General features: G+C 34.8%; 1 protein-coding gene across 2 annotated transcripts; it reads left to right on the forward strand.

Annotated features, from left to right (window-relative positions):
* The first annotated feature begins 1,083 nt into the window (after positions 1-1,083).
* Positions 1,084-45,016, forward strand: rau (RA domain-containing protein rau). 2 transcript variants are annotated; one of them, XM_090413402.1, is made up of 8 exons: positions 1,084-1,587; positions 26,947-27,124; positions 27,327-27,411; positions 28,030-28,093; positions 31,415-31,547; positions 35,277-35,389; positions 36,819-36,888; positions 41,572-41,703. In XM_090413402.1, the coding sequence occupies exons 1-7, from the start codon at positions 1,408-1,410 to the stop codon at positions 36,864-36,866; spliced, it is 801 nt and encodes a 266-aa protein (XP_090269528.1). In that variant the 5' UTR covers positions 1,084-1,407; the 3' UTR covers positions 36,867-36,888; positions 41,572-41,703. The 2 variants fall into 2 exon arrangements, with proteins under 2 accessions (XP_090269528.1, XP_090269527.1); XM_090413401.1 differs by lacking the exon at positions 36,819-36,888 and having other exon boundaries at positions 41,572-45,016.
* The last annotated feature ends 15,277 nt before the right edge of the window (positions 45,017-60,293 follow it).

Consider the following 60,293-nt stretch of genomic DNA (forward strand, 5'->3'; position numbering starts at 1 on the left):
ACGCAAAGTGTCGCCCAGGGAGGACCCCCCCCCCCCCCTAGCTACACCCCTGAATGTGAAGGAAGGAAGTGAGCGATTAATTGTACTAATGAAAACATGTTGTAGGTAAGAAATCGTAGCTACGCCACTATTGTATCTTAAAAATCCATTATTAAAGTTTTATGAATGCAGAATATTAATTAGCTGATAAATATAAGCTAAAATGTTCTCCAATATGTAAGTTAAATAAATGTGTGAAAAAGCAATTTGAGGGCGATAGATGGTGGATTACATAACGTATCGGAGGTCGGAGCGGTGTATAGCGTGTGTAGATGGTGGATTATGCTGTGTAGGGTAGTGCATGATATAAACCCCTCCCCTATCGATAAGAGGTTGGATTCCATGGAAGTGTCACATAATAATAATAACGATAGTAATAATAATAATCCGAAATTAAATTTCTAGTGCTCTTGCTTTTTAAATATAATTTATTTGGGATTCAAGCTAAAATTAATTCCGAAATGTAAATTAAAGTCATAATAAACAGCTAAAATCTTAATGTAAAATAACATTTTATATATTATTAAATGTAATTGTTAATATATTATATATTAATAATTAATATATTATATTAATAATATAACAACTTATAGCCATTAATCTCTTACTGACGATATTTTCTTAGGTTGGGATCTAATACGGCCAGCCATTGGATTCAAGAATTGTTCATTAAAATAAGAACTTGGTTTGCATTGCGGAAAGAAAAATATGAATCAAAATAAAAGCGCGCACATGCGCATACACACACTACAGGAGTCATTTCAACGAAGCCGTTGTATATGTACTGATATAGAAGTGTTAACATCCGCATTTACATTTCTATTATTTTGTTTTTAATTTTTTTTTTTTTTTTTTTTTTTATTTATGTAGCTCTTTATGTCTGAACGGTTCAAACTTTAATATGCACATTAGCGTGTCAAAGTGAATTACCTCCCCTTGCCATAGGATCACGTTAGCCACACCTGTTTCCCAGGGTGAATGCAGCGCCCTCATCGGAGAAGCTTAACATCACAACAGCGGCCACGCTAACTCAGTTCGCAGATAGGAAGCTGAAGAGTGTTGGCGCATTTTGGTGTCCTCAGCTGCTTGTGAACTCTTCTTACTGAAAACTGTTAAACAGAAAACTTTATAGTAAACTTCTCATCAGATAATTGTCATGACGTTTCTGTTATGTGTGGATTAATTTATGTAATTATTTTGTGTTATGTGGTTTAATGTTTACGAAAATCGAAGCGGTCGTGATAGTGTAACGTTATGTAGCACACGTTCTGAAGAACTCAATCAAAAAAAAAGATGTGATCTGGTTTCATCACTAGTCTGGAAATATGTTTAGTATTGTACGGATGCCTCTCTAAGTGTACTTCAGCAATGCTGAAACACGTCCATGCTTCATCGTCAAGTCTTTCCTCTTACTGCCGCAAATCTCCTGCCAGAGACACTGTAAGCTTGACAAGTACTTTAAGCTGTAGCAGCGGCGGCCAGGAGGCTTTATCTAGCCGCTCTTCCAGTACCAGTAGTCTGCATGACATCTCCTTACGGATAGAGAAGGTAATCGAACTTTGAATTACTATTTCAATGTTTACTTTGAAAGCAGCGTAATTAAAGTAGAGCAGTTAGGCTTAACAATATAAAATGTCTGAAATTAAATATTCGCTTTATTCTATATACGCAGCAGTGGAGATAAATCGAAGTAAAAGTTTTTAAATATTAATATTTGAAACTATACATTTCCATTTGGGTTAAAAAAAATGCTAACATCTAACATACATTATTATGACACACAAATCTCAATATTTTGGGTATTTATATACAAATTATTGTTAAATTATATACAGAATTAATAGTAAAAAAGGCTTAACATTGTGTACAGTATTTTAGCAAGTTATAACCGTACTAATTACTGATCTCCTTGAAAATCGAGTTTCGATTATGTTAGTAGAAATTTCATTTGCTTATCATGACTCCTACAAAAGGTTGTTTATGTAATAAGGTTCAGCGAAGGTTGCGGGAATTAGTTGTCCTGGTTACCTTGAGAAGGTTGCTGGAAGGCCAGAGGAGGCACGTTGACTTTACCGACGTCTTTGAACCCTTATCGTTTTCCATTTTAACTTTTATTTTACTTTCTGCACCTATAACGTTCAGGTTATTATGATTAATTGGGATATACTAAAATAATTTAGCAAAATTTTTAATGTGATGAAGTTATGTTAAATCTTTAATGAATCGGACTCATTGCGATTTCCAGACTAGAATTTTCACCCGAAAAGTATGTATGAATGTGTTTAGTCTTGCTTATTTTTTCGAACTAAGAAATTGTGACATAACACACCGAAAACCCACTTTTAATTAGGGAAGCAATACACGTTGAACTATAGTAGCGAGAGATTTTAAAACGTATCTTTGGAAATATTAGTTCTAAAGATGATTTAATAATATAAATAAATGCCTGCCTTTCTGTCTGGTTGGCCGAGTGGTTAGCCTATTCCCTCTCCAACTATCAGGCTTCTAGTTCGTATCCTGCCGTACCTATGGATGTTTGTGATTGTCATTAGGTAGTCAATAAATTTCATCATCCCATGTGAGATCATTTTCCAGCTTGTTGGAGGTCTGAAGTGGCTTGGAAAAGCTTCCTGTTTGTTCTTTAGAGCAAAGTTTGCTGACCAAATAAAAATGAATAGAAACAGGGGGGGGGGATATCCGTAGCCAGCCCTCTCTGGTGGAAATCACATAAAATATATACATATATAAGAAGCAAAAGTTCTTTACGCCTTCAACACCCTATGCTAACCATCTTTCGGAATGCTATTTATTTTTTGTGGAACTACTTCCTTGTCTAACTTATCACCAAGCTTCAGATTCATATTACACCTCGAATCGTTTATAAAGAAACAGTCTATCCTTGTAATTCATTTTTCATATGGTATTTTCCGGCGGAAATAACTACCCAGCATGTGTGTGTGTTGAATTTGAGATTGCATTTCCATCTAAAATACGACTCCGAGATCAGCTCTTGTCATTGTAATCATACGATCTTTCACAAACATCGCTTTATTAGTTCCAAAGTTGTTATTAGGACATCGATGCTGCTAAAAATTGATCTGATAAGCCCATTTTCATCAAAAATTAGGCTAAAGACACCATTATTTTAAAATGTGTATTTTAGTCATACATGAATGAGTGGGAAGAGGGTAAAATTGTTCCAATTCATAAGGGAGGTGATAAGAGTAAGGCTTTGAATTATAGACCAGTCTGTGTGTCTGGAGTTGCGGTCAAGGTATTAGAGAAGTTAGTTAGGAATAAGATTCAGAATTGGGTTGATAACGGAAAAATACTCTTTGGCGGCCAGCATGGGTTTACGAAAGGAAGATCGTGCTTTAGCAACCTGCTTACTTTTTATAATAAAGTGACAAATGCGTTGAATAAGGGTGTTGCATATACAGTGGTATATATATATATATTTAGATTTTGCAAAGGCGTTTGATAAATTGCCACATGACAAGCTGGTAATTAAATTGGAACGGATGGGGCTGAACAGTAGATTGGTTCGCTGGATTGGAGATTTGCTGTCTGATAGGTATCAGCGAGTTGTCTATGGAGGAGCGATATCCCAGAAGAGGAAAGTTACTAGTGGTGTACCTCAAGGGTCTGTTTTGGGTCCATTGCTGTTTAATTTGTATATAAATGATATCTGGAGAGGTCTGAATGGTGATGTGCAGTTGTTTGCAGATGATGCAAAGTTGGGGAGAGCTATCAGGAGTAGTGTGGAAGCTGTAGCTTTGCAAGAGGACTTGAATACACTGACTGAATGGGTAAATAAATGGGGATGTCAATTCAGTGTTTCAAAGTGTAAGGTTTTGAGATTTGGGAAGCAGAGATGGGATGTAAAGTACACAATCGGTGCAAATATCTTGGAAGAGGTAGAGGAAATGAGAGATCTGGGAGCGATTGTAGACAAGGACCTGAAATTCCGGGGACATGTTACTAAAATAGTGAAGACAACACAGCGGATAATGGGAATGATGCGGAGGACATTGACTTGTAGAAGTAAGGATGTTATGGTTCCTTTGATCAGGCCACATATGGATTACTGTGCACAGATCTGTTCACCTGGTTTTCAAAAAGATGAAGATGCGTTGGAAAAAGTTCAGAGGCGATTGACTAAGGTGGTTTCTGGTCTCTGGAATGTAGAGTATGAAGACAGATTAACAGAATGCAATTTGCAGAAATTGGTGGATAGAAGGAGGAGGAGGGAGGGGATATGATTGAGACATATAAGCTGTTAAGAGGTTATTACCAGATTAATGTCGGGGAGGTTTTGCACAGAATGGGTGAGGATAGCAGGAGAACAAGAGGTCATTCCTGGAAGCTGTATAAGGAGGGTGTGAGCAAGGGAGCGAGGAGCAGGTTTTTTGCATGGAGAGTGGTGAGTGATTGGAATGCTTTGCCCGAGAGTGTGGTGAGCGCAGAGACAGTGAATATATTTAAGGCACAGTATGATAAACTGTGTGTATAACAGTGGACCTCCCACGATGAGTCTTTGACTCCATGGAGGTTTTTATAATAATGAATATTTGCCGACGTCGTCCGCGCGGTTAGCCTAGTGGCTGTGCGCTTCGCAACCATATGCCTGGGGAAGGAGTGTCCTAGGTTCGATTCCCGTCGTAGACGTGAGGAATTTGAGGATCTTCCTCAGGCATAGCCAAGTTAGCCGGTCTTGGGCGCGGGCAGTAGGGTTTTTTCCGCCAGTTTATCTGGCGTTTTTCATCCCGCAAGCAGGCAAACCGGCCCTTGAACACACGCCTCTACAGTCAAAAAATATATTCCCCCCCCCCAGCGGCAGACCAGGCGGCAGGTCGGTTGGGAGTAGTACTAACAAAGAAGTCGCATCTAAGTAACACGCGGACCCTGCAGAGGAAGCGGAATAACGCGTAGGGAAAGAAGAAGAATATTTGCCGACGTCATGTTCGGAAAATGAAAAAAAGATAGTATGATGATCGAATGATGTCATCAGCACAACTGATGACGTTATCTGCTTTCTTAGTCTTGGTTGCTCCACCTTTATAAAAAAAAAAAAAAAAAAAAAAAAACAGCTTTTGATTCTGATAGTTTCATAGTCTGGTGTTGCTTTACCAAATCTTTTGTATACCTGTTTGGGTAGGTAGGTCCCACTGGACATTATCTGAGTTCCGGTTATCTACAGCAATGTTAGAAACGTATTTTATTTGTTTATTTATTTATTTATTTTTAATGCTTATAAAGTAGGGCGTTAAACTTCTTTCTATTATAATGGCAAGGCCACCGGTGTCTGCGTATGTTGTTTTAAATGCATATAACAAAAATATTATGTATAATAATAGCAATTATCAGCTTTCTTTACATGGAAACTGAGTATAGAACATATTTTTCTTCCGAACACAATGGCGGCTTTCCTGTGTTTCCGCTTTGAAATGAAATTATTATGGTTTAGCATTTCAAATGCTAAACTTCTTTTGCATTTCAAATGCTATTTGCATTTGAAATGCTTTTTATTAAGCAATTCTGAGACTTAAAGGCATTAATGACTCTCTCTCTCTCTCTCTCTCTCTTTATATATATAATTCCGTTTATTAGCTAACACAGAAATGATCGTTTCCATGGCAACAGTGAATTCAGCATGTACATATCGGGTGATAGAGTAGTCAGGATATGTTTCCATTTTCACCGATGCAACACAGCTTCTATTGCAGCATTCGGTTGGTGCTTGTTGTGTATACCAAGTGGAAAAAGTAGTCAATCAATGACGTTTACAAAATATGTGATATTTACCGTGCTGAGTGCTAGTTTAAAGTGATCTTTTGAAATATTGTATTGAAGCCTACGTATCTAGCTATATTCTTAATTCAGTCAGTAGTTATTTAGTATTATGAAGTCATTTTATTACGATAGGACTTTTTTCCACATGGGCTATCCCCATATGAGATTTTTTTTAAGTGACTCCCACCCACGAAACGTTGTAAATCTATAGTACATTAGTACCATAGATGGATTTATAAAAACTAAGTTATATTTATTTTATTTATTTTTTAATTCATTTTTACCTGGTTTGGAAATCTTGCTCTAGAGACCCGCATGGAACTTTCTTAAAATCACTTCAAGCCTCCAGTAAACAGGACTGTGGTCTCACGCCGGGCGATGAAATTCATCTCCTACCTAAAGACATCCATGCCTGTGGCGAGATTCGAACCCGGCAGTCTGTTGGTTGGAGAAAGTACATACTGATCACTCGGCCAATCAGGATCTGCAGATGAAAAGCACTTATCAGTCTTCTCACGCCTTTGACTAGATTCCAGTCAGATTTTTTCCTCCCTTTGCTTTCCGAACTAAGCTAGGGAGGTGCCTCTTGTGCTGATTAGTTAGGCTACTTAGACAACGGTAGCGTCTCTCTCACACATGCATAGCTAACCGCGGAATTCCGATTGATGCATAGCACTGCATCAACATCGAATAATTGCGAACTCAATTAAGATCGACCAAATGTAAGTTCATTTATTAAATGCAGTGTCGCACACAGAAAATGTTCCCTTTTTTGTCTAACCAAAAGTTTTTTTTTTTTTTTTCCCCTTTCAAGTTTTACAGAAGAAACACATTTCTTTAAAATTTAAGCATTTCTAGTTGGTCTCCTCTTACATTTCCTTTCTCCGACACTTTCCCAAAGTGACATTTTTTAAAATTTTCTACAGCAAAAACACGTTACTCTGTCTAGTACGACCTTAACACTGACTGGCTGAACCCGTCAAGGCTGCGTCGAATAGAAGAAGCTCCATCTATTTGAATACATCCTTGCCTAGAAATGTTTCATGGGTCATTGCCTGAGAGGTGGAGTAAAAAATCATCCAACCAGAAAATTGTCTTTTGTTTTGCTCCGAGTGCTGCTGAGTTATGTACTACACGAAAATGACACAAAATTATCTCGAAAGCACTTGTTAGTAGGTTGAAATAGTTTACTATGCCACCAGTGTTGGTATACTTACATACCAACAACTTTCCTAGATACACTATGGTTATCTTAAATATATTTTTAAGTTGAAAATCGGATGTAGTGAAAAACATTAAGAGAAATGCATTATGGGAAAAAAGCAAACTTTTTTTATTTTTAAAATTCCTATGATTCTAATGATCATCACCGGAAGACTTTTGTTTCTTTATCTTAAGTAGAGTCAATTACATTGTATTAGCATAATCTAATTGTTCTTCATAACTGAGTAGATTAAAATGAAATACGGGTATCTCCATGGAGTCAAAAGACTCATCGCGGGAGAGCCACACCATTCATTAAAGATAAGTTTCTTGAGCATAGTTATCCCATTCGTGTCAATTAGCTAAATGAATCTAAAAGATTGTCCGGGTAGCCTAGCTTGCTATCCATGGCAGTTATTGGACAATAAAGAAAATCTAAATGTCGAAATTTAGGTTAAACCGAGGTTAGCAGGTCAGTTTTTTTTTTTTCAGAACTGCTTACCACTGTTATCTATCAAAGGAATTGGAGAATGAACAGAGCTTACAGGGACGTATACGGTATTTATTTTCTTAGGGATATTACGGTACATGTAAGTTTTGAGGGGAAATCAGTAGACAGAGATCTTTGCAGTATGTGTATTTTATTGTATGACTTTTTTTCAATTATGAAAAAAAAATTTCTCAGAATTTTAAAGATCTAAGAAAGTGCTATAAGCCTTTATGCTTGCGTCGCCATGTAAATTAACGAAAATCGGCGACCATTAAATTTGTAACCATACCAACCATAAATCAAAATTTTAATTAATAACGAGGTACTGCTTGTAATGACATAACCAGCTATTGACCACCACAAGCGTTAAGTCATCGAAAAATGGTATTCGTTAAGCAGGTTAACGGATTTTGATGGTACTTTTGGAATATAGAATTGGTTAAAGCAAATGCAGGAAAAAAACTGTCAATTACATTGCCCATTATGAGTACAAGTCTTTTTTTTACAAGCATTTATTATTACTTGGGAAGTTTATGGAGTCTCAGGACCCATCACGGGAGACTTCTACGCCACATAGTCTTAAACAGCGTCACTATCAAATATATTGTATTTTGTAATTTGCGGGAGGAACAACTCAAGTTTCTGAGAAGAAAAATATTGTGAGAAAAAAACAGTGGCTAAATCCTCATCAATTGGAAAAACCCTTATGAGGATTACTCGCACCACAACGAAAATCAAACTTAAGCCTTTTCCAGACAGTGCACATCGCTTCATCCTTCCGACTGCTAAGGTATAATTAAACTTATTGTAATCCCCATCATAATAGCATTTTAATTGTGTAAATAATTCTTTGGAAATCACGTGGACAAATTACAGGCTCCAGCAGTTGTTCAATACCACCACGCCGCTGCATTCATAAAACGCGCACTGCCACCTAACAAAAGAAGTTATAGAACAGTGTCTGAAATTTTCTTGATTTAGCTAATTGGTGAGTTATAAATAGTAAAACTACTCATCCCGTCGAGTATTACCCCGACCGACTGAGTCTAGGCTGGTTAAAAGTGCATCACCCGAATAGCCTTCCTACCTGCCTCGTGTCTGTCTGCACTGCAACACCCAGAGCTGATCTTCTATTTACATTTGGGATTGCAATCTGCTATTTGTTCTTTTAATGCAAAGTTTGTTTCTGAGAATTGTCCGCACGTTTTGTTCTAATAATAATTCACAAGCAACAGCGCCGGGGTATTTTAAGGTCTGGAAGTTACGATCCTCACTTTGTATTCTTGCTTCTGTCAGCAAAACATGTCATCGCATTTTTTGCGCTGATTGTCAATGGTATGACAATTGCCACCCAGATGACTTCTAGTCAATATACAATGCAGGAAGTGGATGGCTGGGGAATGTAAAGAGATAACTGTGAAATTAAAGTATAAAGTAAATTAGCATTTCGTATTATATTTTTCATTAAAAATTCAGTGTACAAGTAGGAAAAAGTCGTATGAGAGATTAATCACATTCATTTGAAAAGCCCTTATAAAGGATCCGGATCCTCATCTTCGAGGAATTAATCCAGGTCATTCCAACCAACAGGCAAGCATAACGCAGTTCTTCAGACGGACCTACGGAGGCTCTCGTGTTTTTTTTTTTGACTGGAGTTATTACTTCCCATTCCACCCCTCTTCCTCGCCGTAATGCAACACTGAATAGCTGTTGGAAAGATTAGCCTTTATGCTAAAACGTGTAATATTTTAAATTAGGTCACACGAAGTATCCTCAGATAACTGCAACGTAAAACAATTACTAACATTTTTTGAATTGAGCATGCGCAAGTCCTAAGTACAACAAAACATACTTGGATAGAATAACTACATAATTTACACTATTATATCTTATCCTAGCAGCAAGGGATAGAGAGATTTAGTTGACATTTATTATTATTTGGTTTGTCTTTTATTCGGAGTCTGGTTGAATGAGTTCAGAAGTCTTCTGAAATCTGTTTTTTTTTCCCCTTTAGTTTAGTTCTCATCATCCGTCTTTCCATTATTTTTAATCCCCCCCCACACACACGATTCTTATATAAAGGAGTGATTACAGTTTTGCAATAGCATCAATAGATTTTTGAAAGTTTTAACTACTTCACTCGATATATAACAGGTCTCGAGAAATTGTGCAAAACCGTACTTTTCATTAAAAACAAAAGGTACGGTTTTGCACAATAAAACACCCAAGACCCGAAAAAAATTACGGGTCTTGGGCGCTTTATTTATTTATTTATTTTTTTTTTTTATGATATATATATATATCATTTGAAACCTGTTTAATACAGGTGCATAGCGATTCTATCTTGCTTTTGGGAGTTACATTTAATTAACACAGCACAGATTCTTCGTATTAAAAAAAGAAATGCCTTTTTGTTTCCTCCCACATTTATAAATACCACTCGGCGAGAAAAATATAGATTCACTTCTTTATTTCCTCATCTGCTTTTAAATGAAGTAACATTTTCACTTGCCGTCCATCTTCTTCTGTTGGGTTGGGAGACACACGTTAGTTTAAGAAATTTAATGAGTGTGTGTCGAAAGGTAAACGACCCTGCCGATAGACAAAATGAATCCTCCCCCCCCCAACACTTGTCCTTTCCTCAACACGTCATTTCGTCACTATTTCATTATTTCCAATAGTTCGTTTTTTGTTGTTTGATTACTTCCGCTACGAATTCTTTGCAAATTCCGGAAGCAGTTTTTTTAATGTCATTCCCACCGATGAAAGATTGGTAACCTATATAGTATACTTAGTATTGTGTGATTCGGATCAAGGATTACATAATCAGAAAATTCGCTCTAAATCACGCATGGAAGTTTTCATGCCACTTCATGTCTCCAATAAGCAGGGTAGTAGTCTCATATCGGCGATGTCTGAAGTGAGATTCAAACTTGCAGCCTTCTGGTTCGAGAGTGGAGATTCTATGCATGCGGCCAACTTGGCTTGCCATTAAATCGATTTCTCTGACACCAACTTTAACTTGCAGATGACTGTTCTTCTCATCTTTCTGCTATAACCAAGAAGCTGTACAAGTTCCATCGAGCTTCTCTAGAGCAGCCTTTGAATACTTTAGACAGGATTGAAATCCACAGTAGCTTTTACTAACAGACTCGCCGAACTAGACAGTTCTAACATTTTTGTGTTTTTATAACAAAAATTGCGATTCCCATCTTTTAATTTTATTTTCAACTGATTAAAGAGTTTATCAGCGCTTCTTACAGAACAAACAAATAAAATACGTAATCAGAAACACTGAGAAACTTGTTAAATCTGTCCCGAATTGTTCAGGAATCTTGGGTTACTTTTTTATTGATCGGGCAGAGGAGACAGAGCTACTCGTTGCTATCGGAGTAATGACCGAAGAACTGGTTGCGTTCAAGCGTTTTTTTTTTTTTTTTTTTTTTTTTTTTTTTTTTTTTTTTCCTCACTCGTGAGAAACTTACGGTATTATTCCTATATACATACCCGCCCACTTCTTCGGACATGGTGGCATTTGAAAGCAGTAAGGTTTTGCAAACACATTTTTCGTTTCTTTTATTGCGATATTCGCTTGGTTGAACATTGCTATTAGAAGCAAAACAAAATTTGCGGCTTCTTGGAACCAGCCAAGTGCTGACAAATGATTGACACAATTGTAAGCTATAAGATAGTAGTGTTCGGGATTTATTTATTTATTTATTATTTTTTATTTTTTTTTAGTTTCATACCAATAGCCAAAAATTGCAAATCATCGCTTGGAGACTTTTTCAGATTAAATCCTGAATAAGATACTTTCTCCGTGATACAAGCAGGGAGAAAGTATTTTTATTTTTTGTCCACTCTATGGACAAAAGAGAGAGAAGAAAGAAGATGAGCACAAATATTTCTTTGTTCGCTATTAGAATGGAATAAACACGAGAGCGTAGAGAAATACGTGCCATGGTCAGCATGATTTGCTCGTACCTGGATCTCTCACTAAAGATAAACCTATCATACGCGAGTGACATAAGGGTTAGATAATCCGGAAAGCCTGCTCCAGAGACCAGACATAGAACTTTTTAAAGCCGCTTTAGATTTCCAATAAACAGGGTGGTATCACACCGACTGACGAAATTCATCTGCCTTCTAAAGATATTCACAAACATGCATGTCCGCAGTAGGATTTGGTGTGGTTTTAAGTTTATCTGGTCCTAGAAATGGCAATGGGAAACACAACTGTAGTGACCTTTATAAAGTATTTTCAGCTGAAGGTGAGGTGAGTTAGCTAGTTTTATATGGAAACAGAAATTTTTTTTTTTTTTTTCATCTTGTGAAACAGGCACACCTGTCATAGAATGCATGCAATTACCGAACAAACAAAACTAAAAAAAACTTGCTGCAGGATTCGAATCCACAGTGGCTTTTACAGATCATAATACACTGGCCTAGTGGCTATAGTTGCTTCGACAATAATTCCTAACCAACCAGCCATAGCAAGTAAGGTCCAGAAAGCTTGGACATTAACTGCCAACTTTGGTAGCAGTCAGGCCCTTGAGCTCTGTAGGGCTCCAGTCTTTTTAGGGTATTGCTTTGAGTGATCAGCAAGTGATTGAGGTAGCGATCACTAAGCAAGGGCCAACGTAGTCCAGTCTATCAAGAATTACATCAAGGATTTACAACTGTAAAGAAAGAGCACGTTTTCAATTGTCTTGTTGGCTTGTTTAATTCCCAAACTGATTTTTTAAAGTCATCTAGAAAAATCAGTTTTCGAATGCTTAAGAATGCTGTTGACAATCAATATTCTTAATTTTTCTTTAGTTGCATACCAAGAAACCACAAATGTTAGCTGAATCCGATCAACCTTTTGCTATGTGGTTTTCTATTTAACAGCCAATTCGGCAGTAGTCGGTTACAAACTAATTTACTGGTCGCAAGTGGTGGAAGTGGGCACTTGCATCCTCTGCAACTAGGCCGCACGAAGATAGACTTATAAGTTCGAATCTAGTCGCCGACTGGAGGAACTTTTTTTAAGCCTTAATTCGACAGGTTCCCGAGTTAGTCGATCTCTGGAACAGGCAAGAGTTTTTTCCTCCCGGAAACTCGGATTTTTCATTCCATAAATTCAAGAAAATAGACCGTAGAACCCACATTATTTCAGACAGTAACATATCCTGTTAGGGTTAGGTACCAAAAGATGGCAGCACTTGTTTACAGATCTCTTCATCGGTGGCTGCTTATAATGGGCCAGCTATCTGTGATTGACTACCGGTGGAGATTGAACTGCCCATTCACTCTCCAATTGCTAGATTGGGTTTAAAGTCCTCCTACTCCCTATAAGGGAATAAAAGATGTTAGCTTATTACTATTATTTATTATTAACTTCAGAACTCAGTGATTACCTCCAAGTTATGCGTTATTTTCACTACATAAGCCTCCCAATTTTCGAATGATTACATTGCCAGATCTAAGTTTGCTTGTTTTTCTTCCATAAAAGCAGGCAAACTGGTCGAAAACGCACATTTAACAGACAAAAATACTGACTGTGTAGTCGGTGAAAGCAAGTGGAAAGCTTAATAATATTACATGACAACTCCACAGAGTCCCAGAACTCATTGCAGGAAGCCACTCTGCCTACTCGAACCACTATCTGCTTTTCACCAACCTCAATTTAACTTTTGTAGCACATTCAGAATCAACAAATTTTTGGTCTTAAATTCTTTCAACGCGCCACAAGCGGTCATCTTTTTATTAATGCGAGAAACATTATGTTCATTAACCATTTCTCTTTCTTAAGTACTAACGTTCGTGTGTACATGTCGTGTATAATATTTTTTTCTGCAGTAATTCATAAATGGACCAACAGTTTAACAAATTAGGCATGTCATTATTATCCCCCAGACGTCCAAATGCTACATATGGACGCTTTCCAGCTTCAGCTTGCATGATACGATCAAAAGGCCGACTCAGATAACGTATATAATGACTCTTTATAAAGGCGAAAAAAAAAAAAAAAAAAAAACAGATGGGAAATAGCCGTAAGCTGCCCTTTTAGCATTAAAGAAAAGCTCCACAGGCTGTGGAAAAAGATGGCCGCAGGAAAAACATCTGTGTTCTAAATGGCCACAAATTTCACCGTGAAGCAGCAAGGAATAAAACAAAACAACCCAATAGCAACAAAAATATTATTTGAAAAAAAAGTCAGCAGCTATAGTTAACATTATATATATTCTGGTCAGTTTTCACGGATGGAATGCATTATAAATAAAATGATAAGATAAGGACCGGATTGTCGTTTTGTCAGCAATATGCTCGCTTTAATGTTCGAGGTCACCGTTACGCATCATAGTCAAAACCTTAGGTTTTTATTTTATGTGAAGGTTGAAAATATTAGCAGACGTTTTTACTCCTGTACTTATCTTATAGCCTCTAACGCAGCAAACGTTCATGAATTTCATTATAGTTTGTTATTTTTTATGAAGCAAGTCAGCATAGTTCAGCTTGTGGATTGCATTGGTCGTTTGTCTCACTCATAGCATAAAACTAAAAATATTTTAAATACATATTAAAATATTAATTAAATATGCTTTTTTAAATATTATTAAATATTTATTTAATATTAAATATAAAATAAATATTAAATAGAAAAAAATTAAATATTATCATCATTGCTGTTTTTAAAATACAAGTGACATTTTTAATTGTGTTTATAATATTCATTATTGAAGAATGTTTATCTGAAATTAGTAACGTTTAACATTATATTGACAAAAGATAGCGGACTCTGCTGTTCGAAACATCTTTCGAAATGAACGATAAATGGTATTTATTTGTGGGCGTTCTTCGCCGCCGAAAATGATTAGTAGCAAAATGCCTTATGGGCATGTCTGTCCATGGTCTGCCCTTCATACTGCATCTTTAATTTCTAAATCACTTGATGAAGTTTAAATTTGATATATAGATTGCTTATAAAATATAGTATCATGTTTCAATGCTGAACCATGTAATTTGATCGACTATTTTACACGAAACATACGTTAATTTGCTTGTTTAACGCATTTGGAATTCTATTATTGCTATTTTAATGCCAAGAAAGAACTGTGCGAGGAGAGATGTATACTTTTATATATTATGACGTACAGCGTTTAAGAGAGGAAAGAGGGGGGAAATGGGAGTATGTGCCAAATGTGTATTAGAAGTTGTGTCGAAAATTTTCCGTCTGCATTTGTGTATGGAATTTAGGATTGATCTCGTCCTCCCGGCTTTTCTGTGGTCTTCCTGTGGCTTCTTCCATCTCTGGGATGCTAACCTGATATCAGAATGCAACAATATCGCAAGTTAAAAATTTATTCCCATTCAAGTCATTTTTTTTTAGAAAATAAATTATGTTCATAGAACTTTTTTTTTTTTTTTAAATATACATTAGTACATATGTTGTGTTGCATTTTGTGACAATTTTCTCTAACTGTAATTTAAGGAATACATTGTCATGAACTCTAATATAGTAACGTATACGCAGTAATGACAGGAAATAACTGTTGGGGCCCAAAAGATTAAACTACTAAACTTACAAATTATCCAATTGGTTCTTGTGAAGCCAATTGCTCAACAGTGCAGTAGGAACATTGAGGACACCCGTCTGTGCACAAACAGGAAATTATATGATCGCAGTATTATAATTAAAATATGATACCAATATCTCGCTGTTGTACTGTTTTATTAAGAGTAACAATAGTAGTGTCTCCGGTGTGTGTGGGGGGGGATGGACACCCTCAGAGGGAGAGAAAGAGAGGGGGGGCAGTATATTTTAATATAATACTTACATTCACACTAGTCTATTTCTAGAACTTTCTGACATAAATAGAACTAAAGATGTTATCGTTCTTCTTTTAATAATTAGCGATTGATGTATCTTCTTCGGGCTATTTTAAATGCTTATTATAAATGAATTTAGGTACGATAACAATAAAGGAACAATCATCTTTAATATTCCATCAAGTTAAATCCTTGACTAGTAATAAATCGTATTATACTATATAAAACATAAGTAGCAATCGAGGTTTACTATTTGGCAGTGATTTATTTTCTTGTAGGTTTTTTATGCCTAGGATTTATTTTCTAGAAAGAAATAGTTTCTACCGATAATTTGATAAACTTGTTAATCATTGTTAGTATCGAGATTTAACTTAGTTGCTGTAAGCAGCTTTTGTGAAAATCAGCGATCTTGAACTGTTTGGAATTACAGCCCAATCAAAGCGAAAGGCTAAGAAGCCATGTGTGTGTGTGTGCGCGTGCGCATCCTCTAGTCGGTTTGCCTGTTTTGCATGATGAAAAACGTCCTTGTTTCCGGAAAGAAAACTCTACACCACCGCATGAGACCAGTTAACTCGCCATCAGCTGAAACACCCTTATAAAGGCTTTCTCCTGAAACGTGATTTCAAACCTAGGTGTTTCCAGTCGAAGGTTAAATGTCGCGACGTCCTCTCGATCGCCGTGCGGAGGCGTTCTATTTTCCATCTGCATATTTCGTTGTATAATTCATGTTTTTACATATCATCAATATCAGTTAGCTTCTGACCTTGAACATTTCGTTTTCTGTGTGGATCAGACATCGAACTCGTGGGCCACACGTCCTACTGCCTCATCTAAAACGCTCTACGTTTTTCTTGCTTTGCTCAGTTTTAATATTCCATACACATTACCTCCTCCTAACGCCGTCTTATTCACCAGTATCTTTTCAATCCTTCTCCATTTTCTGGTAGAAGTCCTATACTTTCACAATTTCATCACCTTGTTATCACTGCTGTTATTCTCTAAATAACAGCAGTGATGACAAGGTGTCAAATTGGATACTAGCACTTTTAAGCGACTCCGCTTTTAAGAATGAACGGCAACTCTAATAAAAAATAATGAAAAACATTTAACAAAGACATTTTTCTATAGGACAAAAATAATAACATAAGTTATTATGTTAACATTAGTACATTCCTAACTGATGATATTATTATTATTACGTGGCAGAGCCTCCGTAGCTCAGTTGGTATAGATGAAGAAGCCCTTTGGTTGGAAAGACCCGAGTTCGAATCTCGTCTAGGACACGAAGAATCTTAATCAGGAAATTTTAAATGAAGGTGAGATAGCCCGTATCTCATACGTAAGCGACAGGACTCCCACCCCCGGAAACTCGTTTTTCATCCCGCAAAAAGACGCCTGTCCCAGCAGAAGAATTGACTAAAGCTCCTAATCATAGGACTCAACTTGTTTTAGACGGACGAGAATTGGATGGTGAGATTATATGGTACCTCCATGGACTTATCGCGGGAGACCCAATCCACACTCTTCAAATTTATCTCGCAATCTATTTTGTCTATTCAAAAAAAAAAAAAAAAAAAAAACTTTCTAGGAGGAGAAAACCTGCTACCTTGTGTGAGATCAACCAAGTCACCTTCACTTGAAAAAGCTAATTTGTCTACGATGCCATTTGATCAGAAAGACCTGGGTTCGAATTCCGTCTAGGGCGCGAATTATAAGTTTTTCAGGCTGAAGGTGAGTTAGTCGATCGCATTAAAGAAGTAGCGGGATACCTCCCCCGGAAACTCGAGTTTTGCAGTACAGTGTGGAATGTTGTCGTGGCCTACCGCGATGATACTTGGGACTCGCTCGAGTAGGACATTTTGCATCTGCTCTATGAATATCCTAAATTATCAATACTTTTTTCCCCTATTTCGCATACGCCTATATAATATAGCTAACTGATTTTATGATATGCAATTATTGAAACGTGCATTAATACTTCAGCTTTATTGGTAGATGGTGGCCCTGCAATAATAATTAAGAGCTGGAAAGTTATTTAAAAATGAAGGCCAGGAAAGTTATTTAAAACGTGGCCATTCCAATTATATAACATAATCACTACAATGAAGCCAACTAATTTCCCCTCCTAAGAAAATAAACTATAGAATTTTTAGTCAAATCTTCATCAAACTAGTGTCCATCCTCAGCCATCACCAATAGCTAAAGCTCCATGAGCCAAGAGCTGCCAATGATTTTAGAGGTATCAGGGAGAGAGTACGGCAGATGAATGCCGTCATCTCGTGAACTTCAACCCTCACACTCGTATTGTCTGAAATAGTGAGTTCTACGGTCGATGTTTCTGAGTTTCCGGGGGGGGGGGGGAGGGATCACCTACTTGCTTGTGCCAGAGTTCGACTAACTGTGAAATCGGTTGAAAAAAGACCTAGAAGAAGTTAGTCTATTTGGCGACAAGAATCAGTCTTTCTTGTTGTGGTCTAGCATGATGTAACAGAAATGTTGCCACAAGTTACGCTAGCACCTCACTGTTAAGTATATTAGTTGTTTTTTACTACAGCACTCTGCACTTACTTCCCATTAAAATGGATTTTTTTTTACTATAAAAAATATATTAAGACAGCGTTGCATTTTTTTTTTTTTTTCACTGAATATCTTTTGATTTTGCCGAGAACACTTCCCATTGCACCTTCAATAATCGCTTAATTATATTTATTTTTAGTCAGTTTGCTAGTGGACCTGAAACGTATTTATATGTCACGTCCTGCTTGAGCTTTCAACCCAAATTAAAAAGGCCATACAGAATCAAAAAAGTTAATTACTCAAATAACTCTGCCTAAATTCTTCTATTATCAAATTGTATAAAAAAAGAAAAACTGTCCATGTCAAAGTTCATGATCCCTCATTCATTTGTAGCAAATTCAGTTTGTAAATCTGTTTTCGCCATTTATCAAACATCATTTAAATATTTGGCTTAAATTCAAACCATGTAGCAAATATCTTGAATCAAAAACTTTCAAACGCAAATCGTTTGATTACAACAAACAATAAAAGAAGCGCCCTCTTATAGAGCTGGCTCTGAAAAATGTGAGAAATTCACTAAAAATCGTCCTTCTACAGACGCACTTAGCACTTATTCTAATAGATGTTTTGTAATTATTCAGTGCGAAAATTGTTTGATTTCTTCATATATGTATGCTTGCTTTCGACCCAGATATCATTGCGTAGCGATTTTTTATTTTACTTATTTTTGTTTTTGTATGTATAGCGGCCTGAAATATACGTTTTTTTTTTCTTTTTTTTTCTTCCCCTTCTTCATATGCTGCGGCGCTCGTAATGTTGTAGTGACATGGACGTATCGCGTAAGAAAGAATGTATGGCTAGTGACAAAAAGTGACGACATACGGTCATGAAAGAATTTTGCTGGGTCAATGTACTGTAATCTCATTAGCGAATTAATTAAGCCCAGCAACGGAAATGATGCATGAAATAATGTCATAGATTATTGCAGTTTATCTTCTCAGAAATATCCAGTGGTATCATAAATGAGAATTTTAAATATAATAATCACATATCACTACATAAATTGAAAGTTTAAATATGACTTGCCATGGTTGTTTGCAGGTAACACTCTGAAAAGGAGTAAAAGAGGAGTAGGATGAATTTAGACGACACTCATGGAATTCGGCTGGGTTCTAATTACAGTTTATTTATACCCCAAATTATCTTAATTTCATCTAACAGGATCTTGACCTGCCCGGCCAAAACTTAAGTGGACTTTATAATTGATGCATGGTTTAAGGCTTCGGTTTATTCCAACAAATGGCGATAATAGTAGCTGTCTTGATGTCATTAGTATAAAACGTGTGTATATATTGGTTAGAATTAAATGGAAGTTGAAAATGATCTGCCAGAAGTAATAGCCATAAACTATGCACATTAGACGAACAGGAGGGGGGGGGGGGAAGGTTTCTAATAAGTTGTTTCCTCGACAACCACGTAATTGTTTATATTAGGAAACTTGGGGAAATTATATTTCTTAATACGCATATACAAAATCTCAGTCGGTATAGACGAAGCCCTTTGGTTGGAAAGACCTGGGTTCGAATCCCTTCTAGGACGCGAACCTTTATTGGCTTTTCAACTGAAGGTGAGTTAGCCAGTCTCATACAGTGGAAGGGTTTTTCATCAGGCAAACAGTCCCTGTAAGCACACATCTACAGACATAAAGTACCTTTAGAGAGATGTAGAGGAACAGCAAGCCGGCTGCATTAAACTGCCTAAAATCTGTAATTAGGGGACTCAGCGCTTCTTGGACAGACGAGAATCAGATGGAAAACGCATATACGTTATCTAAAAAACTATCAGTGAAGTAAACCATTATCGAAAACTGAACTTGACATTACTTAGAAATTAGTTTTTTAAATACTTCAGTTGTGCTGCTTTCCAACAATCAAATTCATCCTTTCTCTCTTTAAATAAATTTTTTTGCCTTAATTTTCTGGATATTAGCTAACGACCAGTCCTCGCCTTTCGCTGTCTTGAGAGGTTTAATGCATTTTTATCCAGGTGTTTTCTTGTAGTGTGTAGTATATTAGTCCCATGACTAGAGAATTAATCAAGTAAACATCCATCTTTAACAAGCCACTTCAAGTCTGCAGTGAGCAGGATGTTAGTTTCACACCGGGAAGTGAATTCATACCATCTAAAGACATTTATAACATCTATGCCACAATGGGATTCGAACTTACTGCCTGGGAGCTGGAAAGCAGAAACACACTATCCTCTTGGCTAACTAGGTCATTTTTATCTGATAGCTGCAGTCACTTCAATTATGGTTGATTGGTTGTTCAGTTAATTTGGTCAATAATGCGGTTTAAGGTACAAACAATTACTAGATCAGGATGATTTGGGAGCATCTCAATTTCTCCATTTTCTTATGAGTTTACATTTTATTTATATTTATATATTTTTATTGAAACAGGATAACTAGTTGCAAACGTCATAGTTGCTTTATTTTTAAGATTACATTTTATTTTTTTCACAAGAAGCATTTACACTTAATTGTATATAAAGGACAGTTTTCGAGTATTCCCTTTCCCTCTCTCCATCCACGCGCACACATTCATACATACTCAGTATGTATGAATGTGTGTGCGTCATTTTCCGTCGATCTGGACTAGATAGATCGACGGAAAAACATGGGTTTATGCTCGAATGTACCACATAAGTTATTTCAGAAATTGACTCCTAGCAATAAATGATATACTCTATATATATATATATTAAATTTCGTGTATAGAATACACGAAATACTACAGATAAATAGTGCAGTTAAACGAATTTTATAAGCTATATTTTGTAATCTCTCCATCTAATACCATTACTCCAATTAAAGTTTTTTAATATATTTTTTCTGAGTGTGCTTAAAAAGCAGTTATTCAAACCACAACCAGTTTTTTATCAAATTCGTGAACTAAATGACAAAAGTACAAGGTTTGATTGTCTTTTATATGGAATTTTTCCATAGCTATCGTGTATCTAACTTGTCATTACCAAGTTTTACAAGTAACTTTTATTTGTGACAGATTTCTTAATTTCTTGTAACTGCATACTATATTGGAGTAAGGAGAAAGACCTCTCATCACAAAATGTTCGTACAAAGATTGTGAAGTCGCTACCTATGAAAGTCATCTTTCATTATACATTCTGCAACTATAAGAAAACGTTATAATGAATTCTTATGCAAATTTTTTGCTACAGCATTACGTCAGTGGCTTTCACACCGTGGTTAGCATGACTAAAGTGCACAAGTCTGTCCACTGCAATGTGAAGTAATGTACAAATTTCAATGGCATAATTTGCATATCTCAAGAATTTCGTATAAATCAATTGGATATTTAAGCAAAAATTTCTGTTTGCAAGAGTGTATATATATATATATATATATATATATATATATATATATATATATGTGTGTGTGTGTGTGTGTGTATGTTTTTATAGAACAGAATTGGTGCAACTCAGTTTTATAAATTAATACTTACATACAAATAGCTAATATTTAAAGTCTTAGACATTAATAAATGAAGCTCAGTGGGTATCGATTTGTTGCTTTTCAACTCAAAGTAGGCTGTCTCAAAGAAATGGAAGGGTTTTCATCCTGCCTGCAAGACATGGAAACCGACCAGAAGAATATACACAATGATAATGCAGATAGGATTACCCCTCCCCCTATCATAAGTCAGATTTCTACGATGCCAAGTTTCTTAACTTGGTTATTAAGCAGGAAAGCAGTAATAAAAAGAATATGCAAGCTCCTGGGCAGAGTTTCATCGCATTTAAGTAGTCTAATACCAAGTTTGCCTGCCGAGTGGTTAGCGTATCAGCTCTCCAGCCAACAGGCTGCGGGTTCGAATCCCGCCGTGGGCATGGATATTTGTGATTGTCCTATAAACTTTGTGTGGAAAGGGAATCTGCGACCCTACCACTTATTCTAGCAGAAGACAATTGCCAAAACCATGTGAGGTACGGTAGTGACCATACGGCGTCTACAGACGTCAAATGTGAAAAAAATACCAAGTTAACTCGCATGCCGAAGGTTGTATTTTCGTAAGCTCTTGGTCACTTCCGAAACTTTGTTTAAAAAAAACAAAAAATGATTTCTTTTTCAACTTTAAATGCTTGGCTATAAAAAAATTATGGATATTTATTATCCTTTCTTTTAATTTATTTTCATAAATACTTATGATAATTATTTGTAATTTTTTAAAAACTGGGAACGCATGAAAATGTTTAAGACTGGGTGGCCCCACTGCACAAGTCTGGAAACTAATGTATTACATAGTTAATTTTTAGGCATTACCTGTACTTTCTTGCTTTATTTTTATAAATGGCTTGTATGGACTGCGACATCTAGTGGCAGTTTTGTTGTGTTTATATAAAAACAGAAGTGGCTCGCAGATAATTGAATGAAAATGTATTAGTAAATTATTATGAAATCTTAATGATTTCGTGATATTTATGATATTTATTAGGTAGAATTTTTCAGATAAACATTTCAGGCATTTTGTAGGTGCTACGTCTTGTTCTGCACTTTTTTAGAAGTCGATACTGCAACAGGTTTGTTCCATAAAGAGGGATCATTTTAAGAAAATTATATTGAATAACAGTATTTTGTTTATCAGGCCGAACATTTTCGAAAGTCGACAAAAGAAACAAATAATAAAATTTTGAAGATATTACTTTTTTTTTTCTTTGTGTGACAGCATATCATCATCATCATGGAATCGCGAAGTTGTATAGTAGTTTTTAAAAGAATATTCTAGACAAAGTCAGGAATTAATCTTTTTTTTAAAGTAATTATACTGAAATCGTATAAGTATATTTATATATATGTGAACTTTTTTTTTAAAATTATAGTGCGAGTTTATTAAGAAAGGAGAGCTGTATGATGATGAAACTGAATTGTTACAATATTGAAATATCATAGTGATTTCGTCATCCTATATTATTAGAACTTAAATGTATAAATGAGGTTAAAAAAAAATTTCTGAAAGATTTTTAAGAAATTCTAATTCAAAACTCAAATTATTAAACTGTCAGTTTATTGATTTTTAATGGGTGCAATGCAGTCAAGCTTGTTTAAAGAGCAACAGATTTATAGTATTTTAGGATAAAACCAAGATAAAACATCCATGATTAAAACACAAACGTTTGTGCGTGTGTTTGTGTTTTACACACAACACGAAATTTAGGAATTCCAGATTTCTGCTAAATGCCAGCATTTTTTTTTTTTCTTCATCTGAGCAAATTAGAATTATAATGCATATATTTAATGCACTTAAAAAATATTCTTTTGAATATTATGAATTAATTCTGAATAATTCATTTTTAAAGCTTATTATTAGCATTGTTTTCTTATCTTCCTTTCAAAGAGACAGTATCATAGTTCATATAAGAACAAAGCTTCCATCAATTTTTTTTTTTTTTTTAAATTCGTATCTTCATATTATTGTCATAATGAAATTAATGGATTAATCTTGCTGTTTTAGCAAATTATCATATAGAAGATATAACTAAGTAAAGTGAAGATCTGATCCTGACAGCCTCTATTTGGCCAGAATCCAGCTTGTTCTTCACCAAGCTTTTCTTCTACAATTCTTCTCAACCGTTTCTCAAGTATACTTGCATAGATCTTGCCAGGAACACTCAATAGGGAAATACTTCTGTAATTCTCACATTCAGTTTTATTTCCCTTTTTATATATGGGTACTATGAGAGCTCTACTCCAATCATCGGGAATTTGTCCCTCTGTCCAGGATTTCTGAACTATGCAGTGCAGCCACTGTAAGACTCTTATACCACCATACTTCAGCATTTCTGGTCGAAAATCATCTACTCCTGCTGCCTTTCCACATTTCAAGCCTTTGATGGCTTTTTCTACTTCAAGTATGGATATGTATTCCTGACTGCATGCCTGGTCAGTGTTTTTTATCACTTTGCTGTCATCAGTGCTTGTTTCATTTCGCAGTTTTTCAAAGTAATTACTCCATACTTCAAGGATATCTTTTTCTCCTGTTTTCATGTCACCTTTATCATCTCTAATTCCTTTTACAGCACTCTTTCCTCCATTCCTAAGCTTCTTCAACAACCTCCAGAATATTTTGCCACCTTCTTGATATTTATTTTCTATATTCTTGCCAAAGTCCTCCCATGACTTTTGTTTAGCTAGTTTTACACAGTGTTTAGCATTCTTGCATTTGTCTCTGTATTCTCTAAGAGCACAAGCTGACTTATTTGCCAGGAACTTTTGATAGGCTTTCTTCTTTTCCTTCACTGCCTCTTTAACTTCCTGTGTCCACCATGGAGTTCTAATTTTTCTATCCTTGCAGACAACTTCTCCACATGCCTCTCTAGCTGAATCAATCAGGGCTTCCTTCAAGGCTTGCCACTGAATCTCCAAGGTTTGATTCCTGTTCTCAAACTCTTTCATTTTTTCTTCAATAATCTTTGTGTATTTTAATCTACAGTTCACATCTGAGAGCTGCTCAACTTTTATTCGCTTTAAAACTTTCTTACATGTTATTCTTTTTAATATGAAATTCAATTTTATCTTGGTCAAGACTAAATAGACTTTAAGGCAAAAATATATTGGATATATAATTAAATCTATGTAGTTATATCTTCTGCATTGTAATATGCTAAAAACAGCAAGATGAATAACCATCAAAATATAAGCTTTAACACAAGGAGAAATATCTGGATTCAGAGTAAACAAATTTTAAAAAATGTAACATAATGTATTGACATAAAGAACTGTTGCATAGTAGTAATTTTCCCATCTCACGTAACCACTTGAAAATATTTCAGTGTTGGTTTTATTATAAATGGGAGATAATAATTTCTGTACTTATAAACTTGCTGGACACTAAGGCTCCTGCAAACCTGGGTACTGATACAGTTATTGCTGGCATTAGTGGCCAAATGGGTAATGCCTCAACTTTGTCACAGACAGACCACAGATCCAGATCATGGTGTAGCTTTTGTTAATTCCTGGTGTGAGACCAACATTTTGATTGTTGGATGAATCCATATAAAAGCATATATTTAGTCTCTAGATTAAAGTTATTAACCAACCAGTATGTTTACCTTTTTGCTTAATTGCATTTCTGTAGGTTCTCAAACTCTCTCTGGCTGATTTGCTATAAATAAAATTAAAAAAATTATAAATGGGAGAAAATTTCTGTATACTTACAAACTTGCTTGAATTCATAATTGAGTATGAATATATATTAAGTATAATTATTAATTATGCTTTTTTTAAAGATTGACTAATAATCAGTATTATTTGTTCCACTAGTTTCTGTCATTTATATGGAATGTGGTCTCATAAAACTGACATTTCCTAGGCTTAAGAGCAGTAATAATCAAGAATGGGAATTTAATAATTGCTTAATCACTAAAGAGGTGCTCACTTTCCTTGAAATATAAATTTTTTTGTGTACTTTTTATATTTTTTCTGTAGTTCCACTGAAGTGCTAATGTCTGTCCTTGTTACTGCTTATTGCTATTAACCCACTGTAATTGATATTGCTGGTGGATGTATGTTCAATAATAACTCTTGTCATCTACATTTCTTAGTAAACTGATATGCATTACTATATATTCCATGATTAAAAAAAAAAAAATTAGGACACTTAGGCATTTCTTTTGCTGTTGAACTTATGTGGTGGTTTTGCAAAGGATATAGTATGACATTTCTATGTAGCTTATAAAAAACAAATTATTTCCAGAAATGAAATTCAGTCGACTTGTATATGTATTAAATATACACATACAGAATGTAGTTATCAATGGATATTACCTTTTTTTGGTAATATCCATTGATAATTAATACCACAAAATAAACCAGCCAGAACACACACATACACACAATTAATAGACATATAATACACTGGCCTTTATAGCTTATAATATAATCCTTAGTTGCTTCATTTGTAATTCCAAATAACAGCAACATAATTATTATTCCAGGTCTCCATGGAGTCATAACTCATCATGGAAGGCCTATCTTAAATGACACAAACTGTTATACCACTCCTTAAATGCATTTACCATCTGTATATTCACTACCCTGTCAACTAATGAATTCCATAGTCCAACCACCCTTCATGCAGAAAAAGCCACTCGTCACCTCTTTTTCGTAACTTCCAGGGATGGCCTCTTGTTCCTTCCCCCTTGTTTTATTCTGTGTTCTGGTTGTTTTAATCTCCCCTGTGTCAACCCCTTACATGCCTCTCAACATTGTTCTTGTTTTAAGTGACGTGACAAAGATAATTTTTTTTTTTTTCCCTATGGAGCTATTTACTACAAGTGTGGTTAATGTACATGACCATTATAAAATTTTTGTCGACATTTTCAAAAGTGCTTTAAAAAGGTTATTATTATAATTATACCCTCCATGGAGTCAGCAGACTCATTGTGGGAGGTTCATTCAACTGACAAGATATTTATTGTACTGAATCTTAAAATCCTAAACCTTCTCTACATTAACAGCATATTTCAGTAATGTGTTCAATTAACTCACCATTTTTTATGTAAAAAAAAATCTATCCTTCACACCCTTCTTTGCCACACTCTTACATAATTTCCAGGAATGACCTCTGGTTCTTCCCCTCTTGCCTTTTACTCGTTTTATAATCCCCTCAGAATTAATCCGATGAAATCCCCTCACTAACTTAAACACCTATCATATCACCTCTTTTCCTCCTATCCACCAAACTCTGCCATCCACATTCCTTTAACCCCTCTCTCCATAGCCAACATTTCAGAGTCCTGATATTGTCTGTCATTTGTCTCTGGACCCTCTCCAATGTTTCCACATCCCAATGAAATCCAAGTGACCAAATCTGAGCACAATAATCCAAGTGTGGTCTGACCAGTGCTTAATACAGTGGCACAGTTTGTCAGGGTTATGCTTATCCACTCTAGATGGACATGTTTCCTGATAGGAGATCAATAATATTTAAATAAAACTTCAAATTTCTGAAATTGCTATTAAATTTAAATAATTTTATGTAGTGAATATCATTGTGATTTTGATTTCCTTATAGGCTGTGATTAAAGTATATGCCAGAGTTCTGTGTATCGACATGGAATACAAATCAATGTCTATACAACCAGAAACAACAAGCAAGGATGTTGTTCGAAGTCTTCTGAATAAATTTAAAATGAAACACAGAGATCCCAACCTCTTTTATCTTACAATGGAAGTTTGGATGCGGAAAAAAGGTATTTTGAGATTAAACAATTCTTAATATTCCATTACAGTGCATTCATGGTTAAAACCATTTTAACAGTTATTATGAAAAACATTTCTTATTGATATCTTTTAGCAATTTAGTTCATTTATTAAGTAGCAATTCTGTATTAGACTTGTAAAGAATTGTTTGTGAATATTTTTACCATAATCATAGCCTGTTTTTCATTTCAGGTGTGCCACTTAGATCTGTGATAGTTTTGGATGATGAGGCACATCCTGCAGTGTTACAAGCTTGCCATCCACAAGGAGATTCAAAGTAAGTTTCCATCATTTCGATGAATGCTTTTAAATATCAGACTTACATAAATAAACATTATACTCATTTTCAATAATATCTCTTCCATTTTATGTTAACACTATCTGTTAATAAAAAAACGAGAGTAAAATGACTAATTGCATAAAATATAATATAAAAACCGAGATTATATTTATAAATAAAAAATTAATTATATAATACAGCAGCTCTCCTTTTCTTTTGAAATGTATCCATGACTTAAGTAAATATTATCTATAATGACATTTATGTTTGGGAGGGGAGAACAACAACCTATTTGTTAAATGTATTTTTTATTCACAAATTTCCTTAAGAAATAAAATTCAAATAAATTTTAAGCTACTATAGATTATATAGTAGCTTAAAATTATATAGTATCATATACTATAGATTATATAGTGGCTTAATTAATTTTTTTAAAGTTTTTATTCTTTTGCACTTGTATAGAATCTTAAGACACATAAAGCTATCGTTATCTTTTTTTCCCCCATCTTTGCCATATAATCTTTTTCTATTTTAATGTCATATTTTTAATACATGTATATTAACATTGATTTTTACTTACAATTTTTTTATTTTTTCTCTTTTTATTTGTTTTAGATTTTCTTTGCGGATGAGACGAGGTGGTCTTGTAAAAGTTTATGGCAGCTGTTTGATGTCTGGAGTAAGTTTCTCTAAAATTGCATGTTATTTTTTATTTTTTATTTTTATTTATTTATTTTTATTTTTTGCTTTTTTTTTCCACTCATCAGCATATCTTTTGTATGGTAGTGTTGAACTCAACTTTTGACTTGGTTGATCAGCAAATAAAAATCCTCTCAAATTATATTAATTATTGCACATGCAAACACAATGCATACTATAAATTGTGATGCTAGTTCTTTTCTGGGATTATTCATTGATGAAAAATTTTATTTTACATATTTTTGCAAGTACCTGCCAATCACTTCTATCCAATCACTTATGCTGGGTGCAATCTTATCAAAGATTGCACCCAGCACAAGAATAATATAAATTAATAGCATACATTAATAAAGATAACAACAGTAATATATACAGTACATTATGCTGCAAGTAACTAGGATGGAGCAAAATTCTTACATTAAAATCATGATGTTGCTTGGAAGAATATCAGAAAGTTTCGCAAAAGAATAGTGAACAATCGATAGTAAAATAATAGTGAACTGTAGAAATAATCCTGACAATTTTCATCTTTCTAATAATCATGTAATAGTCAGATTGAATCAGAAATCATATTCAGTTGAAGTAGTTTTTATTGTTTCACCTTATGTCAATGGATTGCAAGGGGATATTCAGTTGTTGGCAGATGATGTAAAGTTGGGAAGGGTTATTAGTAATTCTGCAGATGTGGTAGTCCTTTAGGAGGATTTGAATAGGCTGGACAGATCAGCAAATGAATGGGATATCAGTTTAATTCAACCAAGTGTATAAAGTTTTGAAGTTTAGGATACATTGATGGGAGGCTGCATGCTCTGTTGGAGGAAGTGGGGAAGGCAAGGGACCTTGGAGTGATAATTGATAGAAACATGAAGTTCAGAAGACATGTTACAAAGGTGGTGAAGGCAACCCAGAGGATTGTTGTAATGCTGAAGGATGCCGATAGCAGAGATAGAAGAGTTGTGATTTCACTGTATAAAACCCTCATCAGAATTTGTGCTCTGATTTGGTCACCAGGACTTGAAGGAGATAAATTAACCTTGGAAAGAGTAGAAGCAGATAACAAAAATTATAACAGGACTGTACAATGTTAGTTATGAGGATAGACTGAAGGAACTTGGGCTGCAAAGTTTAGTAGATGGAGAGGTGGTATGATCGAGACATTGAAATTGTTGAGAGGTACTGATAGGGTTGACACTGGAGGGGGGGGGTGTCTTTCATATGGCAGAACAAAGGGGGGACCAAGGACAAGGGGGTCATCCCTGCGCATTGCAAAAGGAAGTCTTGAGCAAGAGGGTGAGGAGTGATTTTTTTACATGGAGGGCAGTTGAACAGTGGAATACAATGCCTAATAGGGTGGCGAGAGAATGAACAGTGAATGAGTTTGAGTGGTATGATAGACTTTGTGTTCTTTAGGATGGGCCTCTCATGATGAGTCTTATGATTCCATCTAGGTCCTCAATAAAAGTATTTGTGTGACATCAAGTGTTTCATTTCAAGAGGACAGATATTAGAGTTTAGCATACTGTAAAACCCATGAATGGTTAGGAACCTGTAGTAGCATATACCAGGTGATCCAAAAGTAACAGAAAAAGTAAAAATTCAATAATTTGTAAAGTATAGACAGTAGCAAGATGCAGTTTTCATAGAAAGACATGGGATTTTTTTTAATAACGAAATATTTTATTCCCAGAATTACATTTGCCACCAACAGGTGGCGCTTCAGTTGTGCCAGTAGTGCAGCACAGTTCGCAACGCAGCTAGGATTACAAAGTCTCAATGTGACTGCCGTCAGACGTGGCATGACAATCTGCACAGCATCGAAGAGTGTTTCAGCTGTAATTCCTGTCACATGATGGCGAATAGCTTCTTTCAACTTGGCCAATGACGTCAGCCGACCTCTGTACACCTGTGACTTTAAGTAGCCCCATAACCAAAAGTCACAAGGTGTAAGGTCTGGAGACCTTGGTGGCCATTCGTGCAGAAAAGAGCGACTGAGGACATGGTCATCACCAAATGTCGATTGCAGCAGGTGCTGGACAGCACTTGTGATGTGTGGAGGCGCTCCATCCTGCATGAATGTTACACTACGGAGTGCTTGCCTCTCTTGCAAGGAGGGAATGATGCTGTCTCTTAAAAGCGCTGCATAACACTTGCCTGTGACAGAAACAGTTTGAAATGTACCGCTGTGGACTTCTTCAAAGAAAAAGAGGACTATAATGAATGATGCAGTGAACCCGCACCACACTGTCACCTTTGGCTGATGCAAAGGAGTTTCCACAATCGCGTGTGGGTTCTCTCTCACCTAGATATGGCAGTTGTGTGCATTAACTAAAAGTGCTTTATCTCGTAATGATAACATGCCTCACCTTGGCAGAATGTTTAACTTCGGTAATAAACGTTAAATGCTGAAAGTTTAGCTTCAGTATTCACTACATCTAAAATTTACGTACCTCGCAGTTTAAACAGCGACAGGTAGCAGCTTTGGGACCGCTGCAGCGCCACCTGTTGGTGACAAATATAACTATTCTGGCAATAAAATTTTTCATTATTAAAAAAAATCCCATGTCTTTCTGTGCATTTCTGTGAAAACCGCATAGTGCTACTGTCTGTGCTTTTCGAATTATTGAATTTTTACTTTTTCTGTTACTTTTGGATCACCCGGTATATATGCTGCAGTATTGTCCTCTTTTAAGAATAGAGAGTTCTTTTGTCAGCTGCTAAAAAAAGATCTGACTTCTATTTTTGTGTAAAGGTGCACAAAGCTATTTCAAATCTTCTGAAATAATTTATGAAGGTAATTTGGTTGGCAGGAAGTCATTTTCTGGACTAGTCTCATATATACTGAAAATTCTGGTTCTTCTTTCTTATAACACAGACAAACAAGCTATTAAGCTCCTAATCTTCTAGACTTGGTTTCTTAATTGTTAATTCCAAATAATCCTAATAAGTTAGTAAAGTGATGAAAGTTGAGTAATGCTCATTAAGTATCATATTTCATTGTATTAATGATTTAATGATGTTGTTTGTATGCAGTCCTTTTACTGCACAAACGATAGCAGTTATTTTTAATATGTGATACTGTGTAGAATTGGGGTTCTCAAATGAGGATTCATAAGAGATTTGCAGGGGGGGGGATTTAATATTAGCATTTCAAATATTTTTGATTTTTTTAGAATATTTGACATTTTATGAGCAACATAATATAAAATATGACATGTGATATTTAAATTAAACCTGAAAATATGATTATTTAGACTAATTTTATCATTAAATTATAAATTTATCACTTATAATCCTTTTGTAGGCTTTATATAAAAGTCTTCTGGTGTCAGAGAGAACAACAGTTGAAGAATTGATTCAGTTGGTCCTACACTGCTACAACAATCAAGAAAGGGCTTCCAAGTTTGCCTTGTTTGAAGTGTGTACAAGTAAAAATTGTAAGTTATAATACATATATAATATTAAGGAGAAAAGGTTTCTTTTAAATTATTGAATAGAATATGCATTACACTTTGTACCAAAAATTTGTTTATTTTCTGATTAAAAAAACAAACGGGAAATTTACATTTTCATATTTTATTTCATAACTCAAAATCTTCATTTCAAAATGAAGGAAATATTCTAAAATTTTGAATACAAAATTGATATCAAATTAGCTATCACTTAAGTTTTGTAGTTTTGTTTTCAACAGAAAGAGAGAGAGAGAGAGAGAATTCTTGAGTTTGAGAATAAGTATCATTTAAACAAACTTTTAGTTACTTAAATATAAAGAGCTAATAAGCTTCATTTCGGCAATGAAAACATTACTTAAATTAAGGGGATATTAAATCCCACATAGTTTTAAAACCGAATAAGAAACTCAAAGATTGGAATCAGTTTCTTGCCGAATATAGTAAACTATAAAGTATCGGCGATCACTTAGCGTGAGCTAATGCAAGTGACCCTAGTACGTAGTACAATACCGGACGACTCGTTGCAAAGGTGGGAAAAGTTCAGATCGCTATTCTTAGGTATTTTCCATAATGTAAAAACACATTTCCTAGGAAATGTATGCTGTTATTACATTATGGAGGGAGGTCACTACCCAGACCGGTTTCAGCCTTTTTTTGAGGCTTCATCAGTGAGTAGCTAGACCTAATACCAAAGTGTATAGCGAAAAGAACTTATATACTCTGCGATACGAGTAACTTAATGGTTGCACCTGTTTGGAAACTCGTATCGCAGAGTATATAAGTTCTTTTCGCTATACACTTTGGTATTAGGTCTAGCTACTCACTGATGAAGCCTCAAAAAAAGGCTGAAACCGGTCTGGGTAGTGACCTCCCTCCATAATGTAATAACAGCATACATTTCCTAGGAAATGTGTTTTTACATTATGGAAAATACCTAAGAATAGCGATCTGAACTTTCCCCACCTTTGCAACGAGTTGTCCAGTATTGTACTACGTACTAGGGTCACTTGCATTAGCTCACGCTAAGTGATCGCCGATACTTTATAGTTTACTATATTCGGCAAGAAACTCTCTGATTCCAATCTTTGAGTTTCTTATTCAGTTTTAAAACTATGTGGGATTTAATATCCCCTTAATTTAAGTAAACTTTTAGTTAAATAATAATAATTTGATTATTTTACCATAAAGAAATTCACATTGAATTTTTACTACCTGAGAAGACCATAAATATAGTCAAAAAATGGACCAGATCCTATATAATGTTACATTATGCATAGTGTGATTAAGCATTATCATGCCACAAACACACAAAATCCCAGTGCTAGGACACCCTTCATAATGGTTGTGGGTGCTTCATCAATGAATGAGTTTAAGGAGAGGTATGATAGGTATAGTAGGAATGATGGCTACTGTGTAAATAATGGATTTCCTGCAATGAGTCTTTTGATTCCATGGAGATGTCTGTAAAAAGAAAATAATAATATATGTATGTCTCTTATCCAATGAGTTTGTCACCTTGTTATAGTACATAAGCAAGATTGCTAAAACATGACCTCCCTTTAACAAATCCATGCTGACCATCATTGAGAATACTGCTGTCAATCCAATTATGAATCCTCCAAACCACACCAGCTTCTCCAACACCTTTTACCACAACCCTTTCTCTCTTTCTATCTCTTTAGGAACCTGCCTTTTGTGCTTTTAGTTATGTAATGATTCATATTTAATGCTAGTTGTATATTTGTGCATTTATCCCAAACCCAGATTAAGCCACTAGCTAAAGTGGCAGAACTAGTAGGTTTTATTAAATAATTATTACTACCTATAAATGCAGTGTTAATTATTTTTTTATTACATTAGTTTTTTGTCTAAATGAAATAAAATTAACATACTCATCAATATTATATGCAGTTGTTACCAATCTACCATTTTCATTCACTAACATCATTCTCCCATAATTTTTTTCTCCTATTTGCCACATATTGAAAGAACTCGCTAGGATTTTTCTTGGCCAATTTCTGCTTATACTGCACTTTAACTATCCTTATAAACATCTTCTTGGTTTGCTCTTCATGCTCCTTGTACAATTGATTATTATACTTTAACTTGTTCTCTTATATATGAAACTTATAGGGATCAAAGGAACAGTTTGTTTCCTTTAGAATAGCATAAGTGCTACATGACTTTGGCAAGAACGTTTTTAATAGTTTGTTACAGATAGCAAGCGATTTCACTGTAGCAGTGTTTGCTGTTGCAAGGGTTGACTGTACATGTTTACTAGAGTTTTGATTAAAACTAATGTATGCATTCTGGATTTGAAAATTTTTACTGCCCAAATTATGTTCATGTTTACAACTAAAAGCAGTATTATTAAAATAAGCTTTCACGGCAAAAAATTTAAGGCCTATACATGGGCACTAAATTTGAGTGGTTCATGCATAATGTACTCAGACCTTTGGCATATTGGTATTTTTAATGTGCATGATAAATATAATTATTTACTTACTACAAAATTCATAATTCAGTAGATGCCCACTGTAGCAAACCACTAGGGACCAGAGACATAGTTTGATATAGTTCAAGGTTTACTATATTGAATTTAGAGAACAAGCTGACTAAGAAATTGTTCTGAATTGTGGGAAAAATCAATCGCAAGAAACAGAACAAAGGAAATGGTGGAAAATTGCATAGAATAAAAAAGAGATTGGCAGGAGCCATACATAAAGCACACAACGTACAAATACATTTTGAAATGTTCTGTTAGCACTAATTAATGCCACTTACTTCATAATAAATTAAATATGTGCTGTTTTGCACCATTAAAAAAAAAAACCCTGAAAACTCCATCAGTCATTCAGCTTTATAATTGGTTGCATCCAGAATTACAAAGGAGAAGAGGACCTGAGTGATGAACATCAATCAGCCTGAGGGGAGGGGGAAAAATGATTGACACAAGTGGTGTGAATGTTGGCTTCCTACTTGGACTAAGACCCAGCTGGCATCTATTAGAACTGCAGATTAAAGAAATTTCGCTATTAATATATAGTATTTTTTTAATTCAGAGTAAAAGTTATAAAATTTGTTTGTGTAATAACTTGTTTTGGCTTTGAAAGATTCTTTATTCGTAAAGTAAAAAATTCTCAGCTTCTGATTAAGAAGTTGAGTTGTTTTTGACCTACATTTTTGACTTTAATAATACAATCTTTACATATTTAGTTCATTAGGAATATTTTAGATACATGCCATGAATTCAAGCCATTGTAACATTTCAAAATTTAAACATTAATTTTGGATTTTCATTTTTATAATTTCATATTCTTCTAGCTCTTATGTCTCATTGTTATTTTGCATTTGTACTTTTCATGTTGTCATTTTGTTTATATATATATATGGTTTCTGCCAGTGTTCTGTCATCATTGTATGATTTCCTGCCATTTATTTTTTTTTTCTACTTATCATTTTTTTAGGAAATTCACTATCATGAAGGTCTTGAGATTCTACTATTTATAATAGTCAACTTAAAATAGCATTAGTTCTATGGGACTTAGGTTGGAACTTTTTTCGTAGTTCGTTATAGTGCATTATTTCATTATAGTGGTATTTACATCATCTACTGTATAATGAAATCATTAGTAGCAATATAATAAAATAATATTGGTTGCAGCTTTATTATTATGACTATCATTTTATTGAAAATATTTCTTTTCTTTTTAGATGAAAGAAAACTTCATTTTCAGGATTATCCCTTGTTAGTTCAGAAAGAATGGCCTAATCTTCAACAGTTTTCATTTCATCTTCGAAGAAATCTTGAAGGATTACAACGACAGGTAAGGATGTTTTGAAAAAGAAATTCTTTTTCCATTAAGAACTATAAACTTAAAATATTAACTGAACTTATATGGCTTAGTTTTTTTTTTCATTTTCTTTAACTTGCCAGATAAAGAGGCCTTTATATTTATAGTCATCATGAGAGTAGTGACTGTGTACTGATATTTCATGAGTGCATCTACATTCATCCCAATCCCTAATATATATATATATATATATATATATATATATATATATTAGTGATTTAGGTTAGAGGGTAACTTTATATTATATTGTTTGTTATATTACTACCTCAAGATTTTCAGATAGATAGATAATATACAGTGTGTATTTTAACATTAAATGTAAAAGTAATTGTTACAGATCAAGGGAAACATGGCTATGAAAAAAAAAAAAAACTTATCACTCAGCAATTGATGTTTTTGTTAAGTATTGTGTGAGGGATAGCATATTATTCCTCATATGATTATCTTTAGTTTCTCATATTATTATCACATCTGCCTTTTCATGTTATGCTCAATGGTCTCTCACAGCCTGGTAATGTAGCTGCTTTGAAACCTGATAAGTGCTTATGATAGGGCAGTCAATTGTACTTGCATAGTCTACTATGTCTGTAAATTGTGTGTGTTCTTCTGGTCAGTTTACCTGCTGTGAGATGAAAAGCTTGAGTTTACAGGAGTAAAAAAACATCTCAACTCTGTATGAGACCAGCTAGCTCACCTTGTTCATCATGTCCTGGACGGGATTCAAACTCAGTTCTTTCCAGGCAAAAGACATTGTCAATACTGATGAAGCTACAAAGATTTATTATTAATTACATATCTCTGTTTCTGTTTTCTTTCTTTCTTTTTTTTTTTTTTTGGATGAAATCACCTCGGATCAGAAATTCTTATTTTGAACACTTGAATTAGATTTATATTGAAAATGATTGAAATGAAATTTGCAATTATATTCATTAACATGGTCAGTTTGTGTTGTATACTACAAGATTTAATTTGTATACCAATACATTAATATCCAAAAATCTTGGCTCTAGTTGAGTGTCTCTGTTTCACCATTGCTTTCCCCAACCCCTTGTCTTCTTTACCTTAAAATAAAATATGAGCACTTGTTTATTACCATATTAATTTAAATAACCTTTTAATTCCTCTAAAAATGAGCTTAACTGTGTATGGTTTATGTTGAGCATTTGGTGACTGCATTATTACCAATCCTAAAAATTTATGTAAATGTTTTGAGGATCTTTGATTCTTTTGTCTCTTCTTTTTTTCTGTGATTGCACTGGCTTTTCTAACCTGCATGTAATTATTATATAACTGTATAACATTATTTCATGCATTTATTAAAAACTATCACATTATATATTGCTTGTAATGCAGCATGATATTCTAAAAAAAAAGCACTTTTGCACTATTTCCTTCTTTTCAGGGTTGGTTAGGACCAAATGCTACCTTTTGTTTTAAACTTTTTGTCTGACTACAGAACCTTTCTTTAACAGGTAAGATGAATATTTTATGATGACAGCTGTTGCTTACTAACAAACTTATTTTGAGATGAGATTATATGTTATGCAAACTTTTAGATATCCTATTTTATAAAATTTATGTTTATCCAAAGTTTGATTTAATGTGCAATTCTGGGGGGGGGGGACTTCTTTATACAGTATTTTTTTCGTATTTCTCAATTCACAGAAATTTGCTGTATATAGCAATTTTAAATATTTGGTTATGAAATGATTAGATTTGAATAGTTGGATGAGAATGTAACTCAGTCAGAAGTGACAATGCCCTTTGGGTGGAAAGACCTGAGTTTGAATCTTGTCAAGTACTCGAGGAATCTTTTATAAATGCTTAAATGGTAGGCAAACATCAGAATGGGAGAATTGGATGAGACTTATTTTTGCCTACCTCTAGTCCCATGCATTATTCTACGAAGGAAGAAGTAGAGCTATTTTTTATGTCATTAGAGAATGCAGATGATAAAGAGAAAAGTTGTCCTTGTTTAAAGATCTAAACAGTAGAGTATAAGAAATGAATACTAGACATAAAAATGTTTAGAAAAATTTAGAGAAAAGATCAGAATTAATAATAATGTTCAGTGCCTGCTGGATTTCTATTAGAACATGACTAGTCATTACTAACACCGTGTTTTAACATAAAGATGTGCACAAATTCACATGGGAAGATGGCACAAAAATAAGAAAAGTCTCATTGAATGTTATTGTTGAGTAATATCTTCATGCTGGTTTAGGATCCCTCTAGGGCAGGGTTTCCCAAATAGTGTTCCTTGGAAAGTGAATAAATGTTCGTGAAAAATTATCAAAATTAATATTAACATGAGCCTGGAATGGTTTTAAATGCTGCGACTCTAACTAAGGTGTTCCGTTAAAATTTTGGGATTTGTGAAGTGTTCCGTCATAGGAAAAATTTGGAAAAACGCTGTTCTAGGGTATACAGGGGATTTGAAATACGAAGCGATGACCATTTAGTTTTGAGCAGGATTAAAAATGAATGCCATGCTGCAAAGAAAAGTGTGTAAGAAATCTTTAAAAAAAAAGAATCTGAATTGAACAGCTTTCAGAGGTGAATGGTAGACACAAATATACAAATATTATTTGAGAAAAAATTAAAGTTCAAAAACAAGTCTCCAAGAACAAAATCTTGGACACTTGGCACTCCAAAGGAAACATTGATTCAGCTAGAGAGATGTGTGTGGTAAAGTTATCTTCAGGAATAGAAAAAAAATCAGAACTCCATGTAGACTCAGGAAAGCTAGAGGCAGTCATGGAAAAGAAGAAAGCACATCGAAAGGTCCTAGCAGCACATGCTCTGAGAGAATATATAGAAAAATGTAAGAAAGCAAAGCATTGTGTAAAAGTAGGTAAATAAAATTAACAGACTTTTTAAAAATATAAAAAAAATTAAATATCAGGAAGGTGGAAATTGTTCTGGAGATTACTGATCCCCCCCACACACACACGCACATCCCCCCCATACACACACATGACACCCTTCAAGGACTGCCACCCACACATAATAGCATTAAGATGCTGTATATCTAAGTCCTTTGCATCTGATTTTAAAAAAAAAAAAGTTTTACTCTGATTATAAAGTCTAAGATGGTTAGTATCAGGAAAAGTCAGTTTATAAAAAAAAGGAAATAAAATTGAATGTGAGAATTATAGAGAATCCTCGAGTTTCCAAGAAAGATTTATGCAAGGATATTCACGGGGGGGGGGGGGGAAGACTGAGAATTGTTGAGCAAACTGGATATATAAGTTAAATAAGAGTTGTCAAAGAAGATCTTTACTTTATGACATTTTAAATCATGCATATAAACATAACAGAGATTTCTCTTTAACCACTTCGCCATCAATATGGATAAAATACATCACTCGTCTACACTTCGTATCTATCATATATTTCAATGTAATATCAAGGGTATTATAATTTTAATATGCACTTCGCATCCATGATAATCTGGACATATATACACGTCGTGGCTGGTTGGGTGGTTAAGCTTGATTTTGGAAAAGTACCATAAAATATCAAAAAAGATGCTGTTCAATACATAAAATCTGTATGATGTAAATGGAAATTTATACAGTGATAAATAGTGATTTGGCAGTTGAATTGAAGGATGTAGAGATCGTTTAATGTTAAATCAGGTTGTGTGCTTTCTTCACTGATCTTTGTAATCTATATGTCTTTGTAATCTATATGGACACATCAAATAACATATTCTTCTCTTATTATTATTATTATGGCTATTATAGCCTGTTTTTGTTTAGGAGTGTCCCTTATTTTAAATACATTGGCTATAATTAGTCAAAATTTTGTACATACCTTGTTTTGATACTAGGATGTCTTCCAATTCCATGATCCTGCTGAAGGTTGTTTATAACGAGGGGGGGGAGAGAAGGTAGGAGCGTGGGGGGGTGTTTTGATGCGGGAAAAATAAATTTGGAAACCTGGGTTTTTGTATTAATATTATTATATTACATTTTTATTATTATATTAATAATAAATATATATATATATATATTTATTATTATTATTATTAATACAAAAACCCGCTTTCCAAATCAATATATTATATACACAATTTTTCCACCTCTTTTATTCTGCTATAATTGCCTTCTATTCTCACCCATAATGCCCTAAAGTATATATACCCTTTTTTGAATAATTATAGCCAATGTATTTAAAATAAGGGACACTCCTAAACAAAAACAGGCTATAATAGCCATAATAATAATAGTGTTTAAGAGGAGTAGCATGGGAATTTTCCCAGAAACCATACCTAATATTCTTCTCTTCTTTTCTTCTAAGCCTTTTATAGGCCTCTCGCATTTCTCTCCATCTTTCTCTGTTGAAGGATTCCGAATTCCAACCAGCTTCACTCGCTCACCCTTCATCTTCTCTCTGGGCATTTGTCTTACCATCATATGGAGCTACCATGCAATTCTCCATCAATCACTTTTCTTATGTGTGATATATCCTGTTCAATTTTAAAATCTCTTTCCGTATATCCAACATCTATTTTTCTTTTTGTCTTTCAGTCTGATCTTTACTATGGCTCTCTTCATTTAACACTCAGCTTTCCTCATTCCATCAATTATTTATTTGTTTGCCATGTCTCTGATCTGTACGTCATAATTGGGATGACACATTGATTTGAAAAGCTTGTCTGCATTTGTTTTATTTTACATCATCAATTTCCTGGTATATACACTCAAGGAGTGTACATGCTGCTGTGATAGTACTACATGATGAAGTTTACATTATTACTAATCCCAAGTTTCATTTTACTACTCCAGAATATTTTCACTTTCTAAAACATAATCTAGTTGAAGAAGCACATATGAAGAAACAAAAAAAGAACATTTCTTCGTGTGTGTGTGTGTGTGTGTGTGTGTGTGTGTGTGTGTGTGTGTGTGTGTGTGTGTGTGTGTGTGTGAAAAAGCTTTAATGACTGATACTGAGAGAAAAAAAGATGACATGGTATATTTGAAAAGAAACTACTAGTTTACTAGTTTCATTGAATAGATCAACATCTTCAGTTATCACAATCAAAGAAATATATAAAGAATTACAGAGACTTAAAATTGTAATAACAGAACAAGTACAAAAAAAGACAGTAGCGTGTTTGAAAACAAAAAAGCTAGCTTGAGTTCCAAACAAATGTATACTACGTGCTGTCGTCAGTGCGCCAATACTGAACAGAGGCAACGTGTGTGTCAGAGAGATTGAAACTTAGGCTGTTATTGATATGAGAAGAATCTAGAGAAATTTCTCTAGATTCAACAATCTTTCTCTCGAGTTCATCATAGCACACATGGATGTTGAAAGTTTGAGTCCAGTTCAATGTGTTGGCGGCCTTTGTCTGAGTTAGCTGAAAAGAGAACGTGGCTAGAGAGAGAGAGCACTGGCTCTAGTCCTGTTATAGGAGATATCTCTACGGTGTTCTTCAAACGTAGAAGGATGGATTTAGCAATCTGGCCATAGTATGGCTTTCCACAATCACATAAAATCTTGTACACACCTGGAAACTGAGTTGGAAGATGTTTCTCTTTAGGTTTACTAAGTATTGAACGAAGTTTTGGGAGCGTAGTGAAGCAAGTTCTGAAGTTAAACTTCTTGAGAATTTTTGCCAGTTTTGGTGAAAGAGAGCTGATGTAAGGCAAAGAGATGATCTGCTTCTGAAGATCCCTCTTCCCCAGAGGGATCTTCAGAAGTAGTTGAGTGACTGGGGGAAAGAAATTTGTCAATTTTCTTAGGAAACCATTATTAATAAAAGTTTTTTTTAAGAAAAAGGAGTTCATTTTCAATTTCTGTTTCTTCTGTAAGTAAAGGTTTTGCTCGGTGAGCTAAGGTAGAAATAATACCAAATTTTTGTGGGGGATAGTGATGGGAGGAAGCATGAAGTTATCTATCAGTATGAGTAGGCTTTCTAAAAATTGAGATTTTAATACTCTCAGCACATCTGGTAAGTAAAGAAGTTTCTTTACTTACCAGATGTGCTAAAGAAGTTAGTGTTAAAGAAGTTTCTTAGATTTACGTACTTTTTATCAAATGTTAAGTTTTTAAACCTTTTTTCATGCTTTTGTTATTATTTATAGTTGTAATCATTTAATTTATTTAAATTATATAATTAAAATTTTAATATTTTTAAATTGCAGTATCCCTGGCTGCAAAGGATCGAAGGCTCTCGAAAGGCGTATTCTATTGGAAATATTTCCAACATCAGTTCAAAATTTCAGTCCCTAACTATCAGTGATACTTTCAATGATTATGAAAACTGCTTTTATATATAAAAATACTAGTCTGCATAAAAGCTGATAATAAGATGCCTTTATGAACTTATTTGTATAATCAGCCTAAAGGAAGAAAATGAGTATATATATTGTTTATAAACTCTTCCAGAACTGTGCAATATTCGGATGTTTTTACTATGTACAAGAAATGAAAACTTGCATTGTTGTCGATTGTAGTGCAAGTTTCTCTGTGATCAAAGTGTTTTGCTACTAACTCACATATGGAAGAAATTAAAAAATTCAAGACTGTAATCTTGAATCTTAGAGATTCATCTTAGAGAGAGACAGAAAAATCTTCATTTCATTCATGATATAAATCATGCATATTGTAACTAGAGTTCAAATTATGATTTGTTTCAAATATGCAGACAGAGTAAACTATGGATTTGAATATTTTTACAATTACTGTGTGTAAAATTTATATAATTTTACTATCCATGCTAATTTTTAAATATGCCTGGTTTTTATTGCTGTACAGTAGATTAATTTCAGCTAAGCTTAATAGGTTTTAATTTCAGGCAGTTCACTTTATAAGGTAATAATGATTCTTATTTCATCTTTAAAAGTATCACTGCTTTTGGGGAAAAGTGAGCTTTACACTCAAGTATTCACTTATTGTCCAGTAGTATAGTATCTGCCAAAGAAGTGGGTTGAGGAGTAAAAAAAAAACCAAAGGGACCATATATTTAAATGCTCAAATTCATTCTCACTCATTTGCCTGCTATTCAGGATTGATGGCCACAATTTTTTTGCATTATCTGCTATGTATGACAGTTGTATATACTCTTATGTACAGTTTTGCCTTATGATAGGAAATTTAAACTTTTAAATTGTTATCAGAGTAAGGTTAACTACAAATATTCATATGGTTACCTAATGGGAGGAGGCAAGATGTGAAGTCCATTTTCAAATCTACAATAGTTGGCATAAACTTAATATTTATATTTAGAAAAATATTGTCTTAAGCATTAATACATATGCAACAATTTAATCTTTGTTCTTTATATGTATTGACTAGTTTCAGAAGAGGATTAAAATTAATATTTCAAACATAATTTTATCTTCAGTTAGGAATTGAAATAAAGGCATTTAAATATTTTTTCCAGTTTGTTTAAATTAAATAATGTTACTTTTCCATGATTGGTTTGTTAATTAGAACTGTCATGTTCAAGGCATTTCTTCTTTTAAGCAAAAGTAATATCTTCTCTAGGGTAACGTTGTTATATTTCATTGAATATGTGAACAAAGAAGCTTTATTGTGTGAGAACTTACAATAGCAGTCTGGAGTCTATTTTTGTTAAAATTAACTTTCTTTCGCTATTTGCAAATCATTAATGATTGCAAATTTATCATACTTGAATGATTTTTTTTATCTGAATATCACATTGCAAATAATGTGGTTTCAGAGATTACTAGTCTGAGACAGGTATTGGGTCTCAAGTTCTTGTTTCTGTGTGGATAGATGAAACAGAAATGATTGAGTTGTTCATATAATCTGGTATCTGCACACATCATTGTAATTTAGTCAATTATTTATTTTGTAATTGTGTTATTCTTTTTTTCTTTCTTTTTTTTTTTAACTTGTATTAATTTTTACTCAAGGGCAGCAATTTACCCCTACTTGTTAATTTGAAAGTTTGAACTATTGTATTAAATTTTGTTTTGTTAAATATAGAGATTTGTATAGACACTCATAGAGAAAACTATTGTCATTTTACATGAGATATCTTAATGTTTGAAATATCTTGGTTTTTAAGATTTAAATTAATTACCATTGTGTTTCATTTGTTCCAATTTGATTTGTTTGCTTTTTTCAAAAACTTCATATTCCCATTATCATTATGTTCACCTATCATCCCATCACTAAGGTAGAATTATACATATATTCAAAATGTGATTAGCATTGTGTATGTGTTTGTGAAATGTGTTAAATGGTTCATGTAATGGAGAAAGAGAGCAGCAACACTCCTGGACATTTAATTGGTGCTAAAAAAAGTAGTTTGGATTAATGGTTCGTGTTTTAGAATGACTTTTTTCCATGCAAGATGTATTAAACTCATTTGAGAAGCTAAATCAACTTAAACTTATTAGGAAGAGTTTCCCTTTTATTTATTTTTTTAAAAAAGAAAAAAAAAAAGATTTTATTTGTAAAACTGTTAGGAATAATAACTATTGTTCTGCACTTCCCAAAGCTTTTTTTTTTTTTTTAAATAATTGTGTGAATTTTTGATAAGTTTGAAATTGTTAAATGATTGTAATTATTATAAATTATGTTTCAAACTTGTGCACTAGCTTGAAAATAGTTGCTTGAATAGACAGTGTTAATGAGATATTGGTAGTTGTTTGGTGAATTATTGCCAATATATACAAAAAAAAAAAAAAAAAAAAAGATATTTTGCTTAATAAAAAATTATCCATAATTACTTTATATTGTTATTTTTGAGAACATGCTTTTTTGAATGGAATTGTGGAATAGTAATACCATTGATGTAATACTGATCAAAATCTACAGGACTGCACAGTTGTGGTCATCTGAGATAAATATTTTACCACAGGCTGCAAAATTGTAATAAATGCCAGCCCTTAAAAAAAGTTGCCTTGCAAATGATTTATTATTCCTTTTTGTTCTCAGCTGTTCTTCAGTGTCTTTTCTTAATTCTTTGAAATATACTTCTTGATATTTAAAAAAATTATTAAATAAAAAATTCATCTCATGGCTTTAACCACCTAACTGGCAGTGCTGGTTGAAATATATCATTATATGCTTTGTATCCATGTTATCTCAATGGTATTTCAATTTTACTGTTACACTTTGGATCAGTGTTTTGATTAACAGTAAAGCAAATAATAGACAGTTAATATATTTTATAGAAATATTTGAACTGCAGCTGCTCAAAGTTATGGGGATTTTATGCAGATTTTTAAATTATTTCTTGAGGCAGCTAGATGAAACGTAAATGTGCATTGTGACACTAATGTTTTGTTGCCTATTATATACTGCTGTAGTCATCACCTACCACAAGTCTTAAATAACTTGCTTTCAGATATGGAATTGTAAGTTCATTTAAAAATATCAGTCACTTTTGAGTTTAATTAGATCTTTTAGATTTCAGACACACTGAGGAATAAGATGTATGGTTTAGAAATGTCCATTGTTTAAGTGAATCTCAGTGTTAATTGTTTTCTGCTGTGTTGCAGTCAAATCTTGCATTATTTTGTCACATAAAAGATGTATATATAAAACTGTATTTTTTTATTATGCAGATGGATCTATAAATTGCTCTTTGTAATAAAAGTTTTTATGAGCATTTTCATGTGTTTCATTGTTATGAGGACACAAATTCCTCTTAAAGGTAATTATTTTCTTTCATGAAAACAAATATAAGTCAACAGTTTTCTTAGTGCTCTGGATTTTTTTTTTTTTAAATTTTTAAATAATGCATCGTATTCATTCAGAAAGTTTAATTTTATGCACACATTAAGTGGACACATGCCTTGTTGGACAGTAGTGCTCATTTGCACTTTTGTAGTACAACTGAAAGAGCAACATGTGTCCTTCGCTTGGTAAGATCCAGTCTAATTGAATATGATGCAAATGGATGGATGTTTGTGATTGTCTGTGAAAGTACTAGTGGTAGATGGCATTGGTGTAGATGATGAAGGTTGGTGGAGACGGAGAGTTGTACAGTAGGTGCCCTCCCTCGATGAGTCTTTGGACTCTCTGGAGGTGTTATGTAATAATAATAATAATAATATGGAATATTCACTTAATTACCATAATTTACATACATTCAATTAAGAAACTTTTCAAGTCAAGGTAAATTCCTTCTGAGTTTTGCCCCTGCAAAGCAACCATGCTTTGCAGGGGCACCGATATACCATGATACTTGGATTTTGCTAAGACTTTTGACAGAATACAGCATGGTAGACTGCATAAATTGGCAAATATGGGTTTGGATTGTAAAATAGTGTGGATAGGAGGATGGCTGGCTGACATTTGAAAAGTGGTACATGGGGAATGTGATTCTGCAAGATTTAAGGTAACCAGTGGTGTACCACAAGGATTGGCGTTTGGTGCACTTATTCAATCTGTGTGTTAATGACATAAGCAACATACAACTATATTTGCTGATAATGCAAAGATAGGGTAATTAGGAACTGCTGATATGCAATATTTTCCAAAATTATTTGAATGGGCTGGAATTTTGGGGATGGCAAAATGGATGTGTCAGTATCAGGTTATCTTGGAAGTAGAGAAATATACTACAGGCCACACCGCTTCCGAAGGTAGCGGGATGTTAGTTCGCTGTGGCAAGAGTGAGTCAGCAGGCATTGGAGACTATGTGATAATTGCATTTTCCAAAAATAATTTTTCCTGTAACAATTTAATGGTATGAAACATAATTCTAGATAGTAAGAAAGTAGTAAAATAATTATATACAAATTACAACACGATAATGTAAATAATTTAAGGAACTATTTTATGCAGCATAAGCCATAGTATGAATGGTAAAAGCTGAAAATGTAGCTTATTCCACTACTTCCAAGATAACCTGAAAAATAGTATAATTGAAAAGTCGTGCACTTTGGTGTGATGTTGTATTATATTATATGGGATTATGCTAGAAGAAATTGATCAGGCTAGGGATCTTGGAGTGTTACCAGATAGGTTCAGGTACCACGTAGCAGAGATTGCAAATATAACTCGGAAGATAATTGCAATGCTGAAACGAATTCACATGTAGAGATAAGGAAGCAATTTTGCCTCATATATACATATAAGGTCTTGATAAGACCTCACTTGGACTATTGTACAGAGGTCTGATCTCCTAGTTTCTGTGAAGATTACTGTTATTACATAACCCCTCCAGGGAGTCCAAGACTCGTCGAAGGAGGGTACCAGTTCTCTGTCTCAGTACACCTGCGCCGACCACCACTATTTTCACAGACATCAATGTCCACGGTGGGATTCGAACCTGCAGCCTTTCATCTGGAGAGTGGATATGCTAACCAGGCTGGCAAGATTCTGATACAGTGGAGAGAGTGATAAAAATGATATTAGGATTGTGGAATAGTGATTATGAAGATAGACTGAGAATTTTTTAGACCTGCGACACTAGCAAATAGGAGAAAGGGATGGTATGATTGAGACTTTCAAAAGTTTGTAAGGGTTATACAGGATTTCAGTTGATAGAATTTTTCATCTTATGGAGGGTGGGGAAAGGACAAAAGAGTAAGTCGGTGTAAGTAAAAGAGTAAGTAAGTTGGAAGCTGAGAATGAATGCTGCTATGAAGGGGATGAGTGCTAGACTTTTCTCTCATAGAGTAGTGCATGATTGGAATGGATTGCCATTGGATGTTGTGTGTGCACGCATGTGCAATACTGTGAATGAATTCAATAATAATATAATAGCTGGTGGCTTCAATGAGTCCCTGACTCCTTGAAGATCTCTTAACAATAATAAAACCAAGTATAATAGCTGGTGCATGTGGCTTCAATGAGTCCCTGACTCCTTAAAGATCTCTTAACAATAATAAAACCAAGTACACCTCTTCCAAATTTACATAGTTAACAACTAGGAAAGGAAGGATAAACTGATGTATAAATAGAACAGTTTTTTTTGTATAAATATGATTTTTTTAATAGTGTTGTGTTACCACAGCACACCCACTGGAATACATACTGCATACCACTGATTTACTGAATATAGTATGGTATGGGGCAAACAAAAAAACTTCGATATTCCCTTTAATATCTCGTATCAGCGGTATGAGATATGCCATTTGACTGAATCCACATTAATAGAAGAGCACGTTTAGAGTCTACGCCATTACATTATTATTATGTAACACCTCCAGGGAGTCCAAAGACTCATCAAGGGAGGGCACCTACTCTGCAACTCTGTCTCAACAAACCGCAACTACCATCATCTACACCAACGCCATCTACCGTCCATCATCACCACTAGTATTTTCACAAACATCCATGTCCCACGACGGGATTCGAACCCGCAGCCTTTAGGTTGGAGAGTGGATATGCTGACCAGGCTGCCATTAGCTGTAGTAATGGTACTGATGTTGGAAGAAAAGACGTTTATTGTTGTTGAGCATTATTTTCGTTTATACGGAGTTGGTAGAACAAATGACCCAAAACTAAGAAATGTTTGTGAGCAGTTTGTTCATCGTTTCCGTAAGTGTGATCCAAGCTATAGTGTCATTATTGCCTTAAGTGAAAGGTTCCAGCATATCGGGAGTGTTCTGCTGCAATGCAAGGGGCATTTGGGGTAACCACGAACTATTCACACAAATGAGACTCACGGGCGTCTGCTGGAGCACATATCTCAATAATGCAGTCAATGCCGAACAATGGTAAATCTTGGGATACTGAGGCAGTCACTACAGAGAATATTTAAGGAGATTGGTGCTTTTTTGTACATCATTCAGGTGGGTCAGTGTTCAAAAGCAATGGATTAGGCTGCAGGCAGGAATACTGTGCACACATGTTAGTCATTGTCTGTGAAGATCCGTCCTTCCTCCATAATCTGTGGTTCTCAGACAAAGCGAATTTCCATCTAAGCGGTCATGTAAACAGAAACCTATAGATTTCTTGGTTTCTCGAGATCTGAATTTGTCCAAGTGAAACCTCTTCACATTGAGAAGGTTCACGGCACGTTGTGCGGTTTCCGGCCATGGCATAACTGTGTTCTACTTCACTGAAGAAGGTGGTGTAACCGTGACCTTGAACAGCGAATGTTACATCGATAATGTGTTGGCTCCGTTGTGTGAGTGACGTTTACATACATTGACATACAGATTTCTAATTCATTGGCGGTATTTGTATTTTATACAAATGGGCTCGGCCAGAAAAGTTTGAGAAACACTGCCATAAGCAACCAAGGTGGTGTATAGAAGAGGCAGATTTGTAGGATGGCAAAAAACTGCAACGTTGTTTCTCAACTATAATGACAATCTTTTTAAACATACTTTCTTGAATATAGGGGAGACATATTTCTTACCTAGTGATGCATATATTTTAACAACAATCCTCTGAAAGGAAGAATGGCCTAAGATAAATTTCTCTGATATGCCTCCGTAGCACAATTGGAAGAACGACGGTACATTGCGCCCTTCGATTCGAAGCCTAAGTTTGATTCTCGTCGTGACGAGAGGAATCTTTATGTGGGCTTTTTCAATCGAAGGTGAGTTAGCCGATCTCATACGGAAGTAGCAGAATTTTTTCTCCCGGAAACTCGGATTTTTCATCCTGCATATAGACAAATCGGCCCCTCAGAACACACGCAATTTACAGACAAAAAATACTAGTTGTGGTGGTGGGCGGTAGATGGCGTTGATGGAGATGACTGGTAGTAGAGGTTAGGTGTAGTGGTGGATACAGTTGTATAGTGGGTGTCCTCACCCCCGCGATGAGTCTTTGGACTCCTTGGAGGTGTCACGATAATAATAATAATATATTTGTGTATATGTATTATAAATTTATTGGTTAAATATATTAATTGTCATATTGACTTCTGCTTCTTTCCTCTCAAAAAAGTTTAGCATTATGAATTATCATCAAATTTTGAATAATAAAACTCGTCTAACGCGTTTTAATAGCTCAACTATGATAATTTCATTTGGGGAATAATTGGAGCAGAGCTATTAAAGTTTCAACTAACTTTTTGAATTGGCAGCTAGTTTCGATTTTTAATCATTAAACGGATAGTATGAGCCTCAGCCATGACTGGATTTACGACTCAGGGCCTCACTTCATTGCAAGAGCCTATAAAAGGTTATTAAATCAAAAATTTAGTTAGCACAGTGGCTCTTAAGAATTTTTGCTTAGGGGATATATTGAGGCATATCCCCTAAGGCCCAAATCAATAAATCAGAGCTTTCCAGGAGGGAGAGGACAGTGGACAAGTTCTGCCATCTCTTGTCCCTATATTCTAAAACACGTTTTATTTTCCATAACTATGTGAGTTCTATGGTCGATTTTCTTGAGATGTGAGGTGAAATGCGAGCGATTTTTTTTTTACTATTTTTTTTTGTGGAAAAAGGGTCTCATAGACCATCTCATTTGCTGTTTTAAGTGATTTGTTTGAGTTTGAGTGATCAGAATGGTAAACTGAACTACCAGCCTGGTGGCCAAGTGGTTAGCATATCCACTCTCCAACCAAAAGGCTGCGGGTTTGAATCTCGCATGAACATGGGTGTTTGTGATTGTCTGAGAAAATCCTGGTGGTGGTGGGCAGCAGATGGCGTTGGTGTAGATGATGCGGTTTGCTGTAGTTGGTGGATTGAGTGAGTGGTGGAGACGGTTTACTACGGAAGGTTACGTTGTGAGGTTCCTGTCTCTTCCATCGTGACTGGCCTCATCTTTGTTTTGTCTCAGAGTGTGCCTGGACTATGTCACATAGTTTGATGTCATGCCTTCATTACTATTGTCAAATTAAATTTTGATCATCGCTAACTCTGCCATTCCAGCCTTCAAGTGCAAGAAGGAGACACTCTCCTTCACTACAACATAAAATGGTGATATCCCTCTCTTAGGTTTGCATGCCACTGGAAGCACGGTCTCAGGGTGTGGCCGCTGGTGCACTCTACCAGCTACTTGGAGCCATAAGTGAGAGTTGCATGAGCAGTGGGGGATCAATTCTCACCCAGCCACCAAATGTTTTGATTGACTGATAGCAGGCCGAGGTGCTACCCCTACTAACCATACCTTACACCCCCAGTAAAGAAGGGTGTCAGACAAGGCTGTATTCTTTCTCCTATATTGTTTAACCTCTATACTGAAAATATCTTGCAGCAATTAGAAGCTGAAGCTAAGTGAAAAATATGGACTTATTTGAACTTCAAAAAACCAAAACCATGCTGGTAACAAGAGAAAAAGGGAAAATACCCGATATAAATATTAAGATCAGAGGAAATACTTTAAATCAAGTAGAGAATTGTATATATTTGGGTCAACTAATTACAGAATTGAAAGTGTGATAAGGAAATATTCAGAAGAATTGAAATTGCTAGATCAACCTTTATTAGCATGATAAACATTCTGACCTCAAGGGAAATTCACACAAAAACAAGAATTATGCTGTCCAAATGCTACATATGGTCAATACTGCTATATAGAGCAGAAACCTGGACAATATCAAAATATTGCGAAAATAAAGCCTTTGAGATGTGAATCCTCAGAAGAATTCTTAGAGTCCCATGGACTGCCAAAAAATTAATTTAGAAATATTAGAGATGAATGGAGATGATAGGAATCTGTTGAAAACCATTAAGAAAAGAAAAACCACATACCTTGGTAACATACTAAGGCTTGAATCCCTACAAAAGCACTTCTATAATGATACAAGGAAAAAGAAGAAGAGGAAGACAAAGAACAGATTAGGTGGGAAATATTAATGACGGGACAACCTTTTTGTCCTATGAAGAATGCAAAAGAGAAGCACAAAACCATACATGGTGGAAGCTCATGGTAGTCAACCTCCTGGAAGGAGATGACATCTGACAAGACAAGACAAGGAGACGAAGAATCATAGAGTAGGTGCCCTCCCTTAATGAATCTTTGGTCTCCTTGGAGGCGTGAAGTAATTTTTTTTTACTTTATCAATCAAACTTTATTATTATTCACATATAGTATTTACAATATTTACTTTCACACTAATCTGCATGCAGGTGTTTACACATATTGCTAACATATATTTTTTTAAAATATTTTTTTTTGAACATATAAGTACATGCAGATAAATTACATACATACATACATATAATTTTTTTTTTTTTCAATGTAAAAATTATTTCTTTCTTTATTTATTTAAATTTTTTTTTTCTGTTGATCTCGGTGGAGATAATATCTTAGCTTACATCCTCGAAGCTTTTATATATATATATATATATTTTATATATAATTATTATTATTATTAATATGTCAAAAAATTACGTCACACCTCTAGAAGTCCGAAGACTCATTGAGGGAGGGCAGCTACTCTACAACTCTCTGTCTCTACTAGTCAATCCACCAGCTACAATGAATCGCAACTATCATCACCACTAATATTTTCACAGACAATCACAAACATTCATACTAATAATTATAGTTTCTGCGGTCCTAGACAGGATTCGTACTAGGTCTTTCCAACAGAAAGGTCGAATATTCGTGATATCCTCTGAAACTATGGTTGCACTCAGCAGCAAAATGAAGAGAATTAATTTGAGCAATAATGTAAGGATAAATTACAATTTTCCGGATACTATAGTGATTCTAACTTCGGTTTTTACACTTTTGCAGCTCAGGGAAGTTTTGTGCTAAGATACCACAGCATGTTGTAACTGTTATTTAACCCAAATATTTTAAAAATATTATCTTACGCTAGAGGGCAAATATTATGCCTTGGAGCTGTTGCCATGGTGAGATCTAGGAACCTTGGGTATTTCGCGGTTGTCAACCTGTAATATCGTAGTATAGGTGATATTTCGCGGTTGTCAACCTGTAGCGTCCTAGTAGGTGATGTGTACGTGAAAGACTGTTTCATTATTTATTTATATTTATTTTAGATTTTATATCAAGTGTTCTAGCATCTTTTTTTTTTGGGGGGGGGAATCCCTACCGTTATATTACGTGCATTTCGAAGAGCATTTAATATAGAAACACGATCGCTGTGTTTGTGATGCCCGAGGAAAATATCTTTTCCGTTTAGTTTTTCAAGAAAGCCAACACAGAATTATCGCGGAAATAGTGAAATTCATCAATCGAGAATGATGTTGAAGTTTCTTAGATCATAACACTATCAAGTTGGACTCTGCTAGACGTTATTCTTAATATGATTTTTTTAAAAAATTTATATATTTTTAATAACTCACAAATACGTGTGCCTTTGGGATTTGCTAACTGGTGGGATTTTGCTCAGTCATTTATTGACTAATTACATTATTTGGCATCAGCATCAAATAGAAAAACAAAAAACACGTTCATGTTGTAAAACAGCGTTACACTGATTTTAATGAAAATTCAGAATTGGTTATTCCCATTGTTAAAACTACTATGTATATTATCATTGCTTTTTTTTTTTTTTTGTATACACATATAATTGCATATGATTTATATCAGTGTAGAAACTATTTGAAAGCAGAATTTTTTGTCAACTGATAATTCGTGGATCGGTGATTTTCTCTCTCTCTCTCTCTTTTTATGTCAGCATTTTCAGCAGTGATGCTTTGCACATGGCATTCCTGAGCTAGGGAAGATAACGTTCTGAATAGGCGGACATTGGACATAATTCTTTTATTATTATTATTGCTGGCTAAAGCCAAGTTAGCACCTAATAATTAATTATTTTTAATAATAATCCTATCCATTAAAAATAATAAATTTATTGTATGTTCTAAATGCATGAACTAAAGCATAGAAATTTAAACCCCAACCTTATGACCAAACATTTCCTCTTTCAAGCTGCTTTCCTCCAGTAAGTGATGCAGTGATGATGTCACACTCAGTGATGAAATTTATCTACCATTATAATCAATTATTATTATTAATTACTTTCTACAGGAAACTTTGCTCAGTAAAATAGTATCATTTTTACAATTTTTATTTGATATAAAGGATTTTTCTTTCTTTTTTATGTGTATAATATTTCTGTCATCAGAAAGATATAAGTTGAAACTGCAGTGATGCACTATGATTAAAGAAACTACTTGATCAGCATATAGCATTCAGCTGCAAGCTTGTTTTTTGTTCACTGTTAGAAGGTATTTCTCACAAGAAAGATCCGACTTCACTTCTCTATCTGATAATGTCTCCAGAGCTCCATTATGGTGAACAGATTTCTCTTCTCAGACTGGCTTCTATCTTTAGTCTTTCCTGGCACAAACATATCTAAGCCATTTGGTGGTGGGGGGGGGGGGGCTTCTTTAGCTTTCAAAATACTAGGCACAGATTTCTACTATTCCTTTTCACTTGCACAAATGTTGACACAACATCAATCCCAAATTTGTCCACTCTGGGAATACTGCCAATCTGATTATTTCACGATCTACCCCCCCCCCCCCCCCACTCTCCTTGCCTTGTCTGTCTCTCTCTCACACACACAGATTCACTTCAATTACTCTCTTATAGACATTCTACTTTTGCAATATGCCTCTTTTTATAGGTATTTTCAGAGAGACAATGTTCTGCTGAAATAATAACCACCATTTCTCCACTTTTTTTCAGGACCCTAAGAACACAAGTAACCTGCTTTATATCCATTTACAGCAGCATTTTCAGCAGCATCAAAACCTACCAAACCAACCAATCCATGTATCGCTATTCTTTTGAATGTCCTTCTTCATTCTGCCTTTTTCACTACAACCATCAGCTGTTCATGAAATATGTCAATGGATTCTTTTGTTTCCTTTGATCTCTCCTCCACACCTAACTGATGTGCTATAGGTTTTTGCAAACTTTCATCTGTAACTTTGATATTAAAAAAAAATTATCTGCTACAAGTTATTCTTAATGCTTATCTTGGTTTTTCTTATTTTTTATTGAAGCAGGCTTAAGCTCGGATTTTAAAGGGTGGCTTTTTTTTATACACATATGTAAATTAACTTCTTAATAAACTTCTCAATAAATTACATTCTTGTTTAATCTTTTGTTGAGGTGTAAGCAAACAAAGTTGGCATGCAAAATATTTCATGACTAGGCAACTTGTATATAGAGGCTAATGACTTCACATTAATTGCCCTAATATCCAATAATGCGAAGCAGACCCCCACTTTCAGATGTATTATACATGTCTGAAAGGAGTATGCATAGTGATTACGGAATATGCAGTTTGCAAATGAATGTTGCTGATTACTTTCTTCTTCCTCAGCACAAACTCCATTCCTGCAGTTATTTATTTTATGCCACTATGTTGTACCATTCAGGTGGATTGTGTCTGCATTCCTACCTGATTTCCTTTACACAGTTACTGAAAATGTGAATTCAGCAAGCTAAAAAAAAAAAAAAAAGAAAGTGCACTTTCTGCTGCACTGTAAATGATATTGTTTTGATGTTCAGCGATAGGTACATACAATGGAGTAAGTAGACTCACTTGCTCTGTGAGCCACCAAACTTCAGTGAATAGCTACATCTGCTAATGAACCCCTCATATAAAATAATATTGATTTTATCAGTATAACTTTACAAAACATCTATTGTTATTAATAATAATTATACTGGATACACTGTGTGATGAAACTAGTTGCAAGCATTTAGTGAAACTCCCTTCTCCCAGCACCCCAGATCTGCTGATAGTCACTCTTGAGTGAATTAGCTGCCAGCTGTAAGACATCTTTTCCATCATCATCACTAATTTTTCTTAGATTTGTCATTCACAAGTGTTTTCATTATATTGTTAATACTATAACAGCTACTTCTAATAAGTCAGAGGACCCAGTTATTTATTTGTTTGAGATTGGGATTTCATCTCATTTCAATCCCACTAGTAACGTTTATAAAACTTTTAAGTATTTCAACTTTATTAGAATTGTCACAAAAATGAAGACTAAGTAATAGTTTTAATTATCATATTGTTATATCATTACTGTGGTTTTTGGAGAACTAAAGTTGCATAAAAAAAAAAAACATAAGGTCTGCTATCTAGGAGGGAGAATGAGCAAGATATTTCATGCTTTAGACATGAGGACAAAACAAGAATTAGAGTGAAAGATAACAGTATAGTTTTCCTTCTTCGAAATATAAATGCTCACTGATGTCTCTCCCTCTTGTATACCAAGTTCCTTGTGACTGCCATCTATCGTACTTTGGACAAACTGGATGCTCAATAGGAAAGAGAATACAAGAACATCAGTTGTATACATTTGCCACAGGAAATCTGAAAAATATGGTTGCTTAGTTCAACACATAATAGACACAGACCACATTATTCCTTGGTATGAAATGCGCCTACTACATTGTTGTTGGTACAAATTTGAGTGTTTGTTTAAAGAGAGCGCTGAAGTGTTGCTTCACTGCCTGAACTTGAATCAGAATGACTGCCTATCTTTATCTAAAATATGGGAAAGTCTTATTAGAATCTTCTTCTACGCGTTATTCCCGCTTCCTATGCAGGGTCTGCGTGTTACTTTAGATGCGACTTCTTGTTAGTACTACTCCCAACCGACCCGTCGCTTGGTCTGCCACTGGGAGGGGATATATTTTTGACTGTAGAGGCGTATGTTGACGGGGCCGGTTTGCCTGTTTGCGGGATGAAAAACGCCAGATAAACTGGCGGGAAAAACCTTACTGATCGCGCCCAAGACCGGCTAACTTGGCTATGCCTGAGGAAGATCCTCAAATTCCTCACGTCTACAATGGGAATCGAACCTGGGACACTCCTTCCCCAGGCATATGGTTGCAAAGCGCAAAGCCACTAGGCTAACTGCGCAGTGAAAGTCTTATTAGAATAACACATAAAAATCAATTAATTTTTTTTTTATCATTATGATTAACCTATGTTTCCTCAATTATGCTCTTGTAAGTATAACATCACATGACTCTGTTTCAGATCAATCCATTGTTTGCATTCTACCTTGTAATCAACTGTTGTTGCTACTAAAGATGGTCTGTAAGTTTCAAACTGAAAATCTACCCTTCTAAACAAATAAATAGTATTACCTATGCTTTGTGTTTTCATATAAATAAGTATTATAACTATGGCACAAGTTTCTCTAAAAGAACGTATTATAAAAGTAGGGTGGGAAAGGTTGTCAGTGTGTTGCTGAGGTATGACAAAGATAAATTGAGATGGAGAGAGAGAATCAGTAATGGTATATGCTAGCAGAGCTATGTGCAGAAAAGGGAGTGCAGTTTTGTGGATGTATAGCATGCATTTGAGGGAAGAATGGAATTATACAGATGTGTTGGATTGCATTTGAATGGTTTTGGACTGAGTGAACTGGAGAAAGTGTTGCTAGATGGAAGTGCACTGTGTGATGCAAGCATGACATCAGAAGTAAGAGATGAAGTGAAAGTTCAGGAGAGTGGTATTGAAGAGACAGAAGTGCTTGGCAATGAAAACAGTAGTAGTCTGAGAGATGAAGAGAGAATGGGAATGCAAGAGGAACAGGGAAATGGGGTGAGCCCAGGTGGACAGGGAGACATGGCATAGGGAGAGCAGATGTTGGTAGTAGTATCGAATATGTGTATTGGGATGATCAGCATAGAAATGGAATAGATTGGGATATAAGTGGGATAGTTAAGATTGAGCAGACATATGTGGTAAGCAGTGATAAAGGTGATTGGCTAAGGGCAGGTGTGGGGGAAATCACAACCAACAGGTGGCTTGGGTAGGACTGGTTATAGACTTAAAACTACTGTGTTTATTTACAAATGCCAGAAGTATTAGAAATAAGGGAGATGAAATGGTTTCATTTATTGAATTTATTCGATCCAAAATCATTGAAATAAATGAAGCATGGTTGAATGAAGATGCTATTCTAACAGGAATAGAAATGAAGGGTACAGTATTTTTCATGGGGATAGAAAGGACAAGAAGGGAGGGGGAATGCTACTGATGATAGTAGGGGAATTATGTCTACATGAAGTGGACATGAAAAAGGCAAAATAGTGGCAATGGTTATGAGGCAGTGTGGTGTGAGGTGGAGATTGATACGGAGAGATATTTAGTTGGATGTTGCTATAGGCCAGGGAATGTAGAGGGTGGTAATGAAGAAACAACTAACCCAAGTTGTTTATCTCGGGTTAGTGATAAAAAAAAAGGATGGATGAATATTATGGGCGATTTTAATTATAGCAGTATAGATTGGAATGAAGAGATAGCATTTGGAAATAAAGAAAATTAATTTCTTGAGTTCTTAAGAAACAACTATCTCAGGCAGCATACATGCTGCAAGGATCAAGAGTTTTGGACTCATTGCTGTAGGGCAGTCTATTCTACTCCATTACACACATTGCATCATCTCTACTACTACTTCATTCTCCAACTCTGCACATTGATACTGCTACCATCAATGCCATCTACTGCCTATCACCACCAACAACAAATCCAAAACAAACCTGGTTACAAAGTAAATTATACTGGATAAAAAAAATTATATTATTGTTTAATCCTTTACCAAAGTGTAATCAAATTTTACAAAACTGTACAAAGTTTACCAAAGTATCAGCAGAGGATGTTGACTTTACATCATTTGCCTCTATATCCTATAATACACCACACATGCCCTTTCAAACATGTATATTGTTATGCATTATGGGAAGGGAAATTGTGAGTAGGGTTTTAGACTTGCCTCCAGTTGGTAGAGTGATCATGAATGAAGTGATTACCTGAGTTGTGGCTAGCTATACACAGACTTCTGTGCGAAAACAATATATGTGGAAGTACAAGGCTGGAGCTATAACAAGGAATAAGAAGTTAGTGATAAAGAAATAAATCTGCTTGGGAATTGACAAAGAAATATATAACAGCATCAATGTGTGAATGTATTCTGAAGGTCAGTAGGCTGAATAAGGTAGATAGGTATAAAATGGATGAATGAAATGATAAAGCATTAAATCTCAAAGAAGAAGTCGTTGGAGGCAGTAGAAGATGAACAACGATAATAATCAGTTACATAAAGAGCAAGCTAGGAGAGTGATTCAGTTAGTAAGGAAAACAGAAGTGCAGTTAGTAAGGACAACAGAAATTAGCAAATCAGGTGAAGAAAAACTGTCATGATTTTTTGAGATATGTGCAGGGGTGCGCCAGTAGTGTCCGGCACCTGTGTGCAAAATTTTAGTTGGTTCCCCTATACCCAGTAGCATGCCAGTAGTGTCCGGCACCTGTGTGCAAAACTTTAGTTGGTGCCCCTATTCCCCCCCCCCCCCCAATAAAGAAATCACTTTAAAAATACGTTTTTTTTAAGTATTTCCTCCTCTTTGGCACCTTTACTATCCTGGTGCCTGTGTTCATTGCACACATTTCACATATGACAGGTGCCTCTGGATATGTGACAAATAGAAGGAAGGTGATTATGGTAAAATGATGTTAATGGATGAAAATGGTAGAACGGTAAACTGCTGCAGAAGACATTATTGAGGTAATCATTGATCAATGTATAAGGGTGAAATCACAGAAACTCAAATGTAGAGGACATAGGAAAGGATGGCTTAACTGTCAGTGAGCAGGAGGTATATGAGGAAATAAATAAATTTGATATCAATAAGGTGATAGACTTGATGACATTCGAGGGTGGTCTGAAAAGTTCTCAGCCTCAACCATAGATGGCAACACTATTGGCAAGATTTTTTTTTTTCTAAGTTGGTACATCTGTCATAAGCATCCATGTGAAATTGCAAGTTATTCTATCAAGTAGTTTTTTTTATACAGTTATCTGAAGCAAAAGTGTTGTCTGTATCCCTTGAAATGGATAAAATTGAGTATCATGCACTTATAAAATTCTTTGTAAAAGAAGGTTTAATGTCAACAGAAATTCATTCAAAGTTCATAAAAGTTTATGGGCACTCTTCTCCTTCATTTTTGACAAATACGAAATGGGCTGCCAAGTTTAAACGTGGCTGTACCAGCCTTGAAGATGTTACACTTTTTGGACATCCTTCACATGGATCAACACCAGAAATCATTGATCAAGTGCATGATCTGATATTGGATGACTGGTGAGTCAAAGTGCATGAAATTGCTGAGACTATAGACAATTCACAAGAATGTGTGTAGGATATATTTTGCATGAAGAATTGCAAATGAAAAAGCTTTGTGCAAGATGGGTGCCGCACTTGCTCACAGCATATCAAAAACGCACTCGCATGAAAATCTCTGAACAGTGCTTGCAGCGTTTTAACAAGAATAAAACTGATTTTATGCATCAATTTATTATTATGGATGAGACTTGGATTCACCATTACACACCAGAATCCAAACAGAAGTCAAAACAGTGGACAGAAGCCAGTTGTTCAGTGCCAAAGAAAATAAAGTTGGCTCCATCAGCAAGAAAGGTCATGGCATTGGTGTTTTGGGATGCTAAAGCATTTTGTTTATTAATTATCTTGAAAAGGATAAAACAATAACTGGGGAATATTATTCTGATCTTTTAACCAGAGTAGACGAAAAAATTTGTGAGAAAAGATCCGATTTGCAGAAGAAAAAAAATCATCTTTCATCAGGACAATGCATCTGTCCACAAAAATTTTGGCAATGGGAAAATTAAGGGATCTGCACTATGAATTGTTGCTTTTCCTCAGATTTGGCTCCCTCTGACTTCTATCTCTTCCCAAAACTAAAACTCTTACTCGCTGGTCAGCATTTTTCTTCGAATCAAGAAGTGATTGCAGCTGTAGAGAGTTATTTTGCAGATCTTACTGAGAACCACTACAGGAATGGGATAATGGCACTGGAGCATCGCTGGAATAAATGTATTAGTCTTAAGAGAGATTATGTTGAAAAATAAAAATAATTTTGAAATTATAAATTTGTTTTTTCATTGTTAGGCGAAGAACTTTTCAGATCACCCTCGTATCACCACAGGGAATTGGCATAGCTTTTTAAGAGTCTTACGACAGCAGTTCTAAGTGAGTGGAAAGAAAGTAAAATTTTCCA

The sequence above is a fragment of the Typopeltis vanoorti genome, chromosome 24, assembly GCF_054136105.1.
Source record: "Typopeltis vanoorti isolate ZY-2024b chromosome 24, IOZ_Tvanoo_1.0, whole genome shotgun sequence".
In the NCBI taxonomy this organism is placed as follows: domain Eukaryota; kingdom Metazoa; phylum Arthropoda; class Arachnida; order Uropygi; family Thelyphonidae; genus Typopeltis; species Typopeltis vanoorti.

Excerpts from the sequence above, each read along its gene's own strand:
- rau (XM_090413401.1), top strand. The coding sequence starts at position 1,408 with ATGCTGAAACACGTCCATGCTTCATCGTCAAGTCTTTCCTCTTACTGC. Across the intron at positions 28,094-31,414 it reads GCAGCTGTTTGATGTCTGGA|GCTTTATATAAAAGTCTTCT; the intron begins GTAAGTTTCTCT and ends ATCCTTTTGTAG. Across the intron at positions 35,390-41,571 it reads TTGAAGGATTACAACGACAG|TATCCCTGGCTGCAAAGGAT; the intron begins GTAAGGATGTTT and ends TTTAAATTGCAG.